This window comes from Ischnura elegans, chromosome 2, assembly GCF_921293095.1.
Source record: "Ischnura elegans chromosome 2, ioIscEleg1.1, whole genome shotgun sequence".
Taxonomy (NCBI): Eukaryota; Metazoa; Arthropoda; class Insecta; order Odonata; family Coenagrionidae; genus Ischnura; species Ischnura elegans.
The window spans coordinates 143,244,190-143,316,278 of record NC_060247.1 but is presented as its reverse complement, the minus strand read 5'-3'; the positions used below and the strand labels follow the sequence as shown (position 1 = coordinate 143,316,278).

The 72,089-nt window shown below is 40.3% G+C and overlaps 1 protein-coding gene across 1 annotated transcript; it reads left to right on the top strand.

Annotated features, from left to right (window-relative positions):
- Positions 1-34,162: 34,162 nt before the first annotated feature.
- Positions 34,163-70,366, top strand: LOC124153291 (neuropeptide Y receptor type 2-like). The gene is made up of 2 exons (XM_046526389.1): positions 34,163-36,111; positions 69,671-70,366. Exons 1-2 carry the CDS (start codon positions 35,449-35,451, stop codon positions 70,364-70,366), a joined length of 1,359 nt encoding a protein of 452 aa, XP_046382345.1. The 5' UTR covers positions 34,163-35,448.
- Positions 70,367-72,089: the final 1,723 nt, after the last annotated feature.

The following is a 72,089-nucleotide window of genomic DNA, read 5'->3' as shown; positions in this document are numbered from 1 at the left end:
GGTAACTTTGAACAACTCCATTCATGGGTATCAATGCGTTCCGTCTCACGCGGATTCTTACAAAGTAATATCGGACGCAACTTTTCCAAAGTCACCCAAGATCCCAAGGCTTCGTGAACCTCTCCCAAACAATTTTTTTTCAGTGTTCCTTGATAGAGATTTTGCAAATCAATACATAAGTTCAACTGTCACGTGATCAATCTAGCGTCATGGACACGCAGAATGAAACGATTTCTATTTGGATTATCGCCACTTTTTCTACGAAGCAATAAGTGACTATTTATTGCATATGTGCAAAAATTATTCCCCTCAATAAGAGACCGAGGAATTAATGAGTTAATATGCACAGGATTTGATGTCAAACTCTTGCGAAAGGGAAAGTAAATCAGCATCGGTGACGGCGCTGAAAAATGAGCATGAGTTATTGCCTTTTTGTAAGCTTGATGATGAAGTAGAGCTGAGAGTGAAATGTGGAGGACTGTGGCGTGGAAAGAACAGAGAAGAGAGTACATCAGCCGTTGGGTGCAGTCTTTCTTCATTTGACGTTATTTATGCTGAGCACAGAGCAGTTGAAGCGAATAGATGCAATGTGAGCGGCGGTGGACCATTGGTCCAAGTGGCCATGATTTCCGAATGCTCGAATGATCAACACAGTCAGATATATATCGATGAATGCATTGCTTGAATATTACGGAAAATGCTGTGAGGGCCTGGCTACACGATAAATTAACTCGTATGAAATAGAGTTTAACCCTAGAACGACGGACTAGGTCCAATGGACCCAGTTGGTAGTTTTGAAAGTTTATAAATATGTCAAAAATGCACGAAACTGATTTTGACGCCGTGACTTTTCCTAAATGTATGTCCTCTAAAACATAGCAAGAAATAACGAAAATGGGCTCGTTACATTTTATAGTATACTACAAAGTTACATAGTGGACGGACTGGGTCCATTGGACCCAGTCGACTATTTTCAATGCTATGGGTGATTCATTTCAACTTATAAGCAATTTTCTTATTTACTTTGTAGTTTTTGGAGATTCAATGCTTATGTAGTTATAAACAAAGTCCTAGGCGATACTAATAACCAACTAGTGGGCAATTTTTATGGATTTGTGTGAAGCCTTGCATATGCTCTTACAATGTCACATTTAGAGTGATACGGTCAGAAACATGTATCCACATCGTTTCGTAATGGGTAGTTTATACAAATTACTCTGGTTTGACGCATAGACAGTGTGAATTATCTACATTCAGTCCCATAATCTGTCAATTTAATGTGTGAGACCGCCCATCTAGCGTCTGAAGTGCTTTGGTTGTGGTCAGTCAGAAGTTACGCTCGCAAGCAGGAGTGGTCTTGCTGCCTGCCGACATTTGCTTTTATTCCAACTAGCTGACTGAAGACATTGAAGAATTTGAATTCCATAATTACATTTTGATACCGTACATGGTAAGAAAAACCTTTATGGGTTATATAAAAGAATATACTCGTTCATTCTAATGTACTACTTCAGTATTTACCACATTTACCAAATCTTTTACTCTTCCGATGGATTAGTTAGATGAAGTGGTGCATTGATTTTCATCTACCATTATATACAGCAATTTTATTATTCCTATCTTTACAGGATGCTTAGCGGTACCAAATTTTGTGTTGTGTGGTATTGATGTGACTGAATTCATAGAGTGACTATTGGTATACTGTGTAGCTGAGGAGCTAAGAAATCGGCGTCGCCTTTTGGATATTACAGTCAAAATAACTATCAAGATATTTTTGAGGCAATAATAAAAAAAGCATTGTTTATAATAATTCTAAAAATTAGCTTTTCTAGTAAAATAATTGAGCTCTTAGAATTGCTTTATGATATCAGAAACATAATATGAGACAGTGCTTGGCTAATTTTTACCTCAATTCACAACAAAGGACTAACACGAACAATGTTCCATTATTCCATTTATACCTAAATAAGGTTGGGAATGAAAAATTGTTAAATTTCATCATCACTTTATCCACAGGCTTGGTAATAGTGACACAAATTTGGAGTGCGTTCATCTAAAAATTGCAGAAGGACGTGTTCAGCACCTAAACATACAGCGCTGACAGGAGGAGGGTAGTAGTGACTCCGGTGGACATGAAGCCTAAAATGTTGAATGAGGATAGAGAAGAACTGGCCCTTGGGCGATTTTTCTTCATCTTGCTGAGAAGATGATAGAATTACGAAAATGGGGAATTCCTATCTGGAGAAAATTTTTATTTCACGCAATCTGAAAGAGGTGTGATAAACAAAACCTCATGCCACTAAAATGGGTAGAATGCGAAGGCGTAATATTTTGCGTCACATCCTGTGTGCCGTGCGGAATTTTTATTCTGTCTCCTACTTTTGCTAATTTTGCGTCCAAACATCTTTGATGTTGTTAGAAAATGGACCACCAAAGACACTCAGTTTTTCAAGCTCTGTGTTGGTATTTTATTGGAAAGCACTGGTAGTTGTAAATGAATTAAATGCCATAACTCTTCATATTTTAAAAGTTTTAGTAGTACCGTATTTTAACTTCACACACATAAGGATTGTTAACAAAACACAGATCAATAAACAATCTTGGTAACCAACCAACAGAGACAAAACACAACTGAAAATTACAAATGTCAACACCCCCCCGTAATTGAAGATGTGCTGAAACAGCTCTTTAGCATTTCCATCAAATGAATTACAAATTTTTTAAAATTATTTTTAAACCATGCCTAAACCTCTCATACATTTTTCATGTTTTATACGATTTAAGCCCCCATTGTCTCTTTTCAATTTGTAAACCCATTTACATGGTATTACACTTTTATTTGCAACTCGCACTAGCTTCCAAGTTTCATTTTTTCTAAGACACTCTAATTCCTCCATCATTGCTTTCATCCAATGCTCTTTGTCTTCACTTTGCATAGCCTCTTCAAATGTGGTAGGTTCTTTGTCAAAGAAATTTTTTGCTTGTAAAACAACATGATCAGGAAATTGTTTCTTGTTACGTACCCTTTGAGGATATCTAGGACTCTTAGCAGTTTCTTGAACATTAGTCCCAGCTTTATCTTCTGTTGAGTCTGCATTTTCACAAGGAGAATCCAAAAGAATTTTAACAGCAGCCGCAGCTTCATCTTTTGTTGAATCTGCATTTTCATTGTAAGAATCCAAAGGAATTTGAGCATCAGTACTGCTCTCACCGGAAAAATTATTTTCTAAAAACACAACATCTCTAGCATGGACTACCTTCATATAATTAGAAAGATCCCTAAATTTGTAAGCTTTCTTATTCTCACTATATCCTACAAATATATGTTCCTTGCTTTTGCTATCCCACTTCTTGCGTTCCTCCTTTGGAATATGTACAAAAGCTCGGCAGCCAAATACTCTTAAGTGTGTCAAGTTGGGACGCTCACCTGTCCATTTTTCTTCTGGAGTCATTCCTGTAACGGATCTATGAGGTGATTTATTCTTGAGATACGTAGCAGTTCTCACAGCTTCTTCCCAAAATGACTTAGGTAGTCTGGCACTATGCAACATGGAACGAGCCTTCTCCACAATGCTTCTGTTTCCCCTTTCAGCAACACCATTTTGCTGAGGAGTACGGGGTATGGAAGTCTGGTGAATAATTCCTTCTGACTTAAGATAATCTGAGAATTCCCTATTAACATACTCAGAACCATTATCTGATCGTAAAATTTTAATTTTCTGGCCAGTTTGCTTTTCCATGAGGTTTTTAAACTCTTGAAACTTTACTCTAACTTGATCTTTTGTTTTAATGAAATAGGTAAACATCATTCTAGAGTAATCGTCTATAAATACAAGTAAATACTTATTTCCTTCTAATGATTTTACACTGAATGGTCCACAGAGGTCAGAATGAATCAACTCTAGGCATTTAGTCGCCCTTTTACTTTTGATTTTAAGAAAAGGTTCTCGACTCTGTTTCCCTTCTAGACATGCAGTACATACAGTTCTATTTTCCTCAGGGGCGTAATCAACTCCATCAGCTAATCCATTTCTCAGTAGATTCATACCATAGCGGCAGAGATGTCCCAACCTCCAATGCCAAAGAGTTTGCTGAGAAGGGTTAGTTGTAGCAGCCAGGGACTTTTCTGATACCTGTGACTCTATCTTATATAACCCGTTACTGGGAAGAGCAGTCATTAAAACATTCCCTGAAATACTACAATCATTATCATGAAAAAATTTAGCACCTTCTTTCGTAAATACTACAACAAAACCTTTTGAAACACATTTTGACACAGATATAAGATTTGTAGCAAGATTAGGCACATGAACAACTTCAGAAATACTACTAATACTGTTGTTGTTATTACTTTTGTGAATCATGACATCACCTATACTGTCACTCTGCAACTTACGTTTATCAGCACACACAATCTCCAAACCAGAGTTACTTTTAACATTGAACAGAATATCTTTATGAGGAGTCATATGGGCAGTTGCCCCGGAATCCACAAACCAATCATTTTTATTGCTTTGAGCACAACCACCAACACCTAAATCCGAGAATAAAGTGTATTGTTTCTTGTGTAGCTGCTTGTGGGTTGAACTCGATGTCTGTGCCGTTTTCTTGGTCTTGTTTGGACAGTCTGGTTTTTTATGGCCGGGTTGGTTGCATCCATAGCAGACGATACCATCTTGAGAGTTGTTGCGTTTCGGGAACTTCTTTTTCTTCGGAATAGTTCGAGACGCATTGGATGCAAATGCAGTCTCAGTTGCACCATCATTTTTGGACATTTCATTTAAGAGTTTAGTTTTCACCATGTTCACCGTTACTTCAACTCCTGAATTCTCGAGTGTCATTACTAGGGGGTCGTAATGTGAATGAAGACCTCCAAGCAAAATAGCAACTAAATCCTCATCAGGAATCTCCTTCCCAATATCAGCAAGCTTCTGAGCGGTATCCATTACGGCAGTTAGGTACTCTTCAATGGACGTATAATCTCCGAGGGATAACCGGTACAAAGTCTTTTGAAGGTTAAGTCTCCGGGCAAAACCCTTATCTTCATATGCATCGGCAAGAACTTTCCATGCTTCAGCAGCTGTTTTGCATCTTCTTACATGTATGATAGCGGAATCGTCCACGCACAAACAAATCTTAGCTAGGGCACGCTCATCCTTCCTGGACTTTGAAGCAGCATCAGTATGATCATCATTTGGGTATCCATCAACAGCATGCCACAAGTTTTGATCTATTAAATACGCCTTCAGCTTAAATTTCCAAGTTGGATATTCTTCACGCCCACACAACGGCTTAATGTGAGACGATATACCGGATGCGTCAGACGACATTATGAAGACTTCACTTACTTCTTATAATTTACCAGTCCTGGGTCCATAACCTCTGTTGGTATTTTATTGGAAAGCACTGGTAGTTGTAAATGAATTAAATGCCATAACTCTTCATATTTTAAAAGTTTTAGTAGTACCGTATTTTAACTTCACACACATAAGGATTGTTAACAAAACACAGATCAATAAACAATCTTGGTAACCAACCAACAGAGACAAAACACAACTGAAAATTACAAATGTCAACACTCTGTAGAATGAAGAAAATTACTCTGAAATAAATAAGATTGTGGGACTGCTAGTATTTATCTTTTTTACAAGTCAAAAATGAAAATGTTTCACAACTTTGGAGTAAACTAAACTGGCGACCAATATTCAACAGTATTATAGAGTCAAAATAATACTGCGGGTTATTCGATTTGATAATGCGACAGAAAAGCAGAGGCAGACTAAGTTGCAGACTATTAGAGAGATATTTGATGGGTGAAATGAATACTTGAAATATGCACACGTGCCAAGGTTCTGCATGACAGTTGACGAACAGTTATTGATGTTCCATGGGCGCTGTACCTTTAGAGAGTTTGTTTCATCAAAACCAGGAAAGTATGGAATTAAAATTTTAAATAAAATTAAAATTTTGGCTGCAAGTGATAGTAGTGATTCATACAAGTATACACAGGTAGAGACTCTAATATAAGTCAAGAGGTCAATCAAGGGACAAGATTAGTTACAGGTATGGTTGAGGAACCAATCAGCCAGAAACATAAAATGTGAAAGTAGACCGCCTACTATTCAAAGGTTTAGCGATTGTAGAGATCATGAGGTAAAATAAACGAGGGATTCCTCCCGAGCTCACGTCTATAAATGCCATACAGCCTAACAAAGTAGTATCTCATGAATCTTATGAAATCCAAGAGAAAACCAAATATGGGAAGAATTTACATCGTGAAAAAGAAAATGTGACACAGTCCTTGATAACCTCAGCAACCTAGGAAAATAATTGTTGTAAGTGAAATTACAAAATATATAGAAATGCATGAGCATCCTCTTCACGATGTGCACAAAAAATATGCCAAGAGCATTCAGAAATTTTATGCAATCAGTGCTTGTAGTAAAATAACAGTTTTTAATAACATTTGTAAATGTATCATACTTTTGTTTCATTCAATTTGTTCTATGACTTATTAGTCATTGAGAAATAATCCGTTTTGTAATTTGTGTTAATGTAATTGTGCTAATGAACATACATAAAAATGGTAAAAGTGGAGTGACATTTCTGGTAGAGGGAATAATATTATACTTCGCTGCAGTAATGTCTTCCAACAATATAACTAAATAATAGTAAAGTGGCGAAGAAATATGTTGAGGAAGTAAATAATATGGAAACCATCACTTAACTCAGCCTAAACTCATCATAAACTAATAATATTGTGGAAAAAATGTTTGAGGGTCCATTGGACCCAGTCAGGCTACTGCGCGATAATTTTTTTTCAGTATTCCTAGGGTTAAATGCGCGAACACAAGAATGAAAGTTCAAATGCACAGCGCAAACACCAAAATTCTACGTTTGCATGCACAGAATTCCGAAAATGTTCTAAATTGGTTCGTGCATGTGTATATGTTCCGTACCGGTCCACCAAAATCGTTCATGCATTTAGGCATTGGCTCGCAACGGGTTGATGTAGCGTTAATAGCAGGCCTCAAGAGAAGGCTCATTTCTTAGAGATCGTAAGGTTTGGATTTTTCCCGATGGAGGCGCTGAAAGAGCTGCAATGATTCCGTGATGGATAAGTAAGAGGTGAATCTTTTTTCAAGTGCTGCCACCGAACATCCAGGGAAGGGAGATGGAGATCACCTTTGTCTCCGCTGATTGCGACGCCGGATGTGACGACATAAGGGTGGCTTCTTCAAAGGGCCAATCCTCAGCACGCACTTGCCTAAATATCTAGGAGAGACGCGTCGTTAGCCGCCATTGCTGCCAACGACGCCGAGAGGTGGGAAAAACTAAGTGGGGTCTTATCGCCGCTCAGAAATTTCAGTCGTGACCCGAACAACTGCGCTCCGAGTGAGAAATAGCACTTTGAGGTCAGTGGAACTGTGGTTTGCAATACTTCCGAACAGGGGCGGATCCAGGATTTTTTTCTGGGAGGGGCACAAGCAAGGCCGTATCCAGGATTTTGTTCTGGGTGGGGCACAAGGATACCTAGTAATACAAAACGAACGCAATGATAATGGGACCGTATTAAAAATCATGCATATTTTTGAGGGTCTGGGGGGGGCACGTGCCCCCGTGCCCCCCCCCTGGATCCGCCTATGCTTCCGAACGAATGTTTTCCAGAGGGAATGCAACGGTGCACATTTACACTGCGTGCCTAAAACTGCTTCATCGATCAGGCAGTATTTCGAATTGAACCATAGAACGAAATTTTAAAATTGAATAAATACTTAACAATCTTCATGTTCGGTGAAAAATTTGAAGCTTGAGTTGGCACGAGATCCCGGAAAAAAGCCAAACACACATTCACTAACCCGCGGACGGCTTTAAAATTCACAGAAAGACGTGGTATAAGTAACTTGTCTGAACTCTGCGGAAGTATCTACTTTTCTCTACGTTTAAATAAAAAATTTCTGAAAACAAGCTCTGCCATTTCGGTTTGTATCTATGTTAGTTATAAAATAAAATCTTTTAAAATCCTCCAAATGTAAGAGAAAGTAGTTTTTGTTAACATTGCATGACATTTTTGTCAATGAATCAGTTCACGAAACCTGTGCAAAAGGATAAAGTTGGCAATTTTCAGATAAAACCCAGGTTGGTTGTTTTTCGCTAAATTGGTTCAACTTTGATATCATATATGTTGTTAACGTGAGGGCACAGGCAAGAATAAGCCGGGAAAGTAATGCCCAATTAATTAAAAGTCGGCACACGACAACTTCCGTCCCCCCCTGGAAAGCGCCAATCGACCCCGATTGAAGACCTTTGTGAAAAACAATGAACGAGCAAGCTAAAACCATAAGTCATAATCTTAGATACCAAAATAACAAACCAAAATACCAAACAATGGCAATACAAATGTCACAAATCAACTCAATTCAGTATGGCAATAAAACATGTAACCCTAATTGTTCGTAAAATAACAACAAATGAACCAAAACCAGAAAGGACCGATGAAGTCGGTTAAAGCAAAAACATCAAAAAGTTCAAACATAAAACCAGCACCAAAACTTATGAGAAATGCAAAATCACACAAAAAAATACCAGCAGGTGAAAAGGATCACACAAAAACACAAAAGAAATTACTGAGTCTAATGTCTTCTACTGAAGCACTAGCACACACAAGCTCTCACAACTAAAGGGTGCAGAGCAAAATCAAGAAAAAACGAAAATGCACGCACCAAAATAAATCAAAAGGACAATCCATAAAAGCAAACACGTAAAAATATACACAAAAAAATCAAAATGAGAATAAAAGAAATCCGATGCATCAAATAAATGGAGCATCGTAGCATCGGCAACGCTCTATGCAACCATAAGTTCAATAACATAGGCAAATGAACAAGTCCATTAAAATGCCAATTAAGGTCAGCTAGTGGCCGAAGGCACAACATGGCTGAGCGCAATCAAAACACAAAACAATAAATGTAGTAAATAAAAATCACAAGCTTGAAGAGCGTACCCAAAAAAATAGAAACACCAAAACCAAAAAAATCAAAACACACGAGACAAAAACAGAGTCACAGTAGCACAGTGGCACAAAATCACAAAACACGAAGCAAGTTCTTTGGTCTCCGGCGCAATGGCAAATAAATTGTCTCCAGAATTTCTTCATACACGGGGGAGGCAATTGTGAAGGAGGGCAACGGGCGACGATAGCTAGCAGCTGCTGGTAAGGGTGGAACTGACGGAGGGCCGCGACTAGCAGGTGCCACTGGTGGAGGGCGATCCGACGGCGACGGATTATCTGACTTCAAGTAGAAAGGGGTAGGTGGGCGATGACAGGTATAATAGGGTAAAAGGCTGAAAAACAGGGAAGGGAGGCATAGGAATAGGATAACGGCAACATTCACATATAGCATCCACGGCCGAAACTCAAACAATGAATGGCCTTCGGGGTCCCATGATGATTTGTGCATTCCTCCAGATTCGTACATGATAGAGAATGCGTCTGAGAGAAAGGAGGGAGGGTAATGGAAAGGAGCAGCGACTATTCCGCTGGAATGAGACGCCGAATGGATAAGGTGGGATTGGCCGAGGATATACAGGGGAAATTGGGAACGACGACGCTACCGTTGTAAGACAGACGGCAGTCGCAAGGAAGGGTAATACGGAAAGAACTCTTTCTCTCAGCACCCCACTCACTCCATCGAGCCGCGTCACAGTGTATCACAGCGTCGGGAGGAGGATGGGTAGTTAAAAAGGTGGCCGGGCCTAATAATATGACCCGGGTCTCCGATGATCGTCGACAATGTAGTGGGCAGACCTGGGCTGCGTCTTCCGCCGTTCCTCCAAGGGCGACCAACTTCGCACACTTGGCGGAAATGGACTCGTCCTCTCGTACCAATTCGAGAGAGCACAATTCATCTTGATAAGGGTTGCATTGTAGGCTGCCCAATTTCACACCCTCTGTGGTGCGTATCAGGGCCAATTCTGCAGCAGGGGCCGTGATTTGACAAGTGAAATCGCCGTAGGCTAAGGGGATTGGAATAAATGAGTGTAGCGATACCGACGTGGTGTTAGCCTTAGCCAGCGGTATCACAAGGAATAGGTATAAGGATGAAGGTGAGAGTAAGGAGTCTACAAGAGGTAAAATGTAGTATCTGGAAAAATGTTGAATCGCCAGCTCCCAGCCTCGGTTGTGGACAGAGCGTTGCAAAGAAAGTAACTCAGTGCGGAGTCTATCCACATTCACTACCGAGGGACTCAGTCTACGAGTTTGACACATGGCCAAAACGTCCATTTGGGCCGCTATGGTGGATGTGACGAGGGTCAGTAGTCCGAAGTCGGGCTCGTCTCCCAAGGCAGGCGCATACACTCGTGCGCAAGGCGCCGAGAAATTTCTGACACATCTGCCCCATCAGGGCCAAATCGTTCTCCAGCTCCCTCGCTTCTTCCGCTGAGATTATTATTCGTTTGGAATGTCTGCATGTTGGAAGCGTGAAGGTATTGACCATAGCCCCACCATCCGTGGCCAGGGGTGATTCCGATAGGGACTCGAGCCAGTACCGTCTGTCCCAATCGCGAAGAGCAGACTCGAATATTGTCCATAGGGGGTAGGTGCCTAGCAACAGTGCGAAAGTCGGCACACGACAAATTAAATCACCATATAGCGGCAATTCGACTACCCACTGACTGATTGATACAAATTCACAGCCCAAACGGTGATATGTGTGGGTATTTGGGTTATTGGACGTAAAAGTAAAAAAAATCATCGGGAGGGAAAATCTTAAAACATGAAAAAGGCGATTAGTTTTCGAGATATATCGACTTGAATTAACATGGGAGCCTTATGGGACTAAAACTTTTTCGCTTTTATTATGTACATTTAAAGGTCTGAGGAACATGATATTCAATGGACATAAACTAGATTTTTTGGTCACTTTTTGGTGTGGTTTTCATTGCGACGAATTGATATTTAGTATTTTTTATTATTTTTTGAACGTTTTCTATGCTTTTCTAATGGAAAAAGTTTAGGAATTTTTTTGACCAACTTGCACTAATCATACGACAAATTCCTTGAAATATAAGGTGGAGGATTTTTTCATTGATTTTTTGGCTATCTTGAAATTTTCATATGTCGATACAATTCCGAGGAGTAAACGATTTCGATTTTACATTGTCGTAAAGGGCGAATTTTCAAACTCGGATTTCGGCGTTGAGACATGTGCCTTATGAAAATTTGGAATCTCCTGGAAAAACCGTTTAGGGTGCTTAGCACCCTAACGTTTCAAGCTACTTTCCCCGTAACCCTCTTGGTTAATTAATAATTAAATTCCGACAAATATCCTGCACGCGAAAAATCATTGTCGCCATTTTTTGTGGAGCATACAATCTTAAATATCTTAGCAACCGTTCCAGCTAGGTAAATGAAATTTTCAGAGTAACATTATTATAAAAAACGTCAACTTTTGCAATGATTGCCATTCCGCTCGATCGATTCATGTGCGAGTTATATCGATACAAATGTCCTTGGATACGGTTTAATCGCTAATAACTTTTTTGTAAATCAAGTTTTGAATACAAGAGTCATACACAATACAACTGCTAATGTATTTCATCCGACAAAAGTTAAATAGAGTGGATCGATTGATTAGACTCGAAGTTATGATCGATACAAGGTTGTATTCGATTGAGCCTTTTTTTGGGCTTATTTACATAGTTACGGGGATAAAAATTTTAACAATATGTAAGGAAAAGAACGAATTATGCGCACACATAAATTATTTAGATGAATTATGTTTCCTAATGAACATACATCGATATGAATTTATACCTTTTTGTATTAGGCCCCCGTAAGAAATACACGCATCCCGTCTATCTACGTCACCAATATAAGAACATTGGCTAAATTTTGAAAGCGGGGATAGTAGAGAAGCCAGGGATAACGTAGTGACCATAGAATGGAAGGGATATCAATAGGATTGCGGATTACAGATGTCACTATTGTCTAAAGTACGATTCGATTAGTATAGCAAATACGCATATTGGCATAACTTGATTAGTGTACACGTTAGACCAATGAAACTTGGTGAACGGGTACATCTTGGTATTCCTCACAATGCTCAATGGTAATATGTTTTGTATAAAGTCTCACGTTCGATATATATCGAATCTACTTTTTCTTAAAATATATCGTATTGCTATAACATGTAGGATTTTACATCCAAGGACATAGTTGACCAGGAATTATATAGTAGATACCCATAGACTGGAAGTTAAACCAATAGCATTGCGGATTTTACAGTACAGATGTCAGTATGATCGAAAAATCGATTCCTTCATTACAGCAAATACACAAATTGGCATAACTTGATTAGTGTTTACGTTGGACCAATGAAATTCGGTGAATGGGTACATCTTGGTATTCCTCACAATGTCCATTGGAAATATGTTCTTTATGTAGTCTCACGATCGATATATATCGAATCTACTTTTTCTTAAAATATATCGAATTGCTTTAACATATAGGATTTTACATCCAAGGGCATAGTTGACCAAGAATTTTAGGGTTGATGATCAAAGACTGGAAGTTAAATCAATAGGATTGCGAATTTTCAATACACGTGTCAGTATACTTGATAATTCGATACGATTATGGTAGCAAATATGCAAATTGGCGTACCTTTATAACAATTGATGTAAGACCGAAGATATTTGATAAATGCTGCTGTCGTTGTTGATCGGGTTCGATCATGAGCAATTAAAAGAATGCAATTATCCATAGATGTTTATTCGGCGAGTTCATACAGTAGACTGCACAGAATAAGTGAGTGTGGCCAACCCACAGGTGAATAGTGAGGTGGCGCTGATGCCATCTCACGGCCACTTTGGCAACTACATCAACAGCTGCACTATTGAAATATATTTTCTTACTACGCTCCCATTCGACACATTTCGAATCTGCGTTTTCGTAAAATATGTCGAACTGCTATTATCAATAGAGTTTAACACCTACGGGGATAATTGAGCATTCTTTGGTTCTTTCTGCAATTCAAGTTTCTTAACAGTAGTCATATATTTATTGTGTTTAATTCCTTTCGTTGTTGTAACCTTCCTCAGATATAAAAATGTGACAGCATTAATAGACATACGTCGTCAGTGACATCCGAACATTACTTCATTATTCGAGACATATTTATTCCGATAATCATTTCCGATTAAGTGTCTGTGCGTTTATTTTCTAAAAATGATGTTTTTAATTTGATTCAGTTTGGTGCATTCAAACGTTCATAACAAAAAATTGAGGTGCTACAATCCTAGGGTAAGGGCTAAAATACGAAAATTGGCTATATTTCACAAGTACATCCGTCATTAAATTTAAATTTCTCGCCATTACGTAAACATTAAGTTCAAAACGTTCTCCTAACGTTCACAACATCGTGGTAACTAGCACGAGCTTAAGTATTGTTGAGGGCGAATAAGCGAGTTGTTCGCCCATTCGGCCCATTTCAATGACATTTTGAGTGTTTTTTTCGCTTTTTTTTTTAGCAACTTATGGACCCAATACTTGAACACATGTGACACAAATATGTTCCCACTCCCCTAATTACCCGCTTGATGAATTCAAGCGCCCATCTAATCATCGTTAAGCTAATAAAAAATGGCAAATCGATATGCCACTGACTGACTCATCAATATTCGCAGCCCAAACTGCGATAGGCGTGGGTATTTGGCTTATTGGACGTAAAAGTAAAAAAAATTCATCGGGAGAAAAATTCTGTAAACTTGAAAAAGTCGATTATTTTTCGAGATATATCGACTTGAATTAACATGGGAGCCTTATGGGACTACAACTTTTTCGCTTTTATTATGTACCTTTAAACGTCTGAGGAACATGATATTCAATGGACATAGACTAGATTTTTGGTCAAATATTTGGTATGGTTGCCATAGCGACGAATTGAAATTTAGTATTTTTTATTATTTTTTGAACGTTTTCTATGCTTTTCTAATGGAAAAAGTTTAGGAATTTTTTTGACCAACTTGCAATAATCGTAGGACAAATTCCTTGAAATATATCGTGTAAAATTTTTTGGTTGATTTTTTTGGCTATGTTGGAATTTTTATATGTCGAAACAATTCCGAGGAATAAACGAATTCGATTTTACATTGTCGTGATGGGCGAATTTTCAAATTCGGATTTCGGCCTTGTGACATGTGCCTTATAAAAATTTGGAATCTCCTGGAAAAACCGTAGAGGGTACTTCGTACCGTCACGCTCTACCTTACTTTTCCCGTAACCATCTTTGTTAATTCATAATAAAATTCCGAAAAATATCCTGCACGCGAAAAATCATTGTCGCCATTTTTTTGTGGAGCATACAATCTTGAATATCTTATCAACCATTCAAGCTAGATGAATGAAATTTTCAGGGTAATACTTTTATCAATAAGATCAACTTTTGCAATGATGACTATTTCACTCGATCGATTCATGTGCGAGTTATATCGATACTAATCTCCTTAGTTACGCTTTAATCGCTAATAACATTTTTGTCAATCAAGTTTTGAATATGAAAGTCAAATATATATAAGCTGATAATGTGTTTTATCCGACAAAAGTTCAATCAAGCGGATCAAATGATTAGAGCCGAAGTTATTATCGATCCAAGTGTGCATTCGATAGATCCCTTTTTTTAGACTTATTTACATAGTTACGGGCATATAAATTTTAATATATTGGTAAGATAAAAAAGCTCTATTCACACATGCAAATAATTTTGATGGGTAACGATTCCTAATGAAAATATATCGATATGAAATTATATCGATAGGACTCATTTTCTCCTTTGCTATTGACCGTACCTCTCCGATATTATCAGGGTAGTACCTGATCGGTGATGTAAATGTTTCGTTATAATATGGGCTCCATGGCAACCATAGTTTTCATTTTATATCGACATTTAATTTCAATGTAAAGTAAATGGCGATACACTCATATCGTTTTTAGGTACGATTTCATTCAGAATTTCGAAGTGGTTGCTAAGGCTGGAAGTGAGTGTTGATGTCTGGTAAACAACTCTACTACATGTAAGCGTAACCAATTCATTATTTTGGTTTAAACATTGACTTATTCGTATCCTCCGTCTATTTCATCTATTAAAACGATATTGTAAGTGTTTTATTTCCCTTTTTAAGCAACTTATGGACCCAATACTCGAACACGCGTGACACAAACATGTTCCCACCCCCCTCCCAAACCCGCTTGATGAAATCAAGCACCCATCGACTCGTTCATTTTGATAAAGTCGCGTAATCCAAATTTAATACTTTGTATAGTAGTTAATAAAATTTATTCAAATCATTAAACGCATTCAAAAACTTTGTTATGATTATTGCGAAGGAATTAGCATGCAACGCATTGTACCTCAAGTTGTGGCGTTTCGTATACCGGACGCCAAAAGCAATAAAATATTCGCATTAATTCCAGAAATGCGACGAAACGTAAGATCATACTGGTGACTGATTCAGGAGCATTAAGTAATACGATACAAATAACGACAGCTTCCTTACTTTGAAAACAAGATGTGGGTGAATAAAATAAAATAGCTTTGGCGTCTGATAGACGCCACGCAACCAACGGATCCGTTAAAGGAATCCGCCACACACTGCCGTTTCAGTTCCCACCGTTTTATCTTTCGAAATCCTTCCTGCTTTCATTTTCATTTGATTACAGGGACCCAGCTGACTAGCTACATACTCGGCCAGCATCAATTCCTAACAATGAATGGGAAGGAACACCTTTTATTTTTTTCTTTTTTAGGGGTCAGAGACGTAATAAATTGAAAAACTTTCCATTTCTCCGCTTTATCTATTCTTTTTTTTGAATACACTCCTATTCATAACAACCTCTCGGATCATTGACTTACATATGACTGTCACACAGGGAAATTCCGAAATTTTCGAACAAACTATTGGAAAGGCGTCATTGTATGGCTGTCGTGATGCTGGGAATGCCTCAAGACAACTGCGCTCGCAAAAACAGTTTACGGAATATCGAAGTCTCGTGGCGTTTACTTACAGCTCTTATCATCTAATCTAACCGTATATCATTTAATCCCTTCACTTCTATTGTACCATTTTATTTTTGGAGCAAAACAAAGTCTTTTAATTATGAATATTTCAAACTTACATAAAGTAAAGCCTTCAAGAATTAGTTTTAATAGCCAAAATAATTTATAATTGTCCCATTGGGTTCAGCACTCCAGTATGTCATCTTTAATTGAAAGAAAAAATAGTTCATTCCAAATGGCATAAAAGTGCAAAACCGGTTGCGCAAATAAAATTAACGTGGAAGAGATAAAACAAAAACAGCAGAAGAAAAAATGAAAAAGTTGCCGTTTTAAGAACTGAACAAGTAGTGGTTGAAAAATGGCGAATAGGAGCGGTGGAACTAATAGGGTCGTAAAAAGCGCAGTCTTTGTTTTCGAGAGATTTTCATGGCTGAAGGCAAATCGTGGAGCCTCGAAAGCACTCTAAAACAACACGAGGTTGAATAGGAAATCAGATCCTCATCCATTGCGACGCGGGACTATAGCTCTAGTTAGATATCTCTATCCAGAGCTTCAGACGGCAATGCAGACGAGCAAGTGGCTGGCGGAGATGTCCATTGATTATCTCAGGGGTCGGCCAATGACGTTGGAATATTCTGGAGGACCTGTTTCCGAGATTTTGGAGTGGTCAAAGTTCCGCCATTTTGGTTTGACAATTTTTGGACTTAGTCTCCGACTGATATTTTGAGGTGGCTATGATTTGTTCTGAAAATTAACGACATTAAGTGACAAATGCTACCATAATCAGTAGTGTTTCGCCGGTGATCGTCATGGGATTTTCCCCATCATTAGCGATACTTCTAATTAATGTTTAAACTCTGTCTTATAGCCACTTTATTAGTGGATATCATTGAAAATATACTTTTTACTGTAATTGTTAGATTTCCGTTGGCTATAATAAAAATTAAATACCACTATAAGTGTAGAGAAATTACTAGTACACACTGGTAAAGTTTTATTTTCAGATGAGTTGGTTTTATGACGTAACCTTGGTGATTGATAATAGTTTTTCCCTGGAAAAAGATGCTTGCGGCGTAACTTCGCGAAGCCTAACGTTGAAGTAAGATAGAAAGGTTTAAATTGAGCGTTCCCTCGTTTCTTTTAATGTATTAACGAGTTATGACCAAAAATGTCACCGAATAGTAAGCATCGATCCTTAGGGGATTGTCAATGTTTATTGTCAAAGTGGGCGTGGCCATTCCTACCCAAGCACCCCCATTCCTGAAGCACTTCGCTGCACGCTCGGCACCAGTGGTGCGCCCTCCAGGATATTACAGCGTCCTGGTGCACGGCAGAGTGCAGAGCGAACGGCGATCCGATTGTCTCCCAGGCGACCGCCATGTCTCATGCACAAACGCCTCTGCTGCATTCAGACCACTCACATCGCATACATGCCCAGATTCAGACTACATCTACCGCACCGCAAGCCGACTCTGCACTATTCGGGGAAAGTTAGGGCACCGCCCGCTATTGAATAAAGGATAACGAAGTTATGCCTCGCGTTTTAAGTCCTTCGTCGTTCTGGGGAAAACGAATTCCTATACATATCCGTTCGGCTAAACATATCTGCTAATTTATTGTTGACATCGGACCTGGAAATATGAATTTGGTTCCAAAATGGTGTTTTCGGTGTCGCACTGAAATACATCTTTTCTTATTTGCTCAATCAATCTAAGCCTATCGCCTGGCCTCCGAGTCTCTCCATACAATGAACATCTGACTGATTTTTTCACTTTCACAGATCAATTTAATGATATGACTTTTTTCCAATAGGTCTTATCATTTTCGAGCCTTAATGAGTCTTCGACGATTGTATTGCCACTGTCATTTCGTTAAATTAACTTAAAGAAAAGTGGAAAATTGTAAATATTCGAGCAGTATATAATGAGACAGTTTCTTCATATGGGGTCCCGATGAACTTAAATATTCTCTTGAGAGGATATTGAGGCTCCCCATGTTCACTTCGGACACAGTCCCGAAGAGATAAAAGATGGCCAAAAGTCGAATGTTCGAATCTTTGTTATGAATTTGCATCATCCTAAGGAATATGGCCTAAAATATTCGGTAGGTAATGGTGATTTTTGTGTTGACCTGCGCAACCCCTTGAATCCTTTCGACGGTTCCAGACTGTTGCTACGCACGATCCTTATCTTAATACTTGGCGGCAGATGAGCATCAAGAGGATAGCGGAACACTGATTGTGTCAAGCACTCGGCCAAGAAAACTTAATGAAAATTTTGACCCGCGTCTTGCCAAACTTACCACAATTATAAATATTTTCAAAACATCATTTGGGCGATCAAAATCAGCTGATTATGATAAACAGCTACGGGTGTCCCCCCCCCTTTTCCCTCCCTCCCTTCCAGCCCTTATTTTTCTCTCCCCCCCTCTCCCTGTCTTTATACCTCTCCACGTACATCACTCCTCCCCTTTCGGCGTGGCAACCCTACCTTCTTTCCTTGCCTCCCCTTCTCTCGTTTGCCTTCCATCGAGCAATGCCGCAGTTGCCGGCGCTCCTTGTTTACGGCCGAATTTATTCATAACCTCGCATTTTCTATGCTAATTTGGGCAACGTTACGACGTTGCTAATTATGGACAACTTTTTTCTATCTGGGACCACTGTGAGTCGTGATTTCTGCAGTGTGCACCGATTTTTCAGCATAATCAAGGACACGTGTTCTTTGACACATGATTCCATTGTTTTCCGAGTTTCTCCAAAGAAGAATCACTCTCACGCTTTGCATTTTATCCAGTATACATCTATTTTATTTTTGCCATTGACGCTATCAGTCCATTTACATGCGTTTTCAGTTCGTCCCCTATTATCTGCAAGTTTTTTGCTGCCAAAAAAAGGATTCAATATTGTGAAAAGAATGAATTATAATGTTTAGACGTAAATGCTGCTGTAGAATAATGCTGAGAGTCACGTCTCTTATTCGAAGCTCAATCGCCTGTGGTAAGCGAGTAACACCGCAACGACGACACGGGAAAAATGCGTCATTTGTTTTATTAAATTAGATTATGGAACAATTGACGGCATTACATCGGAAAAGTTATGCAGAAGACGGTTTTCCCACAAGAAGTATTTCTCATTTCAGGAGACTCTTATTTCGGGCCAATCAATTTGTCAGCAAGTCGTGGCTTTCAGCGAATTGTTGCTTGCACGAGTCTATGCCTTATAGTCACCAATTTTAGCTTTTTGAATTTGTTGTTGTTTCACACTGATAAAATTTTGATATCCATGAAACCTGTCTTCCAAAATGTTAATCGTGGCACATTTAAAAATTTGTCCGAAAGAGAGAATACAGAGTGGAAAAAAAGAAATAGTGCATTTGTTGCTTATTATTCTTTCAAAATGAACCGAATTAAAATTCGTGGGCTCAAAATATGCGAAATGTTGAGAAAAAAATTATAGAAACAGTTTCAGGTTCGTGCGACGTCGGATAGCCGTGTACGAGGCGCCCAAAGGGGCCTATAGGGCCTTAATGCAGTTATTTTGAATATTGAGCCTTTCGACCCGGATAAATCATTTTCTTTAGAAAGCATGACATTTTAGTCTTTTGGTCAAACATTTCAACTGTTTGGTCATATTTTTACACAATTAAAGTGGACAATTTGTGTTCAGGAAAGCTTTTGCGGTGGTGTTTTTTCTGTAAATAATAAATGCTGGTTGGACTCTTATTTCATGATCACACTTATGTTATAATCAGTCAAGAGTTTTACTGCTCGCTCGGCATGACCATTGACCACCCTCAAATTTAGCACATTCTCTTCGCCTCCGATGAAATCTTCCCTCTTCCTCCAAAATTGTAGAGAAACATTGAAAAAGGAAGTATTGATATCGAGGATGGGGAATAAAAGTCCTGTGTTTTTAATGCCCAAGCCCAGTGACTGAGATTCTCATTTTTTATGCAATAGATAATTTGGTCCATGGAGTTTGTCTTGGATATGTCACATGATTTATCTATACTATATCCAATTACTTTCACTGTAGGGGGTTTTGTCATTATCTTTGGCGTGTTGGTAAAAAGTCATCGGCACTAATAGTAAATACTTTCTACCCTTCAAATAGCTCTTATTCCCTGCATGAGAGGCACCTAAGTTCACGGCCTAACTTATGCAGATTCCGAAGTTCTGGAGACATACTTAACATCATAAGTCCTCCGCATGTGGAAAAAATTCACCTTGAGGGCCCCTCTCATTTCAGGGAACGTAGCAGGACTTATAACGCAATTCCTGTCAGGTCTTTCCGCAACTTTGACAATATTTTCACTAATTCAAAAGCTAACTTCACATTCACCTCAGAACTATAGCAACTACACACCAGGCAATACATGGAGACCTGTAATCAGCTGTATGAAAAACATAAGGGAAGAACGTGAAGAATTTCAAAAGACCTACAGCCAATCGCACGACACCTGAGCCGTATTGTTGTCCTCGGTAAACGGTCGATCCAGTTCAGTGTGAAATTAGACTTCCGTAGAGTAACACGGCCTTGAAGATGGGTGACAAGTGATCTCTCGAAACGTCGGCTTATATAAAAGCATTAACCTGGCTGAGAACCCGAGAAATATTCATCAATAAAAAAATCAATTCAATTATCAGGAGTAAACTAAACAAATGACGATAGGGAGGAGACTAGAATTTGAAACAGAATAAGACAAAACAGCAGATAAAACATAGTGAGTCTAATTGAGATTTTCAAAAGTAAACTTATTTCAAGGGGCACTACAGTATAAATGTATAAAACGATGGCATAGCCAGTATTGCTATGTGGCTCGAAGGTTTGGACACTTAAGTCACAAAATAACTAAATTAGAAAATGAGTCTTATGATTGGTATTTGGCCCTACTATAGAAAGACACACACGCAGAATGAAAAGAAACCGTTAAATTGGAGAGGCACGAATGGCTATCAGTGCAGACAATGTGGGAGTATCTAGTTGAAAGCAAGAGATGCGCTAAGGAGGGAATCGAGTGCATAGCTCTCAACCTGTTCCTTCGCGATAAAGCTTCGAAGGAATCTGAATATATCTTATAAGTGATCTCTGCATTCTCTTCGGGTTTTCACCGAGTCCGTTGTGCTTTGGCGACAACAGTTTCGCTGACATTGCAGTCAGCGTCTTCAGGTCGAAGGTGAAGTAACTCGGAAAATTTCCGTTTCTTCATCCCGCTGCTGCTCTCTCATTGGTTGTCCATCTCTCATTGTTGGTCTCCCATAGGTTGGTGGTCGGAGAATCCTTTTCCATGCGTTATGCAGGCGGTAGCCTTGATCCCTGTTGAAATTCGCAGGCGTTTTTGCCATCTCAATAGCTTCTTTGATAAGGCTAGGGAAGTATTTTCCTTCTTTTGCTTATTATTCTGGTGTCTTCAAAGAGTATTGTGTCCAGGTTCACTCCAAGCATGCTCAGATATGGCTGAGAGTTGGTGCTGTTTGTTTTTAGTAGCCATTCGATGTTCCTGCAATCGGACTTTCATAGATCTGCAAGTCTCGTCGATGTAATATTTTGCGCATGTGCAAGGCACTCGATATATTCCCTCGTCCATTGGGATTTTGTCCTTCCCTCCTTGGGATAGTTTGTCTGATATTTTTGTCACGCAATTGAAACGTGTTATGACGTTGTGCTTTCTGAGCACTCTGGCATTTTTTCTGATTACTAACCTATGGGAGACCAACAATGAGAGATGGACAACCACCGACCAATGAGAGAGCAGCAGCGGGATGAAGAGGCCGCCGCCGCCTACATAAGGCGAAAAATTTTCTGCCTGTATAAGGCGAAATATTTTTCCGAGTTGCCTCCACGATCCAGCTATGCGCAATCTATATAAAACACTACGCAACCGAGTTACTAGTGTCATCAGAGAGCACAGGCAAAATGCTTGGGACAATAAAATAGCCTCTCTCAGCCATAAGGACCACTCAGTCTGGAAACTGGCTCGTTCATTGAGACATAGAAAAACCCCCGCACCTTCTGTTGATTTCGGTGCCTCGCAAGCGGCCACCGATCAACAGAAGGCCGTCAAATTCGCAGAACTCCTTGCTGAAACCTTCAAGGACACCGAAGAGTCAGATTTGACAGAAGAATGTCAAAATTCTTACTCCACCATTCTCCACTGCCCTACCCCGCCATTTCCGCCGGTCTCTCCTTCAGAGTTACAATCGATCATCCAGCAGATGCCGAAAAAGAAAGCCCCGGGCCCGGACCACTTCTCCAACCTCCTGATCAAGCAACTACCTCCAAATTGTATCCTGTTCCTTCGACACCTGATAAACTCATGCTTCAAGCTATCCTACTTTCCCAAACTTTGGAAGACCGCCAAGGTCATCCACATCCCAAAGCCGGGAAAGTCTCCTCTGGACCCGAATAATTACCGCCCAATTAGTCTTTTATCGGCATTTGGGAAAATTCTGGAAAAGACTGTATTAAATCGTCTGCTACCTGAGCTCACCGACAGCAACATCATTCGGGAAGAACAAGCTGGTTTCCGCACTGGTCACTCCACTACCCACCAGATCACTAGGCTGGTGGAACACATCCAGCTGGGGTTTAATATGAAAAAATACATAGTTGGCGTATTCCTCGATCAGTCAAAGGCATTCGACCGTGTCTGGCATCAAGGACTTATTCACAAACTCCACACCTCCCCCGCCTCTTCATACCTCACCAAAATTATCCTATCCTATTTATCAGACCGAACTTTCTTTTCATCCTTTTCCAATTCAAGATCCAAACTGTATCCAATTAACTCTGGCGTTCCTCAAGGTTCCATCCTCTCCCCCACCTCTTTTAACGTATACATAAATGATCTTCCATCCCATCCCAACACCGTTATTTACCTTTACGCCGACGACCTTGCCATACTCTCCAAGTCCTTCGATCCAGACACGGCCGCCGACCACATCCAAGACCATCTGGACAATGTAGAGGACTGGATGACTAACTGGAAACTCAAACTAAATCCATCAAAGAGCCAGGTTATGCAATTCGCACGCAAAAGAAAAAAATCAGTCGACTCCCATCTACTACGGGAACAAAAAAATCGGCCGAAGTACCACCACCAAATTCCTGGGCATCACGCTAGATGAAAAACTCACCTGGAGCACAAACACATCGGAAGCCATCAGAAAAGCAAGAGGCGCAACAGCGGCAATCTATCCTCTTTTAAAAAGCCAGCACCTGGCGCTGGACACCAAAAAAGTACTCTACACGGCAATGATCCGGCCGTACCTCACATATGGCTACCCGGCTTGGGGATCAATAGCACACACACACTTACACAATTTTACAGTTATACAAAACAAGGCATTAAGGACAATCACGGGCGCCCCCTGGTTCGTCCGCAATCAATACATACACGACAACCTCAAAATCAAAACAATAACACAATGCCTACACGACATAGCCAAATCATTTGAACACTCTCTGCACAGAACAAACAACACGCTACTCACGCCAATATGGAACTACGAAGACAACCCACATTTTAAATACAACAGATCCAAAAGAGCCATTACACATCCAAACCATTAATACAAAATTAAATAATTAACCATACAACACACTAACGCCAAAATACACTAACAACCAACTCACCGATTACCAGCTGAAGCTGAAAATCGAGACTTTAACTGCTACACAGTTAACCAAAATTGCGATGCGATGCGATGCGAGTTTCCTCACCTTCGACCTGAAGACGCTGACTGCAATGTCAGCGAAACTATTGTCGCCAAAACACAACGGACGCGGTGAAAACCCGAAGAGAATGCAGAGATCATCTAATCAACGCCGCGAAAATCTTCGAACCTACATATCTTTTAAGTTCTTTTCGGAAAATGCTGCGTGGAAAACATATTTGCTCAACGTTTCACTCGTCTTACTGGGAGCGTTCTCAAGCGAATGCACGATACAAGAAGCCGCGAAAATCTTCAAACAAAAGTTACTGATGATATTTAGAAGAACGTGAGTGTCGAGGACGAGAGGAGACGAAACACTCTCCTTTGTTTTCGTAATGTCGACAGAAATTCCAATCAGTAAAAGAACTCTGCGATTGGCATTTATTTGTCACCGATTCATTGCAACTCCATTCATCTTTATTTCCTCACTAATACCTAAGATATGCTCGTTTTTAGCTGCTCACTTTAAAGGGATTGGACTGAAAAAAATATCTTTGCTCTAACCGCCGACGTAATATTTACTTACTATCACGATGGATTATGCCACAATGTCGAATTATATTCCATATCGCCTCGGCAAGAAGATGAATGACAACGGAATTCATTATGCACATCTTACTGCATGATATACCTACAAAGGCTGCTGAAAATACTAAAGTTGAAATCATTGAGTGGAGACACGTAAAAAACGAACGTTATGAAGATTTCATTCAACGATACAGCTACGTCGTTAACTATCTCTTTTTTGTGCGACATATACCATGTTGAAGGGACGATAGCATTCATTAAATATGAAAAGTAACATTTTAGCTGTTTTAGAACACTGCGATGAGATGGAATTTTAAATGTCATAAATGAAATGCATGACCATACGACCCCCGCCCCCCGCCCAGTCTGGGCAAAGGCTTGCTGGGAGGACATAAATCACTGTCTCGACTTAATACCCTGGGGTGTTGTTTCCTCTTTGTCCCCTGAAGAAGCAGTGGACTTCCTCTACGCAGTCCTTGAGAGCGTCACTAAAGACTTTGTCCCGATCGCCAGCCCCAAGACGAAAAAATTCCCATTCTGGTTTAAAACTGAAACAATCCACATTTTAAAAAACAAGAACCGTGCCTGGTATCTTTTTAAGTCCTTTCCCAATGCTCACACTCGCCGTTCCTTTTCTGACCTACGCCGTTATTCAAAAACCCTGATCCGTCGAGATTATGAAGAATATGCCCAAACCCACTGCTCATCCGTTGTATCCAATCCCAAGAAATTCTGGTCCTTTGTCAATCGTCGTCGTAACCGGCCTCGCATTCCGAATTCCATTTCATACAATGACCTCAGCGCAGTAGATTCAGAGAGATCTAATCTATTTCTTAGATTCTTTTCTGAATGCCTTTAACCCCCATCTAGTTACCCTCTAACCCATGATCATGCACTTACTCCGAACACCAATCACTGCCTATCCCAAATTCAAACCGACCCTCGGGAAGTCTACTCTTATCTTTGCAAGATTTCCCCCCATCGTTCCCCTGGTCCTGACGGTCTCAGCCCTATTCTCATAAGAAACTGTGCTTCCTCCCTTGCACTACCCTTATCCATAATATTTAACTGTTGTTTTTCTCTCGGTGTTTTTCCACCGCAATTTAAATTTGCTAACGTCACTCCAATTCACAAATCTGGGTCGAAAAGTAATGTCTCCAATTATCGTCCCATTTCTCTACTTCCAATTCTGTCATCAGTTTGCGAGAGAATTATTCTAAACAGGCTCTATTATTCCACGTCCCCTTTTCTATCCTCCTGCCAACACGGCTTTCTCCCTGGGAGATCATGCTTAACTAATTTGTCAGTTTTCCAGCACCATGCTGTTGCCTCAATATCTAAGAAAGCCCAACTTGATGCAGTATTTATTGACTTCTCAAAGGCTTTTGATTCCCTCAACCATAGTCTCCTCCTTCATAAAATAAGTAATAGGTTTAATATCCATGGTAATTTTTTCAACCTCTTATCTAGCTTTATCAGTGACAGATACCAGCGCGTCATTCTTTCTGGCGTCTCATCTAGTTGGTCTCCTGTAACATCAGGAGTTCCCCAAGGCAGTGTTCTAGGACCATATCTATTTAATTTATACATTGACGACTTAGCCTCCCTTATTCCCGCCTCGCAAGCCCACATGCTGTTTTACGCTGACGACTGCAAAGTTTTCAAAACCATCCACACTCCCGCTGACTGCCACGAACTGCAAAACGCTTTAAATACTATTTCACGCTGGTGTCTTACCTGGGAACTAAAGCTCAATGAGCATAAGTGCAATACCATGTCCATCAACCTAAAAAAAAATCCCTTTTACCTTTAATTACAATTTAAACTCAATACCCGTGAATCGCAAGTCGTCAGTGAAGGATCTTGGCGTATTAATCGATACAAAACTAAATTTCTCTGAGCACATAGAAACAGTTAAGTCTAAGGCCATGTCCCTTTTAGGCCTACTATACAGATACTCGGAAACTAAAGAACCACAAGCTCTTCGTTGCTACTTTTCGACAATTGTCCTCCCTGTTATAGCCCATTGCTCTCCTGTTTGGGCGATGTTGGCTCCGTCAAATCTCTCCGCCTTTAAATCTCTTACTAACTTTTTCTCAAGTATAGTAAAATATAGAGTACCTCGCATGCGTAATATGCCAACTAACACCATTCTAACTTCTCTCTCCATTCACAATATTCCGTCTGTACGCCTTAAAAGTGACCTTAAATTTATCTACAATATCCTAAACTCAATCACAGACTGTCCTGGGGGTCTATGCTCGAAATCGCTCGACTTATCCGAGCGCTCGGCAACGAAGCGAGTGGTGATGTCGAGTGGTATCCCGAGTCGAGCGGAGATCGGTATGCTTGAGACGAAGTCGGCCGAGTGCGACATAGGTCGCTCGAGTGACACGAAGGGTACGTGGCAACGTCGCAGAAACGAGCGCTCGAGAAGTAAACAACAGCTAATTTCAAATAGCAACAGCAAATTTCTGTGACAAATGAGACTCCGAAAACGCCATAGAATACTCGGCAGCCCGGAAAGAAGTTAAAAAGGGTTGATCACAGTTGTGTAAGATATTTACGATATTTAATTACACTGCGGACTCAATTTCTTACTCCAGTCGGTGCGATGTGGTTCGTGTTTGGAGATTTTTCCGTTTTTCCATTAGATTTTTCCTAGCCTAAGTAAATAAGCGTTTATATTCAAGAGTTCAACAGTCGTCGACGGAGGAATATCGCTAACTTTTGGTACTCAATATATCGGAATGTTAGAGTACAACTGTATTGAAGAGGATTTTGTGTTCTACCTACTTGTGATCCTACGCCTTCAATGATTATACCCTTGTGATTAGTAGTGACAGAATTATTTTTATTAATATTGTAACAATATACGTCCATCTTCAGCCACGGCTTGTTTACATCGTTTGCCCACGACTTCCAAAAGGGTAATTATTTAATTAGGAAACCTTTTTGTCGCTTGAAATCACATTTATGGCCATTTATAATACATTCGTCGACGAAAGCGTAAATTACGTGGATGCCATAGACGGAATCATCGCTAGTGTTGTGATTGTGAACTCGTGTGACATACTTTACAGTTTCTAATATCAATTTCTTGTGCGATGTGCATGGAAGTGTTAATGTTTGCATTTTGTTACCATTTGCATTTAACTTCAAACAACATAGCGTTTATATGACTCGGACTAAATATACTGGATCAGTGTAAATTTGTGATATAGCACTGAAGGAATGAAGGTTTACCAGTGTTGAAATGAAATGTGTGTAGCTTTATGATGAATAATTCATTAAATGTTTCCTTGTTTCGAGCAATCATTCTGTTTATGTACCACTTTCTTCCGTTGGAATACACGGTGCATACTCAATGGTCTTAAAATTAAGAAACCTATTTTTAAGCCCGGTAAGGTGTTTGGTTAGTATGATGAAGTAAATTCAGCATTGCTTGAAACGAAATTCGTGATCACCGGTACCGGCGTCAATGAGTGTGAGGATATTTGTGATACCATTTGCATTCTTTTGAAATGTGGTAGCAAGATGCATTTTCAATAGTAGCGGTACTTTTTGTGCCCACGAACGAATGCTCGCGAGGGCATTTACGAAGGTAGGAAAGTTACTTTCATTAGATTTTCTTTTTTATCTTTTCTTGACCTCTTTTTACTTTCATTATAAATCCCATTCTCTGCTGCTCACGAAGGGTATTGAAGTTAAGTAGAAAGTTATCGAAATGTCCATGAACATATTTCAATAACAGTGCATCAATCCCACTTAGCATCCCATTCGCTTCTGTTGAAAATTTAATTATGTTATAATTTGATTTCGGAACCAAACTTCAAGAGTCAACCGAAGATACCTATCCACTCTTGTAATAGGTAATTTAAAAGCGAAGCTATACGTTACATTCGGAAAAATGATGGAATATAGATAATGTACTATACCTAACACCATTGGAACGCATATCGTAATATAGGCAAAGATAGCACTGCTCCCACCACGTAATTTTTACGTTTCAAGTATTTATTCAATCATTTAAACTATAAAGAACATACAACTAAGTGGCTTCAAATTCTCTAGCGTCTTTGATTATAATTTAAAATTGTCAGCATGGTCCGAAAAGTGCTAAACATTGTCATATATTTCGTGAAAATATTCCTTAAAGGCATTGATTTATAGACTTTCGCTTCGCTGAATGAAATTCCCTCTGTCCTTTACTGTAGTTGAATTTAGATCAACTATTTCTCCATTTAAATGTAATCACTTCGCTCGGCCATAGAAATCGTAGACTCAGGTCGAAAGTGACCCATCGAACCCAGCATTAAATTCAGTATTTTCGTGTTAGCATCACAAGTATACATAAAGATAAATATATGTTAAAATCAATCCTAGAATTTTCCACCAACAATAATTACTACTTGAACCGCACCCTTAAATGCGCGTTATGGCATGAGTCACTTCGGTAATGCATCTGCCAGCCGTAGATTGATATATAGCAGTGTACTCATCCTGCCCAACGAATGACTGGTAACGTCCTCCAGCATAAAAACGAAGCGCCGTAAAAACATTAGGCGTTGAAATGCCTTGGAATTATGTTGATCAAAACTCAGAAATAGTGTTTTATCAATTAAATTATTTGCTGGAGAGTAAAATTATAACATCGAAGTCATAGCTAATGGCATGTAGACAATCTTCTACAATATATTACGAGCACTTCTTTTGTTTCATACGTCAATGCCGAAGATCTTGCCGATTCCCGCACAAAACCTCGTAAGCCGTCGATTAAGTCCGCTGTAAGTTATTTGTTCAACCGGTATAAACGCACGAATTACTTGTGTTCTAATTGAAATTTATTTTTCCAAAACGGAATTATAACCTCGTGGAATCTTAAGCATCTAATTTTGCTTCTTCCAGCTCTTCAATTGCGAGCACATGCAGCAACTATGCATTCATTACGATGAGCACTAAGCACTCTGCTTACACTCGAAGGGTAAGTCGAGGGGTCTCGACCACTCGACTGTCCCCGCTCGGCTGCAGTCGTGCACGAGACAGTCGCATTCGTCTCCAAGGAGCTCGAGCATACCAAATGGCCAGAGCGCTCGGCTCCGTACCACGTGACTCGCACACGACAATGAAGTCGTGCACGACTAAAATTTCGAGCATAGCCCCCCTGAACTCCTTTCTTTTCTTAATTTCCGAGTACCCTCCCGCCCCACACGCACCCACTCACTGCTCCACACACCAGTCCCCAGATTATCACTCATTCAACGCTCACTTTTTTACCGCCTTCCCTCACTTCTTAATTCTCTTCCTCCGAGTATTGATCCCTTTTCCCTATCCCCGAAAGTCTTTACTAAACTTGCTCTATCTTACCTCTCTGAACATCAATAACAACGCTTCCCATTTCTTGCCATTGCTACAATGTTCCTTAGGTTAATATACTTGTGTTCTTTAATTTCGAGGTTTTGATTCTCGTTATTTTTTATGTACCTACTTGATTCTCGGCATGTTTTTGGTTGATGTGATTCCCGTAACATTATATATATTTTATTTCTTGTTATATATTATTTATTCTTATTATTGCACCACAGTAAATTGGCAATAATTGCTGTTTGTGGGCTTTTGAAATAAATAAATAAAATATATAATTTTTTAGAAGTGAAATATCTCATTTAGTGGTCGTAAGCATTGAAAGAAATGACATAACTGTTTCTAGCACCACAGAGAGTAAACTTAATACTGTTAAACACGGAATGATTAGCCATCATACCCATAGTATTATTTGCTCTGGAGGCCATTCTAATCTCCGATAATGCGAACCAATTCGCATAAGCTATTCACGCATCGCAATTAATACTTTTTCGGGACAATTCGAAAATAATAATGAAATCGTATGTTTGATGTAGACCGCGACAACATTCCTTGCGATTAAAATCCTCGTTGTGAGCGTGGCGTAGTCCTCAACCTTGAAATTCGCGCCGCTGAACAATCTTCATTCGTCAAACACCTGTGCTCTCGAAGTGTGTCGCAAAAAATAACGATACTCACGAATATTCTGAAATTATATAAATTCCAAAATACCGTAGGATTACTCACAAGCTGTTATTCTCGATATTAAGCTACTCGGAGCATTACGCCAAGCTATCAATATGGAGGGCATAATGTTCAAGGGTAAAAGCCAATACTCTAACGCTTGCTCTACACCTGTGAAAGGACGGAATTTCCGCCATTATTTCGTGACTCCATCGCATTGTGGAACTCGGGTGACACAGACTCACTCCTTTAATTGCAATCATGTTCACGAGAGCCGTCCGTTGTGCGCGGATCGCCCATTTATACAGAGAAAACAGCATCAAGGGCTGAGAGTGTTCCACGGTATGTTTCGTGACATTCTATATCCATTAACGGGGCTTGGCAGCAGTCATCTCAGCCGTACCTGGGAGGGATTCTATTTCTACGTTTCAAATCGTTCCCGAACCCTCACCCAAGTGAATCAGAAATCTGCGATCAACTGTTTGGGCATCTCATTATAGGAAAATGGATACAACAGTAAGGAAATCAGAAAGAGAACTGTGTCAGCAAAGGAGGCGTAAATGAATGGGAAGGAGATAATGAGAGGAACGCTATGTAAGAGTAAAGAAAAGGTTAGTGAAGAGTCTGATCTGGAGAGTAGCGCTTTTACGGTGCGGAAACGAGGACACTTAGGAGGGAGGACGAGAGAAGACTGGAGGCATTCGAGATGTGGGTGTGGCGAATAATGGAGAAGGTGAAATGGGCAGAAAGGCAGATAAACGATGAAGTGCTGGACATGGTGGGTGAGGAAAGGCAGCTTTTAAACGAGATACGAAGGAGATATCTAGGAGGGTCGAATTTAGGGTATACGAGGGAGAGGAAGGAAGAGAATAGGATTTTTAGATAGAATGAACATGGAAAAGGCGTAATTGTGAATTTAAGAGGGAAGTCCATGAATAGAGAGTGCATGGAGACTGCCAGAATATTTCATATGATTTCCATGAAATGTAGCCTCCTCTTCACCTATGCACATTAGGGCTGATCGGAAAAATCGATTTTTTCGAATCCATTCAGTCCAATGAAAAAAAGTTGTGGAACTGATGAAAAATAAGGCCCAAAAATCTGAGACCTCCAGGTATATCCCTGACCCACGCTCAGATTCTATTCATGGGGGGAAGGTCGAAATTAAATATTTATGGTCATTCACTATAGATTTTGCCGAGTTACTGTCCTCTGAGGCTACATTGTCGTGCCATTTTGCCGTGTCTGCCGCCGTTAGGCCAAAAAATGCCCAATTTGAGTGCTTGTCCGCGAAGGAAATATTGCAACGACCACGCAGCGCGGCGGATAGAAGAGCGGCAGGCCATTCGCGTCTCATCCCCGATCGCCTCCATAGTTTACCCCGAAAGAAATAGTTAAACTAATATAAACGTTTTTAAAATTAGTTATAATTACTCTATGATCCAAAAATACATAATTTATGCATAGTGCAAATTATATAAAGACATTATGAAAATACGCCAGAGTGACCGACTGCTGCGTTGCCACGTCTTGAGCACAAAACTCAAAACGAATATTCTGGTGAGCTGCGACGGAAACATATTCCTTGTAGTAGGGTGGACCAAAAACTTAGTTTTTTTTCGGTAGATATCAAATTTGCCATGCTCGGGAAAGTAGTCTAATTGTGTCAAGTCTCTGATCCGTGATTTTTAAAAAATCGGATAGTATAGACCACTGCCGCCATCTCTCGAAAGTTTAAAATTTTGCGAAAATATAGGTTGATATCGGATGTCGTGCGCACGCGACGTGGAACGAACGAGTTTCATGAAGCGGTCACAACTTGGGGTCCTTGCCAATTCGTCAGTCCAGAGATGCACTTTTGCAAAGGTTTTAAAATCAGTTTTTATTTTTTTCAAACTTACACCGCTCCACAATCTCACAATCAGTTACACAGCTCCCTCTCCACCACTTTCCGAAATGGCGTCCCGCACAACAATCCCCCAACCAAATCAACAACCCCAGACAACCAGCCATCATCAACAATCCCTGGGCCTGCCGAGCCTTCTCCATCCAAACTCGGGAACACCACACAACACAACACGGAGACGAACACTTATGGAGAAGAAATCACTGCAACTAAGCCCAATTTGGAAATAATTATTGATGATTATGACTTTCAGAAATATATTTACGGCGTCAAAAGCTTATCTAAGAAACTCTATGGTTTTGAGACGCATTAGACTGGCCAACACATTTCGAGTATAGCCAACCCGCATGACATCAAAAATACATGGCTGAGGATTGCATCGCTTCGCATTTTGCCTTTTGAATGCCGAATCAGCAGGAAATTGCCTACTTTTCTAAATACTATTCCTATTTTAATGCCTGAATGATAATTTAGAGGGATACAATTCCGTTAATGAAGCCTAAACAATGGTAAATTTTGAAACAAATATAAATTTTGGCGTAGAAATGCATATTTGTAGATTGATTGCAAGTAAAAATATTATATCTATCAAGATCGTGAATTATGAAAAGCTTTAATAGCTCTCGCATGTCTTATTATAGCTCCTATTTAGAGGTGTGGTGAAATTTTCCGGAAATCAGTGCGAAGAAAGAGTTAATTGGTTATAGTTGTTGGTTGGCCCGGGCAACAGTCCTCAACTCGCTCCTTCTTCAAGCTTAAACGATGGGTGATCACTTTAAATAGGTGTTTGTACTGTCATGTTCATTGCAGAACCTTTGTTCACTATAATCCTGTAATTTATGCTTGCGATTCGAGCCATAAAATATGTAAATGACGGAGAAGTTCTGCGTCCCAAACCTTACAATGCTTTTGAAGCAACCTAAATTATGCATGATTTTACACTTTCCCGGCGAATAGAATATCTAAACTTTTCTCTGATTTCCGCGCGGGTAAGATATTCGAAGAGCACTGACGTTTTGGGTTCCGACCCATTCTCAAGGCCGCTGAGATGTTCCGGCTAAGACTACTGATGGATTCCGACCCATTCCCAAGGCTACTCATAATGAGTGACGAGTCGGACCAGAAACGTCGCGTCGGCGCTCTTCGAATTTCTCACCCGTGCGGAAACCTGGGAAAAATTTAAATACTCTTAATAATATGAGCCATTGCTAGGAAGCGAAACTATGAAATTGAAGCAAAGGCTCTTCCTCAATATGATATTCCAAAACTTATACTTTTTTACTTTAATTTGGGTTAAATTCTCAATGTGTGCATCCATTTGCTTGCGTTTAAGAAGTTAATTGTGTAAACAATGCAAGTTGGTCAAAGCAAAATAAATCAGTATAGCACTGCTTATCCATTGTGCTTTAATTCCCTCTTATCCTTCTTCAGCCTGGCCAGCAATCTATTTTCTTGGGTGGGAAGACACTTATCTCACTTTGAAATGCCAGCATGAAAGGTAATGCCATCGCGACTGACTGCGGGGCACTGTGTTGCGAGTGCGGGCGGAGGGGGAAGAGGGATAACTCCGATGAATGCATCAGTCAATGGGGAAAAGCGCGAGATGTTTGTTTGCCTTCCAACTTTAATTGGGCTTTTGATCCCAAACATTTTCACTTAACGCCGTCGCACTAAGCATCCACTCCCAATACTTCCGAATGCACGATTGGAATGGAGCGGCAATTCGCTCGAAAAACAGAGTCGGAGGAGGCTCGCCGTTGAAATTCGGGACGGCGCGGCGGCGCCGCGCACGTGTGTTGCGGGAAGAAGGGAAAGTGGCCTCCCATTGGCCAGCCCTCCCTCCCCTCCCCCCTCCCTCTTTTCCCCCTCCCCGCCCAACCCCCCTCCGCGCGACACAGTGCCCCGCTGTCAGTCGGTGGAGACAGTCCTGCCCTGTAAAGTGGCGCCGTGCCCGTGCGTGCGAATGCCCGTGGCCATGCGCGCCAAAGGCCGCCTTCGCGAGGACGGTGCGCGCCGTGATCTCGCCTGGCGGAAGTGCTGCTCCTATTTTCTCCCCTTGCGAATCGCTCGAGCGCAGTCATACACTTCATCGTGTTCGGAATGATCAGAGACGGCGATGATATGCGACAGGGTGAAAATGAAACGATGCGGGCGAAGACTCCAGAAACCATTTAGTCTGAATGGCGCAGCGGCCGCAGTGCAATAAGAGCCGCCGGTAGATAAACTTCAAACGCACAATGTCATTTAAGGAGCAGTTACGAGAGTTAGAACCACAAACCAGAAAAAAGATTCCTTGAAGATGTTCGGCATGGTGTAAAAGGACAGTTTTTTGTGATTAAGGCAAAGAATTGATGCGGAGAATACAAAATTAGTCCCTTCTTTGCAACAATGACATTTGGACTTGATCGGAAGGAGTAAATTGCAAAGTTAGAGACATGAGCGGTTTCTTAATGCTGGGGCATCTCAGAGCAGAGGAGTGGTAGCAGAAAAGGAAAGTGACGACAGGAAAAGCATCACGGGAATCCGAGGCGAAAGGCCACTCCAGCATGTACGGAGAGCAAAGGATTTAGTTTCACTTTCGGTCGATGCTTCCTCCCAGCGCAGATAATACGCATCCGAAATCACCCCATCGATACTGAGAGTGGGAGCGGAGATCGCAATTACACAGTTAATCGCGGACGCGACGCAGCGAAACAACTGAGTAGCGGTCGGAAGCGCAGCTAGCCGTCGCCGCTGTTGATCGGAGTGCGGCGGCCGGTCGTTGAAGAAGGAGTGCCGCTCCGCACCTGTTGGTCGCCTTTCGCCAGCAACGGAGTGAGAATGAAGAACGTGCCAGCAAACGATGCGGTGAGCGCGAAAACTACAATGTTCACTCTCTGGTCGGCCACGAGGCGTGTTGCAACAAATGCGCATTTTAATGCCTTGCATCGTATTCGTCACAAGCGTTGCTTACGGTGGAACAATCCTCATTTCACGAAGAAATAAGGTCAAATGTACACCGATATTTATGCTCGAGATGATCCAATCCATCGAATTCACAACATTTAAATGTTAGTGCTGGCAAGTGGAAATACGGAACGGCTGTTATTGAGAGAACACTGTGAGCACTGGTCGCTACGAGGACAGGTCGAACGGCGCGGTGCGCTCCCTCTAGTGGATGTGATCGACGATTGGGATCGGATGTTGGTGGAGCGGTGGGCGGGATGAGGCCCTCCCATGCCGGCCCTGGGCCCCAAGGCCCCTGACGTGTCCCTCGAGCGGCTGCACCAGCTCCTCATGGACGCGACGCCGCACCCAGAGGAGGGTGCGGCCAACGGCTCCTCGCCGCCCCAGCACCCCGCCGTCATCTTCAACTTCAGCCTTCTGGAGGCGTGGGAGGTTCTGCGGGAGCGCCAGGGTGCCGACCGCAACCTGGGCTCCCTGGGTGCGGAGGCCGCGCTCATCGCCGTCTACGCGTCGCTCATGGCGTCCGGCCTGGCCGCCAACCTGCTGCTGTGGGCCGTGGTCGCCAGGCGGCAGCACATGCACACGCCGCGCAACCTGTACGTGGCCAACTTGGCCGTGTCCGACCTCACTCTCTGCGTCCTCTGCATGCCCTTCACGCTCGTCTCCCTGCTCAAGAGGCGCTGGTCCCTGGGTGCGGCGCTCTGCAAGCTGGTCCCCGCGGCGCAGGGCGCCAATGTCATGGTGTCCGTCGGCACCATCGCGCTCATCGCCCTCGACAGGTACTGCACCATCGTGAGAGGGGGAGCGGGAGGGAGCGGGTGCGGCTCTGGTGCCGTCCAGCACCACCGCACCCGGCGCCGGCGGGTGCTGCTGTCGCTAGGGCTGCTCTGGCTGGTGGCCATCATCGCCGCGGCGCCCGTCCTCAAGTTCCAGGTGAGCAAGCGCGTCTCGCTCATGTATTTCTCTCTCGAATACGCCCTGCTTCAGTAGATCCAGATTGTCATTTTAATTGAGACAACTATAGTATTTTCCCACACTTTCTTTAACCCTCAACGGGTGAAGTGCGGTCTGAGAGACCGCTGCGTTTCTAAAATATTTTCAAAATTGATATTTCACAATATCTATAAAATCTTCGTAAGCGTCTTAATTTTGAATAATAGGGACTCTTAAAACTCTTAAAATTTAACGTTCTCATAATTTATGTCCAAACATTTGCACTGAATTTGATTTGCGGTCTGTGAGACCTCTCGTCACTGAATTGAATAAATCCAATAAACGTAATGCTGGGGGATGTAATTCAAAACGTTCTTGAAAAAAATGTCTAGTGATTTTTCAAGAATAATAATATTTAACTATTTGTAAGGAAGCATTTTTGGTTGCATGACGTGGATAATTAAGTACTTAATTAGAAAAGTACGATAATAGTAACAACTCAAGTGTTTTTGACACTAATTTTTTGATCCTGTTTCAAATAACATTTTTACTGAAAAAGTTGGTTCGTATTGGGAATGTAAAATACTAAATGTAAGTTTTATAATAGTTGAGAAGTCAAAGAAACAGTAAACTAAGCATTAAAAATGACATAGCAACGCTTTATGAATTTTTGTTTTATAGCGGTCTCCTAGATCGCAATTCACTGCTAGTGTAACAAGTATTGCACGTCACTGGGTTAAGGGTTTAACCCACTCTAAATACTATATAACTGTGTAAATTACTACCATATATTGACTTCCTCAAAGTCAACTCGTCGACAATCAGTCCAATGAAAGTATGTCTCCGCTATGTCGTCCTTCCTTCGAGCCTCATGTCGAAGCGGTCCCAGCTAACTGCCGCCCAAACGCGCATTGACCTCGCGTCGTTCGTTGTTTATATGTCGTTGTGAAGGATCACCAGCAGGAATGAGCGCCTCTCCCTCATAATTGCGAGGGAATGGGCGAATATTGAAGATTATTCTTCCCCAAACTTATAATTCCTTCCACCGACCGGATTCTCCTAATGCAATTCGATTTGGAGTGAACGACCCTTTGCAATCATGAGCAAATGGCGTAATTAATGAGGCTGAAATATCCATAAATGCTGGGATATCCATGAGTTAAGAAAGTAAAGGAGACAAGGTTAAACATACCTTTATCCCAGCTGATAATTCACCACTCCACCAATGCAATCATTCCTCCCAGAATTGAAGCATTTGTATTGAATAAATTATCGAGTCTCCCGTGACTTCATGGAATGGCTGTGTGCTTTAATCACGCTGTATTGAAAATTTAAAAAATGACAATCAATGTACAAGAATACTCGATAGTCTTAGGCCAGCCGGAATTTCTTCATTGGGATGATGAAATCACATTCCATCATTCACGAACAAGCGTGACAATATTTCCTCGTCTGTGTTTGGGTCCAATGAACTTATGCGCTTCGCATGAGTTTGAGGGCGATCTCTTTCGTTCCGGGCCCTCCTGAACCGGACTCTCCTGAAGATGATGAGCGCTCCTCGACACGTTGGCGACGAAGGGGTTTTTGACGCCATTGGAAGTCCGTGAAATATTTAGCGCTCTTATGAATCGTTTGCGGTTTCGAACACTTGTTTATGACTCCAAATCACAATTCTTCGATAGAATTTATTCGGAAGAAGATGGAGGGGAAGAGAGAAACAAGTGAAAGGCGAAAAAACAATCTCCCCATTCAGCCATTTCCTATTAATTATCCTCTCACACCTCATGAGTTGGTGACGTCATTAGAGAGGTGGGCCCTTAACTCGTTGAAAGAGAAGCGCTTATTGTAAGAAAAATTCAAAATTCCCAGTGCCCCTTCAAAGTTTTATAGGATGATGCAACCCTTTGACGTAAATGGATTTTAGAGCACTCAATTTCAGGAAAAAGTCTAGACAGCACAGCTATTGTAATAACAATAGACATGACTGAAATTGCCACTGTCACATTATAGTGTGGTCCTTATTTTTAAAGTTTTCGAATTTCTTTTGGGATATTTTTGGGACATCGGTTTTGCTCCATTTGGAGAGGAAATAAATCATGAAAACTGTTTTTCCAATCGGATGCCGGGCCCCTAAGATAAAGATTTCGCGAACATTCAGGCTGAATTTAGATAGAAGCACTTAGATATAAGATTTAGATATGGAGAATAAACCACTGCTAATAAGCCCGTTTTGGCAATAAACAGAGATAATATAGCATACAATGTTATATTAACGAAGGTTAAAGTTTATCTAAAGAATTTCATGCTCTTACGACGAGTGAGAATGGTCAACAAATATTTGAGTGTGCGCAGCCCGCGTGCCATCCAAAGTGTCTGACTGGGGTGGCGCGCGCTCACTCTCGGTGCGATATCTCAGGAACCAAAGGGCAGAAATGAAAGAAATTGGAGGTGATACTCTGCAAACGTCTAATAAGTCTTTGTAAAAGACAAATGAGCGATAGAAAAATGCGAGAGTGACTTCATCCGCTTCCTCTTCATTTACATAATGTGGAGCGCATTAATGTTTAAATTATGTATTTTAATGCCTTGTACCATGGTTCAGAGAAGGTTACCAAGAACAAGAGCCTTAATAAAAGGTACACTGAGTTGCATGTTCCACAGAAGTTTACTTAACCGATCCAGGTTTCGACAATACACTATATGTCATTTTCAAAGGTAAGAGCATAGTCTAATGTCGAAACCTGGGTCACTTATTAAAACTTCTGTGGAACATGCAACTCAGTGTACCTTTCATTATGTTTCCTGTCACCTAGTACCGCCATCCTGCCTTGAGTTGAACAAGAGCCTTGTCGCCGCTCCTATGGAAACTCAAGGTATAATAAAGAGCACGCGGCCGGCCGCTGACCCCAACGGCCACCCTCCGCGGTTGACACTCGCCATTGGCTTGGATGTCATTACTTATGCAGTTGGCTGACTCTAAAAAATTGATATTTTTACATTTTAAATTTGCTACTTCCACAGTTGCAATTCTTATGTACCTGAAAAGGTTAAATTGATGGCGCGTTGCACCACTTTCGAATGTGGAGGGGCAGGTGGTGCTTTAGAATTGTGAATAGCCTACCGTTGGATCAGGAGTAGTTAGCCATGAAAAATAATAGGATTAATTGACATATACTCACGGATATTTGAGTATAGCAAAGGAAGGAAGGCACTTCGCAATTTGAGATTGATTGGTTCTGCTAATATATCAGAGCTACTTTCTTACTGATAATCTATTCCTTGTTGACAGAGGACATGCCATTGAGACAGATTCATGGAATTTCATGTATATTTACCAAACCGCAAGCCACTTCTGTGGGCAGGGAGCGCTGGGACACTACACGTTGAGAATATGAGGTCTGCGTTGTGAGACATTTCACTCCCGAACTTCGCCTATCATTTATTGAAGCCCTTTACTGGTAAAAACGACCCCTAGCATTTCGGCAAATTCACTCTCTTATTCCGACGCATCCGTTGCACCAAGAAATAAAGTGACGATGTCACTTTATTTCTTGTTTCCGTGTCACTCTCAACAATATCAGTTCTTAATAGCTCAAGCAACCTAAACTTTAGCCTTCGACTCCCTCGCGTCTCCGAGTTTCTGACGAATCAACCTGCTTTTATTTGTATTTTATCAAGTTTAGTACGCCTATTTGTTCCAGATTCCGTGTTCAAGTGTATCCATTGGAATAGATATTGACTGCGCCAAAAAAATTCCTTACGGTCGAAACTGCTTCCACTTTTTTTCTTCTTTTAAGAAGAAATATAAATTTTAGGACTTGAATGAAATGTATGTCTACGATGCATTGATATATATATATATATACAGGGTGTCCCATTTTAAGTTCCCACCCCGAATATCTCGAAATCTGAGCAAAATGAGAAAAAATGTTTCATATAAAAGTTATAGGGTTAACAGGGGGACATACGATGGTGATATTGAAAATGACCTTGAAGTCGATTTTCTAGGTCAAAGCAGGGGTAACTTTCATTTCTTAAATAGAAAGCCATATTTTTTATTGCAGGATCGTGTTCTACGGGAAAAAATACAAACTTTTTGTTGGAAACTTTTTATTGAAAAATGCATTCCTCCAGAGTTTTCTCATAAACTTCGCTCATGTTGTTATTTGTAGTGTCACATGGATCCTGGTTGTGATTTAGGCATTAATTACCCTCTTCAGAACAGCGAACTGAATTATCATGTGTTGTGCCCGACATTTGACGGCCTCAAGCTTCGTAAATTCTTGAATTTTTTAAGGGAGAGCGAGGTGACCGAGAGAGGTCCTCGCGCAAATCTGGCCCCCACCGCACTGGTTCAATGGGTTCATTTTCATGAGCAGGGGGCTACGGGAGGAACCCTCACGGATCGCGCCGCTCCCGGAACAGAGAAAAACACGGTAGTTTCACAACAACCTAGCATCGGGTATTAGTTTTTGTGGTAAAATAATAGTCTAGTTGTTCTCTTGGTCGTAATTTTCTTTGGTGAAATATTTTTTCAGGTGTTACCTTCGTCGTTTCGAACTACTGTCGTCGCAAAAAAGGTAGAACGCTGAACTTTAAGCATTAGTATAAAATCCTATCGAAGCTCGATAGGGTCTCGTCATATTTCTGCTTACTAATTGTTTATTCAACTACAACAATGAATCGTGGATCATTGTTTAAACGTAAACATTTAGCTTCTACGGTCGAAAGAGTGAAAAAGCCCACGCGAACAAACAATGAAAACAGCGACACGGTCGTCTCCTTCATCTCATCACAGGCAAAATATTTGATTGGTTATTGTCATTGTAATTTTTATAGACAGAGCAACATCTTCACATTACGAATAGCTTTTTAAAATCAAATGTTACCCATTCCTTTATTTTAAAAATGGCCGAAAGGTAGATTTCAATTTCCGAAGTGTGGAGATGAAAATGAATATCGCAGTCACTTATGAAATATTTGATAAAAGTTCTTAACTTTTCATGTAAGGAAATTTTTATAATTCCTCTTTTTTTAAATAAACCAAAAGGACGGAAATCACCTCGCGGCTATGCAGGATACTAAAATGACGATTTTCGCCTTTTTGGTTTATTTTAAGTAAGAAGAACAATATTTGTGTATTGAAAGAAGACAATTTCCCACCATTGATTTGTAAGGTTGCAATAATTAAAAAAATTCACCCAGGCCCACACGGTTTAGTGAGAATGGTGACCGTACAAACCCCATCAGAAAAATTTAAGAGACCAATCTCAGAACTGTATTTTGCCCACTTCAAATATGTTACAAGTTATTTTATGTAATTCTTTTCAGGAAAAATTGCTAACATTTTTCAGCGGCCGAATAAACATTTCCTTACATGAGAGGTTTAGAACTTTCTTCTCATATTTCATGTGTAACTGCGATATTCATTTTCGTCTCCACATCGGATACTGATATCTACCTTTCGGCCATTTTTAAAATAAAGGAATGGGTAACATTTAATTTTAAAAAGCTATTCGTAATGTGAAGATGTTGCTCTGTCAATAAAAATTACAATGAAAATAACCAATCAAATATTATGCCTGTGACAAGATGAAGGAGACGACGGTGTCGCTGTTTTCATTGTTTGTTCGCGTGGGCTTTTTCACTCTTTCGACCGTAGAAGCTAAATGTTTACGTTTAAACAATGTTCCACGATTCATTGTTGTAGTTGAATAAACAATTTGTAAAAAGAAATATGACGAGACCCTATCGAGCTTCGATAGGATTTTATACTATTGCTTTAAGTGCAGCGTTCTGATAGTAGATCTACACGCAGTGAGCTTTCCAACAATTTTCTTGTGAAATGGGGGATTACACACCTCAAGAGATCGTTGAAATAATCAAAGTCGTCGGGGCGTGTGACAACAATTATAAAGCTGCTGAAGACCTCTACACAAAGGTGCATTGGCCAGAATGGACACGCAATTGAGCATTTGATGTGAGAATTTAAGACCTAACCAAACGCATTTTTCAATAAAAAGTTTCCAACAAAAAGTTTGTATTTTTTCCCGTAGAACACGATCCTGCAATAAAAAATATGGCTTTCTATTTAAGAAATGAAAGTTACCCCTGCTTTGACCTAGAAAATCGACTTCAAGGTCATTTTCAATATCACCATCGTATGTCCCCCTGTTAACCCTATAACTTTTATATGAAACATTTTTTCTCATTTTGCTCAGATTTCGAGATATTCGGGGTGGGAACTTAAAATGGGACACCCTGTATATATATGCTTATTGAGCGCAGAATAAATGTAATTATGACGTATTTATCTCAGCACCAAACATTAGAAAGGAGAAACTCTTCATTATAAACCTGAAACCTTGTATAAAACCGTTTCAAGGTTGACTTGGTGGAAGTTCGATATACCCATGATAAAAGATCACAAATCCACGCTTTAATACGTACAACACTCAACCTCCGACCATGGCTTCAGCATATTTTTTCGAGGTGATGCAACAAATTCGCTCGCGCCCCCGTTTGTTGCCTGTTTCTTGTTACATATCGGCCTGCACTCATAAATTGTTCCCCCTCCCGCTCCCTTCATGCACCCCCACCTCCCACCTTGGCTCTCCTCATAAATACTGAGAGAGTTGTATGGAAGGGAGGTAATTACCATTTGTAGTTTTTATCATGGTTTTATCCTGAAACATTCGTTGGAAAAAAATGTCCGAGGAAAATGTCTAATTTTGACAGAATTTCTGACCAAATATCGCAATTTGTTTCCACAAAGGAAGTATTTTTGTTGTAAACATGCTCTATCGCTAATTAGAAATGGTTTTACTTGTTAGTGTTCTCAACATTTTTAATTGACAGACCAAGCTTAAAAAGCTGTAAATAAAGAGCACTGACTATTAGAGAGATGAAACCTTTATCGGTAAATTTAAAATATATCGTAGAATGTTACTGAGTGATATCATTTTAAAAAGGTGGTAGAATATGTGGCGTAAAAGCATGTTTTGTCGGCTGGTTTGCGTGTGTCACGCCCTATCTATCTGACGGAACGCGGCTGTCTTCACTTCGGAGTGCCGTCTCTCTTGTCTCCCCTTCTCAACTGAAGGAATGGACGGCGAAACTGCCGTCAAGGGACATCAAACAACACGGTGGAAATACGGAAACCATGGCCAAATCTACAACTCAGCGTGGAGGCCTCCGCATCAGCGGGACATGCACAAATGACAAAAGATGAAAGCCGTCCCCGGCAACGTGACCCTATTCGCCAAGAATGATTTTTTGTTTTCAAATGAATCTCCTCAATCGTCCTCATTTTTATATCCGTTGTTCTTTCGGCGAAACAAAGTTAAAAATCCTTCATCTCTCTCCTTTCTCTAGATAATCGACCCGCCAAATTGTTCTAAAAAACAAGCAAAGTATACAACCAGAGATTGGTTTGAAAGCTCCTATATCATCTCATTAAAATACTTAGGATGATTTAAGGAAGCCTTGCTGTGCAAAAAAGAGATGTAGAGACTCATTAATGGTGCCAAAAATGTATCCAAGCGCATTGAAATGTCGGAGGACATTATTCAAGCTCCTGAAGATGATCCCGACGTGAATGTCACAGTGGGCAACCAGCTCTGTTCTTTCCAAGGCGAAGGAGTGCCTCTGTGAGTAAAATGGATAGGTAATAGCCGTGCGAAACGTGGGAGAATCGGATTATCCAACGCCTAAGTTCTGAGCAGCGAGATTTTACTCTTCTCCTCAAAATGGAGGAGTGTGCTGTAAAAGTGTTCTGAAATGAAATGAAGCGAAGGAACACAATGACACTTGTGCCAGCCGTCGCATTTAAGCACAAACAGAGCACCTTCCTCCAGGCGTCTCCAAAGTAGGCTCATACCGTATCCAAGACAGTCATCACAGTGCGCCACAGTAAAGCGAGCGATAGCAATGGCAATAACGGGTGGAAGGCAGAGTAAGAGAGAAGCAATGATTCTGCGTTCAGCGGCTCTGTTAGCCCTCGCACCTATATATTACCCGGGAGCACAAATTGTAGAAGTCGAATCAAAGTTAATGCTCTTTGAAATATTCCACCTCGAGTCCCCGATGCCCAAGACTTGGCATTTTAACCGAACGCTTCACATGACGAGGGCATTAACCTTTCTGACGGAGGGCAATCCCCGCTTGTCGGGAGCAGTAATCGCGATTAGCTGCTGTGGCGATTTAAAGAGATAACGGCAGGACAAGGCGACGCTGGGAGCCAGAGTTGGCTTAGCAGTGCACGCGGCGAAGCGCGCTCCACGAACATCTCTCTTCCCATACGTAGCGTTCAATACAAGACCATTTGCTTTTAAAATAGCAAAAATTCCATTCGGACAAGCCAATGCTTGCGGACAAACCAACTTTATGAACAATTAGGCTGTTCGTAGCATTTCTAAGGGCTTTTGCGCTGTTGAAACAAGATAAATTCAGAGTATTTTTTTATATATACCTTGGGATGATTAGAAAGGCATTGTAGTTTCATACATGTCACCATTTCAACGAATTTCAAACCTAAGAAGACGGAGTGATTTTTTTTACATTTAGTACATATGGTGTAAAGGTTTTCGCTACTTAAGTGAATATTATTTTAATGGTTGGTATTTATTATGTTATGGCGAATTAACCATGATTATCCAAACTTAAAACTGTTCCTAAAAACAAATTTGGCACAATATCAATGAATTATTTAAAATAAGTGCTGCAAAACCTCACTAAATTTGATTTAACTCTCCTCTAACGCAGCTTTATTCGTCGACTGTTCGCTCTGGTGCATACCAGGAAAGCTACCAATGATAGGTGTGAAAATTTCAAATATTTCTCTTGCCTACTAATCCTAAAGTAGAATTATGTCAAATGTAAATGCCCGATGTAAAATGCCCTACCTAAGTGGAAAATTTTTATTTTAGATTTTCCTGTACAAGATGCGGCTAATCGACTTATATTCCATGTTGTAAATGAGAAGTATCAGGCAAATTTAGGAGAATGCATTCGTTAAAAAAACTCCACGTTGGTTGATTACCCATACTTCTACTTAGAATTAAGAGAGAGGTGGTGGCGATGAAAGCTCAAATTAACTTTCACCCTTTCACCCCTCCAAAAAATACGTCATCAAAATTTCGAGGACTTTTATCCATGGACGGAAGGCTTTTAATCGACGAGTCCAATGCAAAAGGGCCAACATGAGTCATCCCGCCTGAGTGGAGCAGCTTGAAGGCGAGTGAGTCTTGCCTCAAGTGGAGAAAGAGGGAAATTGTCTACTGGTAACATTCAAACCACGCTCAAAGCAATGAAATCATTCACCAGGAAAATAAATGAAAGCCATGCACGTATAAAGGTTGTAGGTGAAGTCATCAAATTTTCGAACAACAGAATGAAACTTTTTCCGCCGAAGTGAATTGTTGTAAGCCCAAAAAATTAAATATTTCTCTTCCCGAGAGGCATTTAAATACAGCATAGTACCGAAATTGCAAATGAATAATAAATTCAAATATTTGATCATTATTGTGTTATCACGTTCTCACTGATATTTATTTGTTTAATTATTGCCATACCTCCGAAAAAAGCGCCAATTCACCATTGCATCGCGGTTTTATAACGTTAAAGTAAACGTAGAGTAATATCTACGCCCTGGATGTTGGCAACCCACCCAGGCGGGGCTCGAACCCACGAACTTCAGTTAGGCAGGCAAAAAATTTACGCCGCCGCCATCTAGACCGGCAGTCAAACCAATAATACGCCTGATAAAATTGATAGCCTCAAAACTTGCCCAGATGATTTGTGTGTTCCCTACCTCTTTTCTGCTATTGCATCATGTATTATGCATTCAATATTTGTGGAGCGAGAGGACTTTCTTGCGTGTGTTTTCTCGACTTGCTAGTGCTCTCGTCCATTGACATTTTTTCACTTCATTTGGCAATAGGCGGATTGTTAGAAGGGCTGAAGTGATCCACTTAGAAATTGACAAGGACACTGGTGGGCATGATGTATGTATTAAGCATACAAATTTTGTGGACAACTGTATCGTAGTTTGTAATCACGCTGCTTTTATGGTTCCTTTCAACTACATTTGGTAGAGTTGTTCGTAGAGCCGTATACGGAAAAATGCTGAACACAAATGAATCGCTGAGTGTCCTCTGAGAAGTAACACCGTTTGTGACTTTGTAATTACGGATGCCCCCACGCTACTCCCTTAATACTATGTGCGATGTTTCTGTGCCAATAATGAATGAATAGGGAGACATTGATCATTTAGCATTGCGTGCAATCTGCCTAATATTTTGTGCCTTGTAATTTTGATTTTACATAACTTTACTGAGCCCTCATTTACTCAACTTTACTATATACGCCCTAAGACCTTTGGGTGATGGAAATCCAGTTGAAACCCTGTCAATAAATCAATGTAGCTAAATTTTTCCATATCATTATTTTCAATCCTAATGCTTTTGTGGCAGTTCTTTGTGAACTGGTTGTTTGAATATAGCGCATATGCTTCCTGACCCGTGTACCACTTTTGAAGCGATGTGGGCGGTATTTGGGCTTCTTTTAAGAGATTTTGTGGGGTTTTTCACTCCGAGAGTGGTTTAGTAAGCACGACCCTGACCACATGTGTGGACTTGTGACGTCAACATCTTGTTCGGTAGAACACATCCCGAAGTTCGCTCTGAGAAAATGGCTTGGTGGTGTAACTGGCTAACACACCTGACCGGCAATCGAAAGATCCGGGTTTGAATCCCGGCTTGATCGAATATTTTTTCTATATTACTCCTATTTATTATCGCCAACGTACACTTGACCTTGAACTACTGTTGACTGCTCGTTGCTGTTTACTCTGGCGTGACTCGCAGAGAAGGTTTCTCCTCGAACGGTTAAATGACCTAGGACTTGGATGACGTCACCGACTCGTGAAAAATGGGGGGAAACTTTCGCATTTTCTTATTTAAAAGTAAGAGAAAAATGGCAGAATGAGGGAGGTTAATTATGCTCATCCACCTACCGGATTATTTCAAGGAATTACTAATTGGGGCGCGAGTGAGTATCGACGCCATTGCATCTTGAAATGAGAATCCCTCGTGACCGAAGCACAAAACCGCCATGGGACAGCTCCACTCCGTGATTGCCTTGCTCCTCCTCTGACGGTCTTCCACACCCGCATCCGCTGTGAGCGACTAGAGAGGAGAAGCGATTAGAGGGCGCTATTGGATGGGTGATCAATTAACATCGCCACGGCCAAGTCTTTAACGCAGGGACTTAGCGTAGATCTCGTGGAATCAGAGGCGACGGACACACGTGCAATTCTGTGATGACACTCGCCTAGGGGAGGTGGTGTGTAAGCCAGCGCTCACCCCTTGTGTCACCCCTGCTTTACGACCTGACTTCGTGAAGCTCGTGAGCAATCCAATATAGCAATCGGAAGAAATAAACGTTTGACATGGGAAATAAATTCGTGATTGTTGGTTGAGCGTAAGTCATGGCGGACTATTTGAGGTGGAGACCCTTCGGCCTCAACGGCGGGACTTGCCTTTCGATTCGCAAATTTATAAACCTTGGAATTTGCAGAGTTTTTATCATCGCCATCAGATCGAGACGAATATCTTTTGATTGGACCTGCACAAGGAAAAACTAGGTATATGAGGGCTACATCGGGAATGCGCCCATCAAACGCTGCTGAATAGACACTGCAATCGGGCATTTTGTAGCGGAAGTTGAAAAGCTGGGTGCCTTATGCTGTCTCCTACGTAGTACCTACGTGCATTTCGAGCCGGGATCACAACCCATATCATTTCGATTCCTGGATGAGAAAATTACGACATGTAAATCAAATATGTGTATTTACAACCATCCATCACCCTTCTGCTGCGCCAGCTCTACCAGATCGGATATCAGCGTCACTTTTCCTAGTATACTACACCTATGTTGCGGGCGAGTTCCTCGATACGGAATGTGGTGATAAAGATGCTTCTGATATGAATGCAAATATTTTTATTCCGTTAACAATGGATTTGGCGGTATGAATATACACAGGCTGTGATTCCATCGCGTCAAGTTGGTCAGAGGACACCATGGTTGGCATCTGTGATCGATTTGTATTGAACTGGTTTTTCCTTTTGAAGACGATAATGCTTAAGAGTATTAGATGTGGAGAAAGCGGCAAAATAAGCCGTTATTCCTCCCCCGAAGACCTTTTTTATTAACTTGGGAGTTGTAATATTGTTATATCTACGCAGAATGTCAACAATAAACCCTTCTTTGAATTTAATCCCGAATGCGTGGGCTTACTACAATTAATAACCGTTGGCAGATTTTAACATTCTATGAATATGCATTTGAGTTACTGTTTTGACTTACATGGGATGATGCAATTGACAATAGGGTGGTTTCCTATTATTTTTTTATTGCCTCAATCGAAAGATTATTACTCTTGGAGTACGTATTTCACGCTTTTAGATTTTTAAATGACAATATCTATTTTTCGCGATTAAATGAAAAGTGAAAATTTTCAAGCGCGCGAAAACGCGACGCTTAAGTATGAATGCCGGGAAATATCTCCGTACGTCGTATTTCTGGTTCCCCCTCCCACCCGGTGAGGTGACCTTGAGGCGAGGCTTAGCGCTGATACGTCGCAGGCTGCTAGCGGGTAGCTGAGTACCTTGCTGGATGGTAGCGCTTGGCTTAAAAAAGGTTTATTAATACCTCATCAAACGAAGAAAACTTTCCGACCTTAGCCAGTTTTAATAGGTGATTATTAAGGCATGTTTCCCTGAGCTCTGTGCCTCATGCGTGCATTGGTAACCTCAGACGATGTATAACTCCTATCCTCTCGTGTAGAAACTAGGTCCCGGTGACGTCATGTGGAGTGGAATCGCATGGGCGCCAATCTGGCCTTTTTCAAATGAGGATAAAATTTGACCATTGCCATTCGTATAAACCGGTATTTCAAAAACCAAATAATTTGTGTATTATGAATACACTAATGGTGGGTAACGAATCGCAATCAATGCCTTTCGTTTTCTTTGATGAAGGAAACTACCCTATTTGACACTTAGGGTGGAACGCGGGTTGTGCACACTCAAATATTTGTTGATCATTCTCACTCATCGTAAAAGTATGAAATTCTTTAGATAATCTTCGTGAATATAACCTTTAAAGCTATATTTATCTCTGTTTATTGCCAAAACGGGCTTAGTAGCGGTGGTTTATTCTCCACACCTAAATCTTATATGTAAGTGCTTCTATCTAAATTCGGCCTGAATGTTCGTAACATCTTTAACTTTGGGGCCCGAGCCGCGGTGATTAACCATGTTCGAAATTTCTGATCTGAGCCCCTGATGCAAGTTGGCAACTATCCTGCATGGGGCATATCTGATATCTTTCATTTCTGCCCATTAGTTCCCGGGATATCTTTGATGTTTTGCACAAACTAGAAAACTAGAGTTCTTTGATGACGTATTAGTATTCATCTTCCGTATTTAATGAAATAAAAAGGATGAAAGAAAATATGCATATTTTAATTTATAAAATAAACTTATTTCTTAGTTTTTTCTTTTAACACCTCTTATGTCACATTTAAATTTTTTGTTAGCAAATCAATTCACAATTACCCAATATCATAGGATAAAAGTTTTCCTATCACAATCACGGAGATATTACTTTCGCTTACAGGTGAAAATTAAAACTTTATGTGGACTCCTTTGTTACTGCTCACTAAGGTTCTCAAAATTCTTTTGATAAAGTTGCCCTTAGGATGTCTGGAAAGTTTTGCCAGTAGTCAGTCACAACCTTCAGCAAAAATTGATTCTGGCTTTTATTGTCTGTTATAATTTTATAAATCTCTTCTACCAATACAACTCCTCTTTCAGCAGTACCTATCGTTGAATATTCGTAGATGTTTCACTTGATTTAATCCTTGCTCATATGCGTCGTCACCTTTCCCATCAACCGGATCCTTTCATAGAAATGTCACAGGAATGTTAAGTCTTCTGAAAATATTTTTCGAATGTCTAGAAATAAAATCCTCGAGTCCCTTGCCAATGAAGTGGACAATATCATTTGGAGAAACAGAAATTTGTTTCGGTAACTCGTCTCCATTATCCGTTATGTATGACTCTAAGGCCTTTCACATTCGCTTTTTCATCACCACTGGTACATTCTCATAGAAAAAACAAAGACTTCTGGGGAAAGGCACTATAAATGATTCCGAAATTTGCTCATCCATTTGGACATCCATTAACATTAGATAGATAAAAAGGTGAGCTCTACGGCCTCAAGGTCAACTGGGGAAAGAAACACTCCAATGGCCGTAACCATAATGAAAGATCTATGGCCGTAACAGGGGACCTCGTCACAGGTATAAACAGAACACTGTGTGGTATGCTGGAACGGGAAAATTCGCAGCAGTGACCAACCCCAGCCTCTCAACCGGAAACCCTTCACTAACACACGTTCAGCAGTGTAGAAACCTTCGCGAGGGTTTTCCGTCCAGGTGGCAGTTCCATCGCTCAGTTTTGAACATATTCTCCCGGAGTATAACCCACGGAGTAAGTGTTGTGTGTGTGTGCGTGTGTTTCCTTAACTTAAGCAACCTTAGCGAGGCCCCTCCTAAAACCCTCGCGAAGGTTCCTTCGTAGTTAAGCAAGTGATTGGATTCAACGTAAGCAGCCTTAGCGAGGTCCCCCAAAGCCCTCGCGAAGGTTTCTACACTAATATAATTTTTGTTTTTTTCCCGGCGAACAATTGCAGTGAAGTTTTCTCGGGTTTCACACCGGGTCAGGTCCTCCATTTCTCCTTTCAACGTTTCGATGAGCAACTCGCCCATCGTCTTCAGGGATTCAGGAATTCAATACCAATTCCTCAAAATCTCGGATGTGAATGCGGAAAAACCTACATTGGAGAGACGGGCCGCACTATTGAGACGAGATTGAAAGAGCATCGCAGACACCTAAGATTAGGACAGCTGGAAAAATCGGCAGTGGCTGAGCACAGCATCCTGGAGAATCATATGATTCATTGGGAAGAAGCGAAGCTGCTCTGTCGATCTAATGGATACTGGGACCGCGTTTGAAAGAATCTATTCAGATTCGGAAAAACAGAAATAACATCAACAGAGATTGCGGCTATAATTTAAGCCACATATGGGACCACCTCCTAAAAATACGAGGGGACTGGCAGCCAATCAGGAGACGCTGAACCGCCCTCGACCTCAGAATTATGCATATATACCCCGAGATTTTGAGGAGTTGGTATTGGATTCCTGAATCCCTGAAGACGATGGGCGAGTTGCTCATCGAAACGTTGGAAGGAGAAATGGAGGACCTGACCCGGTGTGAAACCCGAGGAAACTTCACTGCGGTTTCTACACTGTTGAACGTGTGTTAGTGAAGGGTTTCCGGTGAAGAGGCTGGGGTTGGTCTCTGCTGCGAATTTTCCCGTTCCAGCATACCACACAGTGTTTTGTTTATACCTGTGATGAGGTCCCATGATACGGCCATTGGAGTGTTTCTTTCCATTAACATGTTGCAAAGCCGCGGGGTCGCGAAATGACATCCCTCGCAGAGGAACACCGCCCAAAAACATTACAATTAATTCGAGGAGTTTTCTGTAGTCCTTTCTCGGGTGATTTTTTTCTTATTTCTCCAACGTAAATTTCATAATATCTTTGACTGCGTCCTGTAATCTTCTTGAGAACGCCTGTCATGCATGCCTGATTTGTTGTTTTCCATATGTATCACAGGAATTGAATTGATACAATTGGCACATTGATCACAGGGGAAAGTTTACCTCAAAAGGAACTGATTGGCACAAATTACAATATTAATACACACAGGTGGATGGTCACTGAAAAATATCACTGTAAAAGTTTCTTTATTGGGTTGGAAAAGAGATTTAAAGGATTTCATTATGCTATTCCCGAATCGTCAACCCATGGAGTGCCATTTACCATTTTGCCCTCGCCAAACCTCCCTTTCTCCTCCTGCACTCCTATCCTCATTGGCCCCTCTGTTCCTCACCTACTACTTCTCCCTCTGCTAGTCGAAGATCCATCAAAACTGGAAAAAATCTACCAAACCTAAGGCCTCTCCTCCGCCACTTATCAATCAACTTTCAACTAACCCCACCTTTCTCTGGTGCAAAGAAATAAAATCTCATAATTTGAAACCCAGAGATTGTACAATGGCAAAGAAATACTTCCAAGGAGAAGCACCTTCACATACCATTCAGGGGGTTAGCTCTCAGAAATGATACTCTAAATTTAGACAGAAGCACTTGGATATAAGATTTAGATATGGAGAATAAACTACTAAGCCTGTTTTGATAATAAACAGTAATAAATATAGCATTAAAGGTTATATTTACGAAGGTTAAAGGTTATCTTAACATTTTAATGCTTCAAAGATGAGTGAGAATGTTCAACAAATATTTGATAGTATGCAACCAGCGTGTCACCCTAAGTGTCTGACTGGGGTGGCGCGCGCTCACTCTCGGTGCGAATTCCCGGGAACCAAAGGGCAGAAATGAAAGAAATTTGAGTTGATACTCGGCAAATGTCTAATAAGTCGTTGTAAAAGACAAATGAGTGATAGAAAAATGCGAGAGTGACATTATCTTCAGTTATGTCCGCAAGACACCCAAAAATAGCAATATTTCAAAACTTTAAGTGCGATGCGGCACGTTTTCCCGGCATCCGATTGCAAAAATAATTTTCATAGTTTATTTTCTCACCAAATGGAACAAAACTGGGGGGCGTCCCAAAAGAAATTCGAAAATTTTAAAAATAAGGACCACCACAATGCATCACCGATGCATACTTGCTGGAAACTCACTAAAACTTCACGTATGTTTGTGTCCTGTTTTCATATTATATACATAATCTCGTACAACGATGCACACATCTCACAAGATGAATATTATACTGCAGTTATTTCTCCAGAGGCCACTTAAGTTACCCAAAGCGTTTCCCGAAATTAGGTTTTTCCTTCATGGGGTAGGATATTAGCAATTGAGTAAAACGGTGGAGTTTAGAGGGAGGTTGATGTCAATGGCGTTAGCTAATACCACAGCATAATTATAAGAATAAACATCACTCTCAAATGATTTCAACTCTTCTACACTATATGTTCAGCAATTAGCCAGGCTAATTAGGGCCCTCATAATTCAAGCCTGTTCCAAATTAAGTCTTGAAAGGCAAAGGTAGGTCAAAGAATGGCAGAATTGCAGACTGAAATAAAGCACCTCTTACAGCCGTAATGTTGTACTATCAACTTATATCTTTCCTCTAAAAATTCCAAATGAATTCAAATCCATCGATGGAGAAAACCCTGAGGATACAAAGCAAACATCATATCGGCAAAATAAGAAACCATTCAGGCATGGCAGATGATAAGGCCACCACGCATGGAAAAATCATTTTTAATCTCAACCAACGCCATAATTTAATGCACTGCCATTCTGTATTCGACAGAGGGAACTCCGGAAAATTTAAAACTGGATATAACGGGGAAGATAAAAAATAGAATAAGGATGGAAGAGAGGTGCTTCAAAGCTCAGAGGGAAGAACCACACTGGGATCTGGGGAGGGTATGTTTTACGCGCCCTCTTGACTGATGAAGAAATCAGTGAAAAGAGTTCGCCTTTTCTGAACGTGATATGAGGACCGGCGGAAAAATACTACAGAGCTCGGAATTGATCTTTTACAAAAGGAAGAAAGATACGAAACCTGATTACGATTGTAGACCTGATGCAGGTAGGGAATAGGTAGCCTAGCACTAGCTTTATAATTACGGGCCAGTCTCACTTCCATTTCTGGTAAAACCTTGGATCATAAAATTTTAGGTTCGATAATGGGCCATTTGGTTAGGAAAAATCTGCAAGAAAAAGGATAGTACGGATTTAAAAATTGTGAAACGGACTTGTGAAACCCAGAAAACTCTTTTCTTCAAAAAGATATAACATAAGAATCCGCATTCAAATGCGATTCAAAATTTGGAAGCATATGGCATGGATAAGCACGTAATAGGTTGAATCATAGACATATTAAAAACGATCACGAGTACAGAATGAGGGTTAGCTAGGATACTATAAAATTTACCTCAGGTTCACCTCAAGGAAGTGTCTAATGGCCTCCTTTTTCCCTATTTTCATTTCTGATATTGCTACCGCAGTCGCGAGTAAAATCTGCCTCCTTTCAGATGATGTAGTTGTGTACAGTGAAATTAACAGCCATTTCGATGGATTGGCACCAGAAAAGGACCTCACGGCTATAAATTAGCAGTGCAGTTTTTGGGTATCAATATAATGAACTTTTGGGAGAAAGATATCTCTTCAAGAAGTTATTTCTCTTATGCAATGATATCAAAACATTTAACAGATCCTTATCGAATGGATTGACAAATGATAGATTTTCAAAGCCCTCGAGGAAATTAATATTAGCACATTTATCAGACACATGCAATCTTATTAAAATTTGTTCAGGAGATGTGAAGTCATCATCGTGGATAATAATTAATAAATAGCTGTTTTAGACCTATTGTAATGTTTACTAATTGCCCAATTTTAAAAATTAGAGTAAATTTTCAATGGAGTCACAGTTGTTTGAAAAAGTCCGTCAAAATTTGACATTCTGTGGAGTTAGGAAAAACAGGCAATTTTAAAATAAATATAATTTGGGAAATAGAGAGGTTAGAATGCTGAAATGTCTTTTGAAATATTTCATGTTCTTTTGAACTTCAATTAGAATGTTTTTTTTTAGGATTCGGCGAAAATAATGGCCTAACCAAATCGTCTTATGCCGCGTTCACACTACGTTCTTTTTACCCTGGTTAAGCCCGACCATGGTTGGCGGTAGTTCATGCGTGTGTGAATGCAAGTTGGTTAAAAGCTGGTAAGAAAAAGAAGAAGGCGAAGCAGCAGCATGGTGGGAGAGGAGGAGAGAAAACAGATAGGAAATCATTCGAAGAGGAGACGGCCGTTCTTTTTTAAGTATATTCGTCAGAATTGGTTAAAGGAAAGTGCTCTGGATCCATGCCGTAATTTGTGGAATATGAATAAGTTTTAAACTTGATGTAAGATATACAATATGTATGATAGAATTCGTAGTAACAGTAATGATGTAAGATATACTTCGTAGTGATTTAGACATTCGCATTGTGATTTACGGAGGTATTGAATTATCTCTACAAATATTTTGCTTTAAATAATGTAAAATGTGGAAAATACCTTATTAAAAGTCTGACGGTCACAATTATTTAAATATTTTTGAGAGTTATTTGGCCCAACCCATTATTATTTTTTCATAACGTTAATACCCTAATAATAAAACGTACTAATCATAATTTCAAGAGTATACTCCATCCATAAGTAAACTAAATCGCACAAAAAGACGGCAAATGAAGAGTGGCTATTCCAATACTTATTAACAAATTATTAATTTCAAATAATTATTTATAAACTATTGTAAATTGATGAGTATATGAATAATGTCACCATAAAACGATAGTTACAGTCCGTACCTCTGATACATATAATTCCAACTACCATTGCCAATAGGGGCTGAGCGCCATCTTGACTAACGCGTGTAGGTTGAAAGATTTAAAAAATCGAAAAAAATGTATGCAGCATTGCCCATTCTGTTAAAATGTTGTAAATTTTTACTGTTGCTGTCCTATGTACTCCGATTTGGGCAAATGTCACAGATGGATGTTTTGTGATATTGGCTCTTTCACTTGCGAAAAAATTAAACTCCAAACGGGTTGAGGACCGTGCGGAGGATGTTGACGTTTCGTTTGCAGGCATTCCCAACATCTTCGGGGTTGACGCACGTCTGCTGATATTGCCTGGAACACATCTTAGGAGGAGAAGGAGGTGTTAACGCACATTTGGACATCTTCATCTGTCCTGAACGAAAGTCTCGCCACGATGGTCGGTCTCCATCATGCGGTCCTCGACGCGATCGGAAACCCGAGAAGAATGCACCCGAGGGACTCATTCAGTCGTGCTAATTCATGTTGGCAAGTGTTCTACTGCCTTAAGAATGGTTGAAGTCCATTAAAAAGTATTCAGTCAAACACTCAGTCCTATCCATTTTAATCGCGACAGCCTTTTAGCAGCGAGAATTATTCAATACGAATTCAAATCTCAACTTAAATCGTGGTACTTTAATTGAAATCATGTGTATAGAGAAATATTTTTAACCACTTGCCTTAATAAGCTGCAATCCGACAGTCAAATTTTAATGCACGAAGAAGAAATTCCATTCTGAAAGCAGCCAATCCTTGATATTTCCTCATCTAGATTATTGCTGCTTAGTTTATTATGACCTTACTGAGGAACTAAACCTTAAGCTCCAACGGCTAATGCATTCATGTGCCAGATTTATTTATGGTAAACGGAAGTTTGAACACATCAGTCCCCACCTTCGGGAACTTGGATGGCTACCAGTTTCTCTTAGGAGAAAATATTTCCTGGGATTGTTCATTTTTAAATTAATACGTAATCATATGCCAGCTTATCTGCATGATATGTTTCCCATAAGACAGACTACTGAATCCTCATTAAAAATTAGACGACAAGTTTATTTTTACTTTCCACCACACAAAAGTTATGTATATGGAAAATCTTTTGTTGTAAGTGCAATAAAATTATGGCATTCTCTGCCAGCTAACTTAACCCAAGTGAAATCAATAGAATCTTTTAAATATAAATACTGGAAATATCTTTATAAAACTCTTTCTTTGTAAAAGTCTTTCCCACCTTTGTATATTGTATATTCTTGAACACTATTAAATAATATCATATGTAATGTAAATGTGCATATCTATAATATTATTATTTGTATTCACTAGTGCCGACTGATATATTATAATGTAAATGTATTGTTTTTCTAAGGTGGCTTTGCCACAGAAAATAAATAAATATATTATTATATTATTAAATCCTTCTGAGGCCCCTCCGCCAAAATCAGAAGGCCTTAGTCGAAGGCCTTGTCGCACACCTCCTGCTCCTCCTGCCTTCACATTATCATTCCTCGCTCCAAACCATTGCTTTCACTCTGAATTTGGCACGGTATATTAATTTCACCCTGGTAAATGCATGAGAGCACTTCATATCTGAAAATTTACCTCAGTCTTCTCAGGTAACATTTCGCTATGTGTTTCGAGTAACGAGGACCTGATTTCCGTGAAAATTTCAAAATGTAATCAAGTGATACGCCACCAAAGATGACCAAATGTAAAACATTATTCTCTTAGCTTACATTATTATATTATAATTGTTATCGAATCTTATTATTAGTAACATATTGACTACATTATATGTAGCATCTATAATTTAGCAATTTCTAAATTCCACTAGAGTTAGAGTTATATTGGAAGTGTATACTTTGAAATAATTACCTATCGTAATTCCTGAAACAAAATTTGTTACATTTGGATGTATGTACCGATGGGTTCCTACGAATCATTCAAGAATTCGATGAATAATATGACTTTTTAATTCTATCCCACCCATGGCTAATGACTTCACTGTGATTTTCAAAGCATCTCATGGAAACGGAAATATCGATTGGAAACATTTACAAGAGGGCATTCGCATGGGATTGCATTTGAGTTGGCAATTCGATGCTTAGGCATATCATCAAGATTTTTCACCTATAACGCTCTTACCATCGCTCATTTCTCCCTTACATTCAGATCGCGCTGCTGTCAGCGACGCGGGTGGGGACTTTTGTAAACCCACTTAAACGAGCGGTGGGTGATCCAGCAGTCGACCCGAGAATCCTATTTGGTGTGATATTCGCGAGCGAAAAGTGGTCCACACATGATTCCGAATATTCGCTCAACTTGCACACAACTCTCTGAGCGCGACCCGACGTGCTTCTTTTTTCCGTCTCGCTCCAGTCAACGGCAGATCACACCTCTTGCCGTTTGCCTAAGGAGTCGCGGCTTGGAAGCGGGCGCGAGAGAGCCCTGCTCATTCAGTCTCTTGGCGCGTGGGAGCAGCGAGGGAGCGGTGGACACGCAGTGTTTCTTCCCTTACATCGCCTTCCGTCTGCGCCAATTCTTAAGGCTCACTTTTTCTTCCTCATTTGAAGGTCACGTTATGCTCACAACATTTCGTTCGGATTTTAATTGGTCCTATTGCAAATGTTGGACCCGCGCCAATGCGTAATATTTATTATTATCCTACTAAAAAGACTCTAGACCGCTTTTATGCTATTATGAGAAAAATGAGTGAATTTGAAAAAAACACTTTTCCATTCTGGCTGGTGTTTCAAATAGTGAAATTATTAATTTCACTATTTGAAGATTTGCCTTTCAAGAAAATATAAATACCTTATTATTAAATTCAAATTTTATTTTCACTTCATTTGCAATGAGACCAAGGATCGACAACATTGCACTGATTCGTTGAAAAAACAGGTGGCCTGCTTAATTTTGAGTTTGGCTTTCTTTCTCGGGCAATTTTGTGATAGCTACTGGGTTTCTGTGCTGTTTTGTGAAAATATAAATACTCTAGTTAGAATGCGCGCAAAATTCGTTGGCAAGAGCAGCGCGGTTTTAATTAAAAAGTGAATTCTAGATAATGTTGATGTTGCGATTTCTTTGCCGTCTGTCGGCTTAATTAACTCTGGGACGGAGCGAATATTGCAGTGCCTAGGTTTTGCGGTTTAAGAAGAGGCTCCATTTGCGTGAATACATCCAGTCCAGCTTCATGAGCGCGGGTTTACTCGTGGGAACGATCCACGTTTTGTGACCTTCAAAGATTTTTTAAAAGTTTTAATTTGATCGCTGAGTTGCATTTTGTAAGACTACATCGGCACCGTGAAATTATGCAAAATGGTGTCTTTGAGGAGGTTACGCCAGTGATCAGAAATATGGCGTCTTCTATTCTGGGATAAGTTGCCAGCAGGACTTTCATGATGCTCGCTACCTGAAGGTGGGCGCCTGGTGACTCAGGTCAATGCGGAACAAGTTTCAGCGCCAAATTCGCAGCCATATTATTTTGTTAGTGATGCATTACGTTCCATTTGGGTTCTCTTGTCATCTCTCCTCCATTTCATGCTCGAGTGCTCATTCAAATTCAAACTCGGGTTTTGCGAATTTTCCGCACACGATCCGCACACGCCTTCGTTCCATCCCAATTTAGGATTTGGGCACCTCCACCCTCTTTCTATTCCGTATCTACTCCCTCCCAAACTATCTTGATTAAAATGGCTGAATTGCATTCTATTTGAGCGATGTACGTAGTAGGTTCACTATCAGCTGCAACATGAATTCGATGGCATACATTCCGACCTCATTTCACGCCGCTTTTTTAAAATTTGACCTTTCGCCGACTACATTTCCACTCGCATAGTTTGCCTTAGATTATGTAATTGCACGTATTTTTTGTTGATGAAACATGTTTTTCCTACAGCTGTATTCACTGATTCCTCGTCCATAAATGACGAACATTCAACGTACGATTGAAATTGCTTTACGAGCGGTCCTCTGCATTAAGGCATTCATATCGCATGGAGGAAGTTTCTTCACCAAAAGAGAAAATATTATGCACATGTTTTCATTTGCGTTCGATTGTGCACTGATTGCAACTGCTAAGAAGCAGTCTCAAGTACGTCCATGAATTCGAAGACCTTCTGCCATTAAAGCGTGCTTTCATTTCGTGGAGCAAGGGACCGTGTGTGCCTTCATGCGTTCTAAGTATACACCAAGGGTGAAATTCGTCACTAAAAATATTTGGCTTAGCTAGTCATGGAATTTTTGGGAAAATAACAGAAAATCTAGTCTATCATGGTTTGTATCGTAGACGAATAGTTATTTTCATCGTCTTCCCACAGTCTTAAGGAAAATCTTCGATATTATACCATCACACTGTTAAAAATCATCTTGGATAAGCCAAATATTTATTCATATGCTTACTTAACGGCCGTAGTAGTGTGAGTTATTAACACGAGTCACAACTACCGTAACTGAATCGCTTTACGCCACCTACAGTAGGCTAGGGAACTTGAAGGAGGTGATAAAGATAAAGAATTTCAATGAATTAAAAATCAGCGAAATGACGTGTCCTTAACGATGGAACTTTTGGAGTAAAAGCTACGGAATGATACTCATAAGATTGCTAAATGGAGTGTGGAAAAGGCTTAGAAAGAGCGCCGGGATGCAAGTGAACATTTACGTACAGTTCAATGAGAGGAAAGATAAAAGGCAAACTGCAGAATTGCATGTCTGCATGTCTACATCATATTATGAAGATGAAAAAGTAGAAGACGTATACCAAGATATCGCGCAGGTAATCAAGTAGGTTAGAGGTGAAAAAATTATTATTCTAGATGATTAGAATACAGTCTCTGGTGATGTTTAAGACAGAAGAATGACGGTAAAAAAGAATAAGGAAACCGAAATGTAAGAGGAGAAAGGTTTCTTAAATTGCGCACAGAACACAGGTCAGCGATTGCCATTAGATTATTCAAAACCTCTATGAATCAATAAAACGACGGAGCATATTATCGGCCTTATATTGAGACACGATAGCCTGATGAAGACAATGTTCTAGGGACAAATAGATGTTAAAAACGGAAAAGAAACTCTTGAACAATTATGGGGAGGAGGCAAAAAAGGATGTGAAAGAGAAAAAATGCGTAGGTGTGAAAAAGTTATCTTACAGTAAAATTGAGTGGAAGGCTGCGTCACACAATCTTAATCCCTGTTCACACGGTGCATTACCTCGTGCAAGTTAATGCCAGAATTTAGGAACGCGAGTATGAGCGCCAAAATGCACCGTGTAACCACCCCACTTGTGTGAGACAAAAACATTCCTACAAAAAGATATTTACTCGACCGTGTTAAATTATCGTGTAAACTGGCGTTTAGGATTGTTGATGATAGCAAGTGGGGGTGGATTGAGGGGGTGGGCCTGAACTCAATGTGCTTCTACCAAAATCCCTCATGTATAGAGTGAAACTTCTCCAAAATTATTTTCTTTAAATTTCGGCTCCAGGGCTGGAGACTTACTCACGGCAATGACCATTTTTTTCGCAGTTCAACATTTTATATCGTCAATGGAATGGAGATATGGTGAAGAGTTCTCGGGATCGCCACCGGGTCAGGAACTCCAAATCTGCCAACGTTTCGATGTCCGACTCGGTCATCGTCCTCAGGGCTGTGAATTCAGGGCGTCCTCAGGCTCATTCACAGCCCTGAGGACGATGACCGAGTCGGACATCGAAAGCCTGAGCCTGAGGACGCCCTGAATTCACAGCCCTGAGGGCGATGACCGAGTCGGACATCGAAACGTTGGCAGATATGGAGTTCCTGACCCGGTGGCGATCCCGAGAACTCTTTACCAAGTCCATTCGCCGGGAAAGCACGAAATCTTTCTTGGGATGGAGATATGGCTGGGAGTGTACGGCTAAGTTTATTTTTCTTCTCAAAATGATCGAACGACGCTGCTCCATCTCTGGAAACCAATCGAATCGAGATTTTCGAGATGAAGTCACGTGAGGATTAAAACGAATTAAAATTGTTCGTATGATAGAACAATAAGAGGGTCATTACCATTCATTTTTAATTTAGTTACAAACATTCTCTTTTCCTCGAGATGCTGTTGAGCGCCTGCGTCGAATCAATAGCTTCTCTTTGCTATTCCCTTTCACCTTTCTCGGCTTTGCCTTTGAATTTCAACCCTTCGGCCGCGGAATTGAGTCTTCCAATGCGTGGGCAAAACGCTCGAATCGTAGGCTAGATGCTTTGCAAGTCAGAGAGTGACTCAGCGCGGATTCGCGAATGACACGCGTCTCTCCCTGCCGGGTTGAGTCGTGCTTTGGAGTTGTACGTTGTTAGACCGATACGGCGAGAACACGATTGAAAGGGTTCGCCTCGTTCAAGGAAATTCAAGACATGGACCGGGTGAGAGAAATGATTTCAATTTGAATTCGTATGGTATTTCAAAATGGTTAGAGAGGCATTCAGCTAACTGTCTGCCTTATTGACTGAGGGCACCTAAATGCGTGTATGTATGTAGGTGAACACGGCCTTCTGAGAGAAAAATATGCGCTCTCACGGACGCGTTCGACGTTCTCCTGTTCCTATGCACTCACTGTCTTCATCTCCACGATTCTAGTTCTCCCTCCTGCCACCGTCCGAATGCAAGCATCTCCTCTCTTTCCTTCGAACAACTTGCAACCCTCGGTTACTGCTCAGACGATTCGCTCTCCTCACGGGCCACATTCCATCGCCAGACGTCGTACAAACATTTCTTTCAACTATCTTCCACGCGCTGAGATAGTCTCACTCGGTGCGTAAAAAATTACGTATTCCCAATGTGTTTGTCATCATGTCAAACAGAATGATATCGATTAACTAAGTTTTCTCTTTGTGTGACTTTTCAACCACGATAAATCTCTTGATGATTAAATCATTCATACCGTGAACTGCCACTTTCGCCGCAGTTTGGAAATTGAGTTTCGGTATTTTCTATGGTACCAGTAGGAGGGATACTTGAACAACATTCCCATCTTCCGTAATAATGCTATTGCTACATAATTAAAGGGGAATGTATGTGGAATATGTGTAATGTTTAATGCCACATGAATTGTTCTGCTCATGCTAGAAAATAAAACGACACGTCCAGAACGTTTATTTTCTGTCGTCAATTGACCGAGCCATCGAAGTATATTTTCATACAATTAGCGCAGCAGCCTTATCATGAGAGTAAAGGAGCCTCAAATATATGTATACCTATGATCTGCCGCAACACCACTGAAAATAATAATCCCTCACAAATCTAGTGTCACTAAATCAAAATTCCGTTTGATTCGATGACACGAGAAGACTGGTTCGTTGCCGTGCATGACTTGAGGAAGGACGATACGAGACACTACTACAATCAGGGAGCGAGTTGACATTGTGATGGAGCAATGAATTTCCTATGCAGTTATGTGTATGTGGTAGTTCGAACCTGTCCACAAAATGGCAGTAAGATATTTTTCTTTTGTATTTATCCACTTTAATGCAGTAACTCCACTACTGTCGTTATAAAATTGTATTGCGAAAATTCATTTGGTTTTCCTTGAAAATCGTTATTTATTCGTCTCGAAATCTCATTTTACGAAGTAAAGGGAAAACATTTCATGCAATTATTTATTCCGCATCAAATCCTCTCTCGTAAAACCCGATAACTCTTCCCGAAATCCTCTTTCGCCACAATTATGCCTGTACTATCGTTTTCAGTGGTATGTAAAAAATTGTAAGGTTGGCGCATAAAGCGACCTGCATCTTTTGCCCTCACGCAACCAAGAGCCGACGAAGGAGACTGCGGACGAGATTTAGCAACCGCTGCTGGAGTCAGACTCCAGGAGCATGAACACGATCGGAAATAAGATTATCGAATAGAATGAACTGGGAAACTCACGTCCACGCACACGTTGGGTCTTCGGAGTGTTTTATTTCGGGATCCAAGACGAGGTTTTCCCTATCTTTAGAATCGTATTCTGGATAAACTATTTATTTTTCAAAAATGCGTGGATCCTAAGCTGAGTAACTCTAGTGGGTCTATCCTGTGCGCGGCATTTACGGTGAAGATTTGGGATGTTGTGTCCAAAGTAATCAGACTTTTTTAATTTTTTAAAAGAGACATACTTTCTCTCAACATAACCCTTGCAGTTTAATCAAGAAAAAGCTAACACTGAACTTTTTCAAACGACAAAATTCATTAAAATGTTGACTCTAGCTACACATTTATTTCTTAAATGATCCATTTACTGAGAGGAAATATGCCGGTGAGACGGCAGTGGTTGTACATTCGCGCTCTTTCTGGTAATTACTACCAAATCTCCCTTGAGTAAAATTCCTAATCATATTAGCTACAATTCTCACTAAATAACCAGGTACACTCGTAGCTAAAATCATTTTGAAGGCCCTAGGTCAAGAAAAATATTCTAATTCGATCGATAATCATAATTCTCAAATTTTTTTACTTTGCCTCGAAATAACGTAGGAAAATTGCGCACTTTGCACTAATGTCTAGTAGTCACGAGCAAAGGGAACTCCCTGAGCTGTAAGGTTTCTCATTGTCATGGTGTTCAATTATTCTCTGCATTATTCATATTGTAGGTAAAACTCATCCATGATTACAACAGAGTGTTGGATATTCGAGCGAATAAGTATATTAAAAGGTAAATTGTTGGTGGATTTCTTTTGACTGGTTTATGACTAGAATTACGTCATCCTCATGCATGAAAAGACCTTTAAAGTAATCTTTTCGGTACGTAGGATTACGTGAATCACTCAAAGTATGCACGCACTAACAAGGGCCATTGCTGCCACTGCTCTTGCTTGGACTGGAATAAAATAATTTCGAATGGCCGAATAATTCCGTGGGAACTGCCGCTGTAGTAACCAAGGCGACGAGCGTTGATAGAGAATGCATAAAGAAAATAATGTTTTTCAATGAGTTGGTCACGATTCTTTTCGATTTCCCAGTCATAATTTACAGCATTTATTATGATGGCAAAGGGCATAGCCGAATAAGAGGGTGAAAAGTTCCATCACCCGGGATTTTTCCCGGACTTGGGGCTTAGGATTTGGGATCATAAAGACCTTCCCACACTTCCAGCCCGCCAGAGGCCCACCAGGGCCGGCTAGCTCGAAAATTCGATTTCCACTTTTTTTTAATATCTCGGGGTAGAAAGCATATTTTTCAATGCAATTGGCGGCATTTGAGAGCTTTTTTAATGGGAGGATTCCCAATTTTTTCATAAATTTTCATTGGCATAAGGAGGAATGACGTTGATTTGAAAATTTGAAACGTTAGTTTTCATAAAATATTTTTGAGTGGGCCACAAAGAAAAAATGTGTTTCGAAGGAGTAAAAATAAAATAAAATATGCGATTTTTGCCATTTTTTGCTGTTTTTCCATAACCTGTGCCCCCATAACACCTGTTTCATACCATATTGTACATACATATTTAGTTCTCTCTCAACCTCATACCGATTGTAATTCCAACCCTAAAATAATACCGATATTCTGAAATCAATCTTGCAATCGTCACATACAACGAAAATTTCATGGAGGAGGATGATTTTTCGATCCTAGATAGAGGACCTCGAGATTTCGTGTCACACTTAGAAAATTATCTTAGTTTCAGTGTGCTGATGCCAGCGTTGAAATGCAAGCGATCTCAATTGACAACTGAAGAAACGAATCAATCCAGATTCGTGACTAAATTAAGATGGGTTGTGGAGGCCGTGAGAATGCTGTGAAAATACTTTAAGAGCGGAAGTTGAAAAAAGCGCTGGAAACGGAAGAAGAAAGAGTTTAAAGAGATGGCAGCTTCTAACATTTTAGACTTTCTAGAATATTCTCGACGTGACTTGGAAATATTTTTTACTGGGAGTTACCAGCTAAAGCCGAGCTCATCTTATTTAGCTGAGATTCTGGATGAAAACAGTAAGCTAAAAGTAATGAAACACTTTGGCTTGCAATTTTTTTTCAAATTGCATCGACTTATTTGAAATGTTAACAGTAGGTAGGGAATAGACCAAGGATCAAAATCAACATCATTCCGACTCGAGGGATTCTATTACCCTGTGGGTTTTAACAAATTTCCACCCCTTCTCGGGGGTGGAAATTTGTTAAAATATTTTCACCATAAAATCGATGGAGAAATAAACTCAAAGAAAAAAGTGTTATTGACATTTTTTGTAAAATTAATATTTTTCGAGTCATCTGTGATTAAAGGTTACAGTTTTTCGACTAAAAAGTGAGTTTTCAATCAGTTTTTAGAGAACAACTGGAAAAAATATGCATTTTTCAAAGTAACTATATTTTATAAAATTTTATCTTATGATACAAAAAAGAAAATAATTTTTTATGCTCCCTTAACAACAAATACAAATAGTCCAGGAAATGAAGTTTGCAATTTTTTCAAACTGAATCGATTTTATTGAAATTTTCACAATAAGTAGGGAATATACCAAGGATTAAAATCTATATAATGTCGACGGGCGCTTTTACCCTGGGGGTGGTTTCCACTCCATCTCGGGGGAGGAAAATTTTAATTATATTCTGACCATAGCAATCGATAGAAAAATTAATTCTAAGAATAAAATGCCCTATTAATTTTTTGCGTCAAATAGATATTTTTCGAGTTATTCGCGATTGAAAGTAACAGGTTTTGACGAAAAAATCAACGATTTTAATCAGTTTTGGGCAAATAACTTGAAAAGTATTAATTTTATCAGAAATTTGTCAATTATAAAACTGTAGCTTGTGTAAAATTAAGTAAAACTCTTACTTTGTATTTCCTATATGACCAATTCGGACCGAGCTACAACTTGTTGATGGTTATCTTTAGTTCGTCAAACGTTAAATTTGAAATATTCAATACCAAATAGCGGTAAAACTGTATTTTTCGAGAAAAACTTATGCAATCTGTTTAAAAGTATTTTTTTAAACTTTCTTATAGTGAGAAAAATTTTTTATCGTGAAATTTGAGCGAGTTATGATTAAAAATAAGATCAGTCCCTACTTTTTTCTACGAAAAAAGTCAGTGATAACAACTCCTTATTTCCATACCAGTTAAAATTGATCAATACCCTTCAGAAGTTCTCTTTATTTTAGTATCGTTAATTGATCGTAGAAGTTTGGTTAATTAACAATCATCAATTTTGAATAAAATGGAGGTAACAGTGAAAAGCCATTTTCTACAATTTCATTAAAAATGCTCTTTTTTCAAAATAACTCCAAAAAAACTGGAGATATGAAAAAATGCAAGAATAATGAATTGTAGCTTCTTCATTTTAAAATATTTTAGTTTGTTTAAATTTTCTGTACAATACATATTTGGAGAGATATAGATGTTTAAAACCTCTATTTACAAGGGAGCACCACCTTTTTTAAACCCTTTAAACCCCTCTCATTTCACAATAAAGGATTTGAAAGAAATTTAAGTCACATAACCTCGTAGCCCTTAAAAAATAGCCCTACAAAATACTATTTTTATAAACTTTCTATGATAAAAAATAAAGGAGATATGTTTGAAATACCAATCAAATTTATTTTCGAAAAATTCGAAAACCACAATTCAGAGCATAATATTCCTCATAACCAGTATATACATTGTGTGCTTTACGTCAGAAGCTAACGATACAGTCAAATTTACTACCAAATAAACACACATACCCATAAGATGTATGCATACATACACATATGTGAGTATGTGTGCTCTCGCTCGCAGTGACCTGTGTGCATGCATGTGGTGAGAAGACTGGAAGCCATACAGTCTCCGTTTGATAAAGTTTCATGCAATGTCTAGACAAATATACATTTATTTGTTTACGTTACCATGACGAAGTTTTAAATTTGGCGAAGTTAAAAATTTTTTGAACGGGGTATGATTAGTGTAATCACAAACTTGTATGCAAATCGATTCAGTTTTAAAATTCTTTTCTTATTTAAATCCCCAATGAGGGTTGATTATTAAGGGTTTAAATACTCTAAAATTATTTTCCAAATATAAAAAAATAATTATACAACAAATTTAAACTAAATTTTACCCGTATTCTGCTTTCAAATATAATTTTATAATTATTAGAATTTAGGGGTATTTTTCACCCCTAAAAAATAAAAAGCGCCCTTCGGCATAGTACAGACTTTGAAGTAGGGTAGAAGTATGATTAGTCCAATCCCAAATTTGTATGCAATCCATTCAGTTTGAAAAAATTGCAAAGTTTTGCACTTTTATGAGCTTCATTTCCTGGACTAAAACCAAGATACGACTTCTTAATGGATAGCTTTTCTTTCTAAAACGCTAAATTTAGAGATTCAATGTCGAATAGCGGAAAACTGTATTTTTGAGCAATTGTAAATGTACATTTCACTTCCTAGGCAGCATCAAGAACGGACATTTTCAGCATCACGCAGGTTTCCAGAGCATTGAACATTTTATTCCATCCCAACCACTATTTCATCCTAAGTTTCATTTAGAGGGCCATTTGTCATTATTGACAGGAAAATGCGTTGAATTACATCATTATTCAAATTTCTCATGCGACAATTTTTATTAAGAAATGTATCAATAGGAATGTATAAAAAACATATTGTTTCCGTCTTATAATGGGTTTCAGCCACAAAATGAGCGATACTCTGGACTATAGGTATTTCTATTAACACTTAGGATATTTATCCCCAAAAATAGGCAATGTTAAGGTGGCATTGACATGATTTGTCGGTGCAATAATGACATTACGACATTTACCAAAATGTTACAGGGAGTGAAAAGGGACTTCGTCCACAGTCGAGATACGAGCGAAAATTGCCAAAACTTGGGGTGAAATTCGCCACGGATGATTCGTTTTGATTCGAACCCGGATCCCCCGATTATCGGTCAGCTATGCCACCAGCTACTCCACCAAACCACTCCACCTTCATTCACTAACGAATCCAGACTGGGTTGTACGAACAAGGTGTCAGCTGTCCAATGTTCAGCGACGTCCGAATGATTGCGAAGAGAAGCATTGGATCGTATTTATGCAAATCTGAATGGCGTCGCACCATATATCAAAATATAAACCGAATATTAATAAAGGCCAGCATAAAGGTTGATGGTTGAGATCCTCAATGAGTACCCTAAGGGCCAGTTTGTGAATCCTTTAGAGTAGTTCCATAATGCAGCTACGAACCATTTATCCAAGCATACGTTTGAAGATCAGAAGAAGCTGTTCATTTCTGTGTTAATAGGAGAAAGGCCCATTCAAATTGAATTTTTCAGTGTTGCGACATATATTTATTACTTTGATGTTACTTTAACTTCCAATACACAGCCACGGTTTACAGGAGCGAACTGATTGGATCCTAATTTTTTGCATTATAGCCAAGGATGCTTAGTTTCCACTTTTTCCTCTGCCGAAATTGATTTCTCCGGAGTAATATTTTTTCGGCCGAATGAAGTGCTTTTTCCTGATCAGAACTTCAACCGAGTGCCTGTACTGGTAGAGTCAATAGTCCTACCATCATAAAAACCATATGAAAATGTAATTTTCTAGCTCAAATGTTTTACCATAGGTCTGAAAAGAAGGCACTGCTAAGACAGCTTGGGCAAGTTCTCGTACAATTACGCAATAACGGACAATATTCCTATGACTCCTAAGTGACAGGCTGTCCACGTGATTTTTGATGAGGTCTTCTTCCTCCGAAATTGAACCTTAAGAATGCACCTTGCTGTTCTCATACAGAATATCGGGGTACGAATTGTAATCTTTGATGGAAAACGGTCTATCTGGCAAGGAAATTTGCTGTCTCCTTTAGAGTTCCATATTTTCCTTGGGATTATGAGCTTATGAACTACATTAATATCAGCATGGAACAAGGCCGATATTAGATACCAAGCACAATGAGTAATAGCCCAATAGACTGATTGCCATGAGAGAGTATGAAATCGAAGAGAGGGTGACGTCGGTCGGTGTGTCAAAAGTGAATGTTAAAAGATCTTGGATTAAAATCGTGTGTTCGCTGACTCTGACTTGCGTTTCTTCTCCGCTCGTTGCAGGTGGTGGAGGGATTCTCCTTTCAACGGATGCTGCTCTACGAGACTTGCATCGAGCGCTGGCCTTCGCGGGCGGCCAAGCTCTCCTACACGATCGCCATGCTCATCGTGCAGTACCTCATCCCCATCTTGGTGCTCGCGTGCATTCACGCACGCATTGCCGCGCACTTGAACTCGGCGCACGCGAGGGCCAATGGCCACGACGCGGTGGGCGGCGGCGGCGGGCGGCAGGCGCGGCGGGCCCTGGCCCGCAACCGCCGCACCACGCTGCTCCTCGCGGGCGTGGCCGTCGTATTCGCCGTGAGCTGGCTGCCACTCAACGTGCTCTCGCTTCTCGCCGACGCCTCCCCGCACCTCTTCGACACCGCTTCCGCCAACGAGCTGTACGTGGCGCTGGCCGTGTGTCACGCCACCGCCATGACCTCGGCCGTGTCCAACCCCATCGTGTACGGCTGGCTCAACACCAACATCCGACACGAGTTCGTGCAGCTGCTGCCGCCCAAGTGCGCGGCTTGCCTGGTGCCCGGGGCGGCCAGGGGGGGTCATGGGGGGCGGAAGTCGTCGGTGGGGCGGGAGGAGGGTGGCAGGGGGTGCCAACGGGAGAACGTGTCGCTGCTGGCCGTGGTTCCGTCGGGCCCCACCAGGCGGCTTCCAGTCGTCGGGGGACCCGCCTCGCAGACCACAGTCACAGCCCTCTAGGGCCCCCACCTGCTGAGAAGTGCTTGGACGCATTACACCACCCGAACAGAACGCATAAAACATTTATGGTTTTATCGATGGGTTGTTTCACTTGGTCCCAATGTATGCTAACTAAACATTATTTTGCATTTTGCACGCTGTAATGTAAATTGTTAAGAACATTGTATCTGTGAATGCTCAATTCAAACCGCGAAGGTTGTGATAATGGCTTACGATAATTGAAATATTGATTATTATTTATTTAAAGTATTTAAATATTTTCTATGGTACAACTTATTTATTATCCATAATCATAGTTATTTCAAGTTTGCAAATTGAAGCAAATACGCGTGGTTACCCGTCTGTGTCTGGGAAGAATTTTTTTACAACAACTGTTACCAAACTGCAATTTTTCGCATTCATTAAGCGCTTGAAATGTTTTTCTATGATCGTTAAAATGCTAAATCCTGGGGACCCAAGAGGACAAGGTGAAGAATTTCTTAAGATATTAAAAAAACGTCAATATTTCGCGATTTGGATACCCGGATGTACACGAAGGGACAACTAACATTGCTTCAGTCCAGACCTTAGTTCCTTGGCACATTGAAAGCGGGCAGGGAAGGCACATGACGGAAGAAGGAGCGTTTATTATTGTAATTATTCTTAATGTCCTCATGAACTTTATTCTACTGCGACAAACTATCTATACACCATGTATCATGATCAATATCTATATATCATGACGGTTTCCCGAACGTGCTTGGAATCTCAGTTAATTTGAGAATTTTCAGATTCATATGAATTATTTTAAAAATCTCGAATCCAAACAAACAAAGCATTCATTAAGTTGAGGAACGTAAATTTTCGTATGAGATAATGTCCCAAATCCAAGTTTCCCGAAGAGTCTAACGGTGACGTCTCTAGACTTGTTGCAATTGAAATGGACAGCGTGGTATTTATGTGCCATAAAGTTGAAGACAGTTTATCAAATGGTGATAAAGCAGCGGCAAGAAATACAACAATATCATCTTTTTATAGTGCTTTCAAAATTAATCACGGCCTGGCTTCTGCGCTAAGAAGCAAGTAGAGATGCAGAAAATACGATGACAAAATGAATGCTCGAAATGTTCTTGGCTTTCTCATACTACGCAGTAATTTTTAAAATGCATAAGCGTTACTCTCAATCCATAAAATTCCCAATTCAAGCGCAAGAAATAAAATCGCAAACAAATGTTTTAAAGAAAGCCTAAGTATAATCAACGACCAATTTTTCTCGTAGGCACGAGGCTAATAACTTACAACTTTACATTATTTGTAAATTTTCTAGGGCAGAAATACGCATTCTACCATTACAATGAGCTTAACTTATATTTCTGATTAAAATTAAAGAAAGTAGTGTAGGGAACAAGAGAATTTCCACACTGTAACATCATTGAAAGTTTATTCTTTGCCAATGATTTTTCCGATCATAAAATAGAAATTCTTCTTCCAGTAAGACAAAAGTGAAGTGAAAACCGTAAAAACACAAAGAAGAGACGAAAGTGCTCAGTGCAAACAATGAGTTCATTAGCCTACAACATTTGAAAACTGATCTCACACATACGTATAGGAACAGAGTACTTGCTCAGGACCTCTTTGCCAATGACAATTATCGGCCCAGCACATTGGTGCACCAGCCAAGACTCGAAGCCGCGCACGTCGCGTGGAAAGGACGCTTAGCTAGCAGTGTTCCATGAATCAAAAC

What these genes read in the sequence shown, in the direction of transcription:
- LOC124153291 (XM_046526389.1), top strand. Translation starts at nt 35,449, where the DNA reads ATGCCGGCCCTGGGCCCCAAGGCCCCTGACGTGTCCCTCGAGCGGCTG. An exon ending in CGCCCGTCCTCAAGTTCCAG is followed by an intron (nt 36,112 to 69,670) that starts GTGAGCAAGCGC and finishes CGCTCGTTGCAG; the next exon opens with GTGGTGGAGGGATTCTCCTT.